The following is a 66808-nucleotide window of genomic DNA, read 5'->3' as shown; positions in this document are numbered from 1 at the left end:
TTAATCATATGTATTGTTTTACATGTGTAGCCTACTTAGCTAATCAACAAATCCATAAATTGTTGGTCATTGATTCAAACATTGCCAAATTATAATCTCTCACAGGAGCATAAAAAGAATAGTTTATGTTTAGGCCGATCTGATGTATGTACCAAAACATTAAATTGGGTCGGTCTGTGTTTCTTATAAATCATCTGCAAGATGTCTATCCCCATAATAAGAATATAGGATATTCTTATTATATAGGAACGTGTAGTCTGTTATTGTATGTCTCTCAGTAATTATAATAAGTGTTATAGGAAATAACATGCACTCTTAAAAAAATGCTGTAAAATTACAGAAAATGCATCACTGTAACTGCAACTTAAACTTGCTGATAAAACCTTAGCCTCGTCAGATATTGCTTGTGATTGCCTGGTAGCAGATTCCAATTCGGTCTAAGCTCCTTGTATTATTCTCATGTTGTGTGAGGCGAAATCTTTTAGCAAACATGTAATCTGGGAAACTGTCTAGATTTGTGTAGGGTCTGATAGAGATCAAATGGGATTCCTGTACCTACTAATGCCTTCTATGTAACTAAAGAACAGCAGATCTTCCTATTACTCCCATGTATAAGAATGAGGTTAATATCTCATTCTGTAAACACTGACTTCTCCTGGTTAATAACGCTGCAATGACAAGGTGCTAACAAGGGTTTTAAATCTTAGTGGATTGGGTGGATTATATAATGAATGCCCTAAATGACTTTACAAAGCGCTGTTAAGAAAAGGTGTTAATAGCATTAATTCAAGCCCAAAGACTGACCTTTGTGTGTTGTATCATTTGCAGAAGAAAGGTATTAACATTGATATTAAGACAGAAATGGTACTAACGCCAACAAAAACATTGTGAATCGGGCCCTTTGTTGTTTTGTTACTTTCTTTATTGTTGTCTCTTGCATTGTCAAGCTGCAAGGAACTTAACGCTGACAAAATCAAAGACAAATCTGAGTTTAGTTAACGGTGCCAACACAGTGCAAAATAAAACTTGAATCAGATTCTTACAGCAGGCAAATACCTCAATCTGTCAGATATCTTCTATTCATTTTTAGCACTGACTCGCCACTCAGAAGCCCTCTCTGCCTTTGAGCCGGGATCTTGTATCAGATCAGAAGCTCTCTGTCTGCTACCACATTGTAGGGAGATAATAAGCTGCTATTAAAAATGAATGGAGGCAGCGAAATGTTTAGTAGCTGGAGCAGTCACAGAAACACAATCCTGTAGACACAGGAAGAATAATTAGCAGCTGAGGAGTGATGATAAAATTATGATACACTGACTTGGAGCATTCCATCCTGTTGAGGCATTTTTGCTACCTGTTGCTTAATTTAGCTAACCCACTTATGTGTATTTAACCCTTGAACTAGTCATCCCTGCCGAGACTGCAGTTTTACAAAAACCTAATTAACTCAGTTTTTGTGAATTTTACAAAACTAGAACCTAGCTAACAACTGACATACCTGACTACTGACAAACCCTAACATACATTTGTGCTTTGTGATGGTGGTCCACTATGAAAGGCTCTATATGAAAAGATAAATGACTATGCTGATGTTTCCCATTGGTATATTTTTGGTATATTCTCAATGTTCAACTTTTTTCACTGTTATTATTATATATATATATATATATATATATATATATATAAAATATAATATAGATATTTTAATATATATAGATATTATAATATATATATTTATATATATTATTAAGGACCACACAGCAGTATATGTTTTTATGAATTCAGTTTCCTACTTTAAAATGTGTGAATAAATCATTGAAAAGCATTGTGAATGAATAAAGCATGCTAATGGAGGATAATTAGTGCTTCTGCACCCAACCATGATGCAAGGTTTGCATTCCCTGCTATTCTTTTGTTATTGTGTTTGTTTTAAGTTCTCCTTTATAAATGCTAATAAGGTTTGCACGAGCCAACAATTAACCTGCGTTTAAATATAAATGCCTCTATTTTATTCTTGTAGACAATTCACATATTCTTCAATTGTTTATTTGCCCAATTACTATACTTTTAATAGAGCTTGTTTGGGAAGAAATACATCTGCTGCTCTATATGGCACTAAGATTATTCTTAGATCCCCCCAAACACACTTTATTCACAGTGTAGAGATTACAAAAAAGAAGTGAAAAGGTAAACTGGAAATCACTGGAATATATATATATGACCTGACATTAACCTGACATTTGAAATGCATTTGTACAAATACAGTACAGTGCTAATAACCTTTACCATGCTAAGAATCCATTTAGAGTATGGCAGTAAGTTAATAACTAATACATTGACTGTATATATCTGACACATCAGCTACAGGACACAGATAACTTAATTATTTAAAATATTTGCTCACCCATCATGAGATCTTAGAACTGAACTAATCAACATGCAAGGGGAATCCTAAATGGAATTGAGTGATTTATTTACAAAAAAACATACAAACTTAATTTAATGATGGACATTGCTTTTTGATTCATTCTCATATTTTTCATCTCTAATGACCAAAAATAAAATCAAACTCAATTAAGTATAAATTGTGGGCCCTAGCTTGCCTTTCCTTGGTAGATTTGAAGACTAAAATGACATATATGTGTCATTTTTTTAAAATTTTATTCTGAGCTGCATTATGTTCAACTAATTCCACTTTCTGAGTGCTACTCATGAAACGTTAATGCTGCTCTCATACAGAGATGGTTTTGAAAGTCGTTTTCCTGTGAAGTGCTGTAGAATATGTTGACATGTCATGTTCACACAAGCAATGTCGTAAATGGTGTCTTCTCAGTCATGAAAACTGTTAAGGGTGTTTCTCGGCTTCCATTGCTTTTCATCAGGTCATCCCCAAGCATGCCACAGCGAATTAATGACCTTCACTCCACATTTGTGTTTCTGACTCATGTTTGAGTTCACTGTACATTCATACAGCAAATCTGGGGTTTCAAAGTGTATCCGAATTTACATCTTCTTACTCCTTGTCTTATGGACTTGTAAAGCAGCTACAGATGAAAGCATAATGGAAGCTCAAATAAATCACAGCCAAGAATCCCATAACATATTTTTCTACCTCTAATTATTAAGGTTTACTATATTTAATTACTCAAAGGATAACCAACCATTTAAAATGACCTTTATTTAAAACTGAAATGTTCAAACAGCTGAGTGTTAAATCAGTGTTTATATAGCTCTCAAAACAATAGATTATTTAGCTGTTGTTGCTTGTCTGTTACATTAAACATGAAAGTCAATTCTGCTTCCTTTAGGGTGTGATATATTGTATTTGACATCATTGTTGGCTCATAATAATGAAGCATGCCAAAAATGCTAAAAATAGAAGAACAAAAACATGCACATTTTATGTTTGTAATTAAAACAGATGACTCACAAATGAGTCAAACCTATTACAAAATGATAGAAAAATGTACACATGTATGAAGTAATTGCCATAAATATGTCTGGACAGCTAAAATATTGACAAGTGTAAGTTCTTAATTAAAATGAAACCGTTGTATCGACAGTTGCTCAATAACTCGGTTGGGTCCTCTTGTAGTTGACGGCATGGTTTTCTAATAAACTTGCATGAATCATGAAGAAGAGTTGTTTTTTTACTATTTGAAACAGTGTCACTTGGCATAGCAGTCTGGTGATGCTCCGGGGCCAATACAGAAGACCTGAGCCTGTTTTTCGCTGTCTGAGATGCTCCACAGAGCTCTCTGTTACAGAGGCTATCAGATATCAGTGCATTAATAACTGGACACTCTTCACAGTCTCTCAAGGAGGTTTTGGGTCAGTAAGAAATTACTTCCACTGACTTTTCAATTATTCAAACCTGCTTCTTCTGATCTGACATAAACTCTGTATTGCAGGTTTCTAGATTTTTCTGTATTTCTTGCCAGGCTTTACTGGTGTATTGGACTGTCCTTCTCGCAACAGGAATACCTTGAAATGGTTTGTGAGATTTGATCTGGACTACAGCTGTTTATCAGATATGAAGTCAAGCATATGTTCTGGAAATCAAAAGGTCATGCAGGCAAACATTCAGATTTAATTGGACAATACCCATAAATGAACTGACTGAGAGAACCATAAAATAAAGTTTTGGACCCAATTGGAAATCATTATCTCAAAATGTTTGGTCACTACGATCCTTCATTCATTGTCTGAATAAGTAAATACATGAGCTGCCCTCATTACCCCTCACTAGTGTTAAGGTCACTTATAAATGATATGTCTAATCTCAATGGATTTATTTCCAAAATTCATTGATATTAAATTGCTATTGAACATTGTTTTCTTATTATTTGATAATATAATTAGGATCTTACATTTTTTGTTGTTGTTGAAATTACTCTAAATGTTAAAAATGAAATTGGGTAAAAGGGTTTGTCTTTTGAATGTTCTTTTGTCTCTGCTCCCAAGTTGATTCACAAATGTTTAGTTTAGACGATGGTAGCCAGCAGTACTTCCCTGCAGAGCACATGGCTTCCTCCTGCCACCCTTTCAAAACAGTCAAACCACATTTACAAAAACCAAAAGAAAAACAAACCAAATATGAAACACACTATTTACAAGTGGAGGGCCTGAGCCCTGCCACAGTGCCAAATAAAGATTTGTACTTTGTATTTTTTAACTATTTTGTATACAGTGCCTATAGAAAGTCTACCCCCCCTTGAACTTTTTTCAAATTTTGTTGTTTCAGTGCCTCAGAGTTTCATGCATTTAAATGAGGATTTTTTAAAATGTATCTACATACCATACTCCACACTGTTAAGGGGAAACAGCTTTTATTGAGGAAAAAATGATGTATTAAAAATATAAAACTGAAAGATCATAATTGGATAAGTCTCCACCCCCCTGAGTTAATACTTGGTGGAAGCACCTTCGGCAGCAATTACAGCTGTGAGTCTGTTGGGATAGGTCTCTACCAACTTTGCACACCTACATTTGGCAACATTTGACCATTCTTTTTTTACAAAACTGTTCAAGCTCTGTCAAGTTAATTGGGGGTCATTGATGGACAGCAATCTTCAAGACATGCCACAAATTTTAGATTGGACTTAGGTTGGGCCACTGACTGGGCCATTCCTTAGCCACTCCAGTGTAGCTTTGGCTGTGTTTGCTTTGGGTCATTGTCATGGTGAAAGGTGAACTTCCATCCCAGTTTCAGCTTTCTTGCAGAGGGCAGCAGGTTTTCCTCAAGGACTTCTCTGTACTTTGCTCCATTCATTTTCCCTTCTATCGTGACAAGTGCCCCAGTCCCTGCTGAAGAGAAACATCCCCATAACATGATTCTGCCACCACCATGCTTCACAGTAGGGATGGTGTGCTTTGTGTGATGCATGGTGTTGGGTTTGCACCAAACATAACACTTTGCATTTAGGCCAAAAAGTTCAATTTTAGTTTCGTCAGATCACAAAACTTTTTGTCACATGGCTACAGAATCTCCTGAGTGTTTTTTTTGCGTACTTCAAATGGGATTCAAGGTGGGCTTTCTTGAGTAATGGCTTCCTTCTTGCCACCCTACCATACAGGCCAGATTTGTGGAGTGCTTTAGATATTGTTGTGACATGTACACTTTGACCAGTCTTGGCCATACTAGCTCTTGCATAGTAAAATATCAATTAATCCTCAGCTGAAATAGACACAAAACAATATCTACAGTTAAAAAGTTGACTTCTAAATTGAAACAGGGACCACTTATCTTATCACACATATTTAAAGATTACTGGAACTTTAAAGATTGTTTAACCCATTTCTGGGACCTTTCGGGAACGCCTACTCCCCCACATATACTATAATGCAGTATTTTTGGTGAATATTACAGTATACCAGTTCTGCAATGCATTTTTTAAATGGGTAGTGTGATGAAAAAGTTGTCTTGTTACTAGGAATCCTCTGTCTGCTCTTGGTCATTTTGAACCAATCCTGGTTTGTTGACGCTGTCTGTTGGACCTCAGGCGATGTGTGTCCTTCTAGTTCAGTGGCTTACAGTTTGATAAGAGAGCTGAAAAATCTAAATGAATCATGCACAAGTTAATAAATAAATTAACCAATCGCAGGCAGCACTTACGACGAGTGATCTTGGTGGATGTCTGGTTCAGCTGATGGCTTTTTTTTCCCTCTGACTATTACCAGGTCAGTATGCCCATGTGTTTGAACTACCTGTTATTGGGTTAGTGCGCCTTGCTGATAGGATGACTGGCTGCATGGTTGCTAAGGAGTTAACCCAGTCAGAATTATGGAATTCCCCCACAGTTTCTAGGCAGGATTCACTGAAGATGTATTAGTGGAGTCAGAATGCCTGGGTAAATGGAGCATATGATTGTGCATCCATGTGAGTGTGTGTGTGTGTGTGTTATGTTTCTTTAGAAGGGTTTCTGATGCAACAAAGTGATGGTGGCATATCACAGAGTTCTGCATCCTTCTTGTGGGCTTTCCTCCAATGAAACACTGTTACCATCCATACTGGCATCCACCATAAGCAATTTGTTTTGACCAAAAGGTGTCTTCTGGTCTGCACTTACCTTAGAAACAGCAGGCTCTAAATGTTCTATTTTAAAACCAGCACTGTTTTATATTTCTAGTTAGTGGTTTGCCCTTGTGTTGTTCTTCTAGCTTCATCCATTTACATATTAGTGATACAGTTTTGAGGAATAGTGCCAACACATCTGGTCATTTACATTATTCTATTAACTATAGTTTGGGAATTATTTTAATATAAATATGAACCATAATATATTATATATATATATATATATATATATATATATATATATATATATATATATATACATATTTTTTAATAGGCTTATTGTAAATGCTGCCTTTGAATAGCTACACTCGCTTTCATAGCCTACATTAGTATTTGTTAACTACTACAGTAATTGACTGAACTACTTGCTATCCTTGCTAAACATAATGCTTTTAGTATGGCTTTTGCAAAAAGTAAAATAGATGTCCATTTTAAACTTGGCCCTGATCAGTCCCAAAAAGAAAGCAGTGAACTAGCTTCCCTTAACAAAATATCTTCAGTGGTAGTTAAGTCGCACTATAATGGCAATGCAATGGTTCAGTACTTAGGGACAATTGTAGAATAACAGCGTATGATACATTTGTAAAAGTGTACTAGAATCCTCTTGCCAATGATATACACATGAGCTTGTAATTTCACTATCCCGGTACTAGTATCAGGACCAGTGGGCTTCCATATCAGAGAGCATTGTGCAATACTTGTGCATTGTGATGCCTTGGTTCACCACAGTGTGGTCTCTAGGATCTGCTAGATTTGAGTGATACACTGGTAATGTTATCCTAATGATATTTTTATCTTTTCTGCAAGGGTGGTGAAACACATATTAAAAAGCTCTAGCCGTAGACTGCATCCACTTTGAATGAACTTTGTTTCTAATCGAGTGAATGGCATTGCGTCAATATACCTGAAGTAACAAGCAGACCTGAGCTGTGCTCAACAATAGACTCTGCCTCAGGTCTCCAGACTGATTTATTGCCTAACAGATCCATCTTAGGGCATGCATCTTCCAGTACACAAGTGACTTTCTCTTTCTTAGAATTGTGCATCAACTTGCTATTGCATACACATTAGACTAGTGAATAGAATTGTGTGCTCAAGTTTATCAGTTTTATTAATCTTAAGATTTGCACACTTTTTGTAGTTTCCATTGAGGCGTTCGCACGGTGGATTTAAATGCTGCCGCTGGTGATTGAAGTATTTCAAATGTCAGGTTTAGTTCTGAATAGTTTGCCTCTTTTCACTGGGGTTCACAGACTAGCCTCTGTATTTGACTAGTTCTCCCTGCAATGCTTGATTACTTCATGTCTGTATTGTAAATCACTGCAGTACAAAAGCGGGATATCATAAATATGTGCTATGCAATGTAAATGCAACAAAAACTGGTTTATTGTGAACGCTTTGATGAATACCCTTCGGTATTAGGTTACGTTTTCTTCTTTCCAAATTGTAGGTTGAGAATAAAGGAAGTATGACAGCAACAAAAGAATCATAAAAACGAAACCACGTCTCTACAAGTTACAATATAACAAAACCTGTGAGATGTATTGGTGCTGTGTTGTTTCCAGTCACTTGAACAGCTTAGGGTAACTCTGATCTATTCTGAAGCTTGGTTGCTGTGTGTTACATCTTTGGCAAAGTCCTGGAATTACATCTTCATTCTTTCCATTTGAGGAGAGCAGATAAATCTTGATTCCTGCAGTCTTTAGTTTGCAGAGGCAGACTGATTCTAGGAGCTACTTTTGATAACAAATCAGCATTTTTCCAGTTGTACTTTAGCAAATGTAAAAACAAAAGAAAGTCAAAACACAGCACAGAAAATGTTTCAGGTAAGGTGCAATTGTTCAGAATTGAAAAATAATACACATACAATACTGTAAAGGTTAAACTACGATACTGGCTCTTTAAACTGAAGATAAAGAAAGTGCCATGTGTACATTGTACACTTTGTATTTTGTAATACTGTATTTTAAAATGACTACAAATACCACTTTTAGATGGCAAGTGGTGTGGTAAGTGTGTACTTTTCATTTTTGGTAGATTCAAATTGCACCAGCACCTCAAAATCAGTGAGAAAGCAACAGCCGAGGAGGCAGAATACTGTTGAAAGTTGTCATATGCCACCTGGAGGTTGGTTTGGAATTGACAGATTTTAAACTGAAGACAAACTTTTTATAGGGCTATCAGTGGAAAGTTGCTTCTGCTGCTTCCTTGTACTAATCAGTGCTATACTTCAAACTCACTCCAATACTCTAGGTGCAAGCAGAACATATGACCTACAGTCAGTGTTGGGGAGATCACATTTAAAAAGCAATTTTAGAATTACAAGTTACTTGAACAAAACTAACTAATTACAGTAGCTTATTACTTTAAAAAAAAGAAGAAAAATAAGATTATTTCTCCTGATGAACATTTCAGAGTAAATGTTGAAAACAAGTCTTCAGTTTATTCTGTTTTATTTGTGAATAAGTATATGAAAACAAAGCAGTAATATGTTAAAATAACACAGGATAGTGCAAAGGTAAAGTAATGTGTTGTAAGAATTTATCTACTTATAGGTAAGTGAGGAGATATATTCTTAGTCCTCTTTATAAAAGCTAGAGCATGTAGACCCATACTGAGATATACAGTACGGATGCCTAGCGTACATTGTGAGGGGACCATACAGTCTATCTCAGTACAACGAAACACCTAGGTGACCAGATCTTCCTGTATGTCCATATTCACCTATTTATTATACATGCCCGTGACATTTTTTATACATTTTCATATTGTCAAAAATGTGTGTATTTCTTCCCTCCTACAAAAGTAATACTATACAATATTCATTACAAAAAAAAAAAAAAAAAACTTTGTTAAAAGTGATTTATAGTGTAATCTTGAAACCACAAGTCAGAAAATTCCTTGCAAAAAAAAAGACAATTCGATTAACTTCAATGACGCAGGTTTAAGGCACAAAAGTCAGGAAATGCCATACCACCCATAATAACTCAGCTGCATCCAGGTTAGGATTTTAGCATTCATACTGAAATGTGGTGGGCAGGATAGCATTCAATGATAAGGGGTGCAGTGAAAATAGCAGAGGTTAGAAATTAGTTTTAAAACTTTAGCAACAAAACCCAATCAAATGCACGCAGGGATTTGCTCTCTATATTGTGGCTTTTTGGTAGCTTTATTAAGGGTTAAGCATATGCAAAACTTGCGTGAAGTTTCCATTGTGTAGTTAGTATTAGATAAAACCAGTAGGAACTTTAAAGCAACAAGACTAGGTTCTGCTTGGTACTGACAGCTTGAAGACATGGTGCAACTAAACAGCTTGGCACTGTTTCAAAAATGTGGTGCAACAAGAACATGCCTTACAGACGTTTATGACAACAAGCTTTCTATTGCATCTTCTTGACTGTACTGTACATATGATTCTCCTACACAAAGCAATTTCTGTCCTTTTGGTTCTGATTGGCTCTCCCATATCAGCGTTCACTTTTCCTCTGAAGTGAAGGTGTATAGTTTCTGATTAAATTACCTTGATCAAGGCAACTTTAGTCAGGAGAATAATCAGCGTGCCACTGATTTTGTTTTAGTCTAATTACTTGGATTACTTAATGTCTGTATTGCTAATGAAAGCAATCTGCCCTGCAACATGAAAATCGAAACTGTAGAAATACATGTCAACAAAATATCCTTGTCATTAAGTGATTACACAATCTTGAACTTGCCAAATACAACATATGCAATAATACTGTTTACTAAGATCGCTGTAGATGCTCTCTGTATGTTGAATATTTATGCTCTTGAGTAGCTCAGTAATCAAACACCACTAGTTTTTTTTTTGTTTTTCTTGCAATTGCCAATGACGTTTACTACTTCTGAGAAAGCCCAGCTTTGCGCTGACAGATTTCTGTTGCCTCTGGCTAGAAATTACTAATGCTCTTCAATATATGTATGTAGTGTACATTGCAAAAGACAAGTTGTGATGATTGCACCACAGTGAGAGGAATGTTTGATACAGGCTACAGATATCTTAGATACCAGACTGCTGCTCTACATGTGCAATGACGTACTCAGTAAAGCTAAGTACCTCAACACATTTGACACCTCAGTTAAACTATGTGTTGTCTATTTCAAGTGTTCTTAAACATTTTTTAAGTTAATAATACCAGTTTCTTAGGGGCTTGTTTTTCTACCGGGTGTTTCTCAAACGGCAACATCTGTAAAAAAAGAAAAAAAAACTATACCACTGGAACCACATTTCTGGAAGGATCGAGCATGCAGGTGTGTGCAGTGCATCGTGACCAGAAATATACTACAGTGGCTTAAATCAAAAAGACACCTGTTTAAACTTGAACAATTGTAGGAAGTTAATATTCTCTAATTGTTAGGCCAGACAGTGTATATGTAACGGGCAGTGTTGTGCGATGGACTTATTGTTACACATTATGTCCTTGTCAATTGAAATAATATGAGGTTAAAGGCTCTATAACCACAAAGGCAGACAAGCTTGTCTCTTTTGCATAGTGTTAAGACACTTGCATGCAGTGAGAGTGATCCTCAGTTTGCGCCCAGCCTCCACCCCTTTTACACATTTTTAAATGCGTAGAACAGTTCTGGTTGTTTTTCAGACATTTTTGTCTTATTTAAAACTCTAAACAATTTTTGGAAAGCATACCCGAACGTTCTGATTGGGAGTTTTCTGAAAACACAGCCTAGAAATAATAGATTTTCTGGAACAACTAAAAATGCAGATGCAAAAACCAGTCTATAACTTTTTAACCCTCTGTGCCCCTCTCGGTTATACAGTACATGCATTTTTAAGTTTAATACATTGGTGGGATTTAGGCAACATAGAATGTGAGCCTCCAAAAGAATGTATTCCCAGTAAAAGCAATTGGAAATGATTTCTTGAAAATCTATTTTAACCTGCATAAAGTCTCATTTCATCTAACTGTGAAATAAAAAAAGCAATTGATTTCACTTTATACACTAAATTACAGCTTACTAGCCATGGCAGGGTAAATGATTCATAAAGGGTCCATTTCCCCTTATCTTTTTGTATCAGTATCCTAATTAAAAAGCACTATTTCTTTATTGACTGCTGTACCACAACACTACTATTAAGCCCTTGTGCATACTGTGAAAATAACTGCTTAATCGATCAATCCCTAATGAAATGAAAATGAAAGTTTAGAAAAAAATATTGTGCATGAAACAGTCCACTTTATTAGGACCTGTACCTAATATCAGGTTGGACCAGAGCCTGCCCTTGCCACAACATGGCACAGACTCCTCAAGGGGCTGGAGGCTAGCTCAAGGGATGTTAATCCATTCAGTCATTAATATTTCACACAATTGGTAAAGACGGGCAGGCAGAAGATCGTTATGATGAAAGGCAACTTCATCTTAAACATCTTTGGCTTGAGATCAGGGGAATATAAAAGCCATGGAAGATTGTATTATTGTCTTGAAAGTTGCAGCCATTTTCAAGTGTAGCTTTGTTGGGTGGACTTGATCAGCAATGCTTACATAAACTAGATCATTTGTTTTGCCTTCCAGAGTAATCAGGGGATCCATGATGCCAGGAGAACATGCCCCCCACTGGAGTGACGCCAAATCCAATTGGGTAGACAAGTGCCAAGAGTGTGTATATCAAACTTTACCCCACGCAGAATAAATTATTAGGTATTCAGATCTAATTACCTTTACTAGGACAAAATAAAGGAATGTTTCGGTGAAAAAATCAATTTTGTTTTAAATTATACAGGTCTGGGGCACTTTAAAAAGTTCACATTTTAGTGATTCTCAACCTTTAAAGAAACTGGTATATGTTACACTATAAAATGTCTTTCCATTACGATTTGTGGAAATGCTGCCGGAAGATTAAGTGAAACTTAATGTGGATGACAGAAGGACTGCTGTGCATATAAAAGGACTGTCAGCTGGCATGTCATTGATGAATGGGGATTAACTGAATTATTCAAAGGAAGCTGTTGCAATTTCATGTTTGTAAGAAGTCTTGTTGGATCTTAGATTTGTGTGATGCAGAATAGCTTGAAACAGAAAGAAAGGATTATAATCACAGCAGAGTCTCGCTTCACTTTTCATTGAAGGGAAAAGTAGGTATAAACTCAGTACTAATATTACAGGTGTTGTTTGTCAACCTACAATCTGCAATCACCTGTTATTTCAAAGAGCCACTTTTTGTAACAACATATGTTACAAAAGTACAGGTGGATGAAAGTCACATGTAATTATGTATCACACCTTACAGAGCTTGTGAGCTTGTTTTCTTTTCTTAGCTTTCCCTTTTTTTTAAATGAAGAGATTTTCTGGTAATGTGTGGTTACAAAGCAGCTAATTGGTCCATTTTGTAGGTGTATATGGTAGTAATCTCTCCATTTGCACTGTGTTTGTTTGTACCAGACATTAAAGGAAAAGTTCAAAGTATTTGGAAAGGAAGTAAGCCTTTTCATGTTTCCCTCCTACTTTTGCTACCTGGTATCGTGCATTTCTGTTGTGGTCTAGCATGCATTTGATCTGGTTGTTAATGTTTCAGTATGAGCCTAGCATACTGACAATAATAACATCTCTCAATGTATACCAGTGGAATCATGTTCTGTGTACTCTTGTAACAGGCAGAGTTTATGTGTGAACAAGAAACTATCAAAGCAAGAGCACTGTGCAAAAGAGAATGGAATGATTGCACATGCTGTTGAAGAGCTTGTAAGCTTTTCTCACCTGCAGGGGTCTGCATGTGTAAAAGCAGAGCGGCACACACAACACAGTCTTGCATTCTAGCACATTGTGTTTACAATGCACCCTCACGGTCTTGTATTCTTTTTTGGTTAATACTTTTTTTTTTAATACATTTAATACTTCTTGCTATGCAGCTCAAAAAAAGATGGAAACCAAAAGGATATATAGTGCCTATAGAAAGTCTACACCCCCTTTCAAAATGTTCACTTTTTGTTGCCTTATAGCCTGGAATTAAAATGCATTAAAGTAGTTTTTTTTCATTTATCTACACATTCTACCCCACAACTTCCAAGTGAAAAAATTATTCTAGACATTTGTAGAAAATTAATTAAAAATAAAAACTGAAATAGCTTGGTTGGATAAGTGTCCACCCCCCCTTGTAATAGCAATCCTAAATTACCTCAGGTGTAACCAATCGTCTTCAAAATCACACATCAAGTTAAGTGGCCTCCACCAGTGTTAAATTGTAGTGAGTCACGTTATTTCAGGATAAATTCAGCAGTTCCTGTAGGTTCCCTCTGCTGGGTAGTGCATTTCAAAGCAAAGACTCAACCATGAGCACCAAGGCACTTTCTAAAGAGCTCCAGGACAAAGTTGTTGAAAGGCACAGATCAGGGGATGGGTTTAAAAAAATATCAAAGGCCTTGAATATCCCTTGGAGCATGTTCAAGACAAATATTAAGAAGTGGAAAGTGTATGGCGCCACCAACATCCTGCCTAGATCAGGCCGTCCCTCCTAACTGGATGACCGAGCAAGAAGGAGACTGATCAAAGAGGCTATCAAGAGGCCAATGGCAACTTTGCAAGAGCTACAGACTTGTATGGCCAAGACTGGTCAAAGTGTGCATGTCACAACAATTTCCCAAGCACTGATCTGGCCTGTATTTTACTCTAGAGAGCTCACCCTGAATCCTGTTTGAAGTATGCAAAACAAAACTCTCAAGTAATTATGTAGCCATGTGGCAAAAAGTTTTGTGGTCTGACAAACTAAAATGGAACTTTTTAGGCCTAAATGCAAAGCGTTATGTTTGGCACAAACCCAACACAGCGCATCATCCAAGGAACACCATCCCTACTGTGAAGCATGGTGGTGGCAGCATCATGTTATGGGGATGTTTCTCATTGGCAGGGACTGGGGCACTTGTCAGGACAGAAGTGAAAATGAATGGAGCAAAGTACAGAAAAGTGCTTGAGGAAAACCTGCTGTCCTCTACAAGAAAGCTGAAACTGGGAAAGAAGTTCACCTTTCTGCATGACAACGACCTAAAGCACACAGCCAAAGCTACAATGGAGTGGCTAAGGAAAAAAAAAGGTAAATGTCCTTGAGTGGCCCAGTCAGAGAACTGACCTAAATCCAATCAAAAAATTGTGGCATTACTTGAATATTGCTGTCCATCAATGCTCCCCAAGGAACATGACAGAGCTTGAACTGTTTTGTAAAGAAGAATGGCCAAATATTGTCAAATCTAGGTGTGCAAATTTGATAGAGACCTACCCCAACAAACTCACAGCTGGAATTGCTGCCAAACATGCTTCTACCACTTAATAACTCAGAGGGGTGGAGACTTATCCAATTATGATCTTTCAGTTTTGTATTTTTAATATATAACTTTTGTCTCAATAAAAACTTTTTTTCCCTTAACAGTGTGGAGTATGGTGTGTAGATAAGTGGAAAAAAAATCCTGATTTAAATGCATGAAACTCTGAGGCACTGACACAACAAAATGTGAAAAAAGTTCAAGGGGGCGTAGACTTTCTATAGGCACTATATATATATATATATATATATATATATATATATATAATTCCCAGCCAATCAAAGTGTCTTTTAGCGAAAGGTGTTTTATAAAGAGTTTTGTATGGACAGCTGTCTCTTACAGTATAGGAATTGCATTCTTGTGCACACTTCTTGGTTCTATTTCCCAGCAAAAATGTGCAGGAGCCAGGTTATTAAAGGCTAACCAGTTGCAATAAAGTGCCAGATATTTTCTATCATTTTGTGCAATTATGTATTTCTTTATGTTAGGCTATTTGGATCATAAATTGTTTGACAGACATTCCAGTTTCTGTCTTCCACTTCAGCTGGGTCAAAATTGCAGCAGCGGAAGGGCCTTTATACCAAAAGCGAAAGTCAGCTGTACAAAGTCGCTTGAACCTTAAAGACTTAGAAACTGTGAGCCCAGTTTACTTAAACTTATAATTATATTATGGTTATTTAAATAGTATGCTATTCATGAAACTAATTTAGGCTATTGTTGGCTTCTTTACCAGTTTATATAATTTAATTAATATAAAACTTAATTTAAATAATCAACACAAACTTGAAATACTCTTTAAATAGCCCCTCCAAAACTATGTGGCTAATTTTAGTGCAGTTCGTGGTATAGTTCCCTATTTTTTTGGGAACTAGTTTTCAGCTGTTCACCGAGCTATATCTTGTTCGGCTGGGGATGTTTGTTGGATTGCAATCAGAAAGGGCCCTTGCTAAATGAACTCCTGGCGGTTGCTTTCTTTTACTGGGTTGCTTTGGTTGACACTCTTGGATTACCCTGATTGAGCCTGTTAGACCTGTGACGTCAGTCAAGGAGAAAGAGCTTTGCTAGGATTTAAAATGGAACATTACAGTTCACCCCTTGTTTGTGTGTTCATCCTTCTCTATTGAAAGACAAGGGAGTTGATATAGGCCTTCTTGGGTAACATTCTAAGATATATTTTGATGAATCAGAACCAACAGATTGCATGTTTGCTTCAGGAGTGAGGTTTTAATTCATTAGTATCACTGTCTCTCATAAAACACAGGTTTAGTCTATATTAAATCAGTTGTGATGCAATTCTCCCTGCTATGATTGAGAAGCATAGGAAATGCTCCGAGAATATTTCAAAATATTCAAAATATTTTCTAAATATCAGTCTTTGATTTAATTTAATTTAATTTGAGCTGTTTACTGTCTGCTTATTTTCAAAATGGTGGGCCTTATATATTAGGACAGGGTGATAAGAATTCCCTGAAAAGATTAAATAAAATGCTACATATTTGCCTAATTTTTATTTTATTCTTTTTTTTACCAAGTGAGGCAGCAACCTTTTTTTTTCTCAACTGTACAAGATAACCTCCTATTGCCCAAGTATTTATCACCTAGGATGCATAGCCTCCCAAAAACTAAGACTTGAACCAGTTTGATTACTATGTCTGGGGAGTTATTCTATGATAGATGCCCTCTAAAAGTGAACAGGATTTAAGAATCTTGAAATGTGAGTAAGAGACTGAGTGAGTAAGATGTAAGTGAAGACTTGCACGCAATGATGGTAAACTGTTTTTGTTAAAGCAAGATTGTCTGAATGTGAGGCCTGCAAACAGAGTTTAACGTAGAGTAGCACTAGATAGCATGTTATAAAATGAAAATGCATGTTTATTATGTAAAGTTGTGTCTGTGTAGCTGGTTGGTGTAGGTATTTGTCTTTGTGTATAAACTAAAGGTTATCCCTTTGAACTGTTGTTGATTTAAATGCATTTATGTAGAACCAGCTAACAAAATAATATGTTTTTCATGTTCCTTATATTTGTGTTGCACTCCCTGAGGCGTGTAATGAGCCAACTTTCCCTGGTTCTTAATGTGGTCTGTGTTGTGAATGACACATAAATAGGGTTTTATGTAATATTTCTCTGGCCCTCAGCTGGTCTTTGAATGACAACTCATTAGATGTTTCAAAAGGGTATTGGAAACAAAACCTCAAAGATGAGGGTGATTAGCCAACTTGTTTATAATTAATTTTACTGTAAGAGACAAGGAGACAAGCTGCTTTGTATAAAACAAGGTTTAATTGGTCATCACTTTCTAGAAGCTCCTTGTGTAATTCAGAAGTGATAAAGTACTACTACTAGAATGAGTAAAGGCACACACAAAGAAATAATTGATTTTGCTATCAAAAGATCAAAGATGACTGTTTTCATTTTACAGTTTGTGGATGTATTTGTCTCTTGATTTATATTTGAATAAGATATTCCTGTCAGGGATAATTGCTCTGTAAAACTGTTAGCATAGGATAGATCTATAATAGCTACAGTATTTGTGCGCAGTGGAGTGTCAAGATTAAAGGTGCTGGAGCTAACCAATTCATTTCATAAAGCTTACCTGGTACCGCTCTATATTTCCTGATAAACACATGTATGTAATTAAAATATTTAACAAGGAAGTCTGCCTATTTGATGGCATTTGGTACTGTTGCTTATCAGTCTTTTAGGGTAATATACCTCATGTACAGTGCTGAATTGTGGTATGGTACAGAACAAACCATGGGGCACACAATGACACAATACAAAAACCTGCTGGTGTTTTTACTGACTACCTTATTAAAATCCCATATTTACAGTGGATTAGCACTACAGCAGGTTTACAAATTCAAGGATGGTATTATTAAGAATATATGTTGCACATTCTGAAAACATCCAAGTATTTTACATAGCACTTGACATTTAAATGCCTTTTTTTCCCTCCATCCTTTTTTCTATTCAAAGGCTAATGAATGCTAGCGACAGGGTGCGACTAGTTGTGGCCTAGTGTCTCTATATGCAATTGTTTGTATTGCAATTTGCATGTTTACCTAATCTCCAAAAGATTACGCATTAAGCAAATTTTCACAGCATGACATTGGTGCATTAAACTGTAAACGATGTCTGGCTAGTTGTTTACGGGTAAGGACACTGCTTTTCAGTTTAACAGTTTATAAATAAAAACCCAAGTATGAAGATACACGATTCGATTTTAAAGATTAAGAACCTTATAAATTTGAGAGAGAGAGAGAGAGAGAGAGAGAGAGAGAGAGAGAGAGAGAGAGAAATAATATGTGGGTCAGTAAATGACAGCATAATGTCTCGAGTTGGTTTTGAGTCGTAATTCGCCAACACAAAACTAACGGTTTTTATGTAGTAATATATTCTTACGCATATTATTATTATTATTTTATATAGTCAATGTTTCATACATTCTTTCTTAAACTGTTTTTCTTTGGCTGAGATATTTTGTTTGTGTAAATTGCGTAGCATTCGTTGTTATGTCTGCAGGTTACGCTGCTCTGCTTCAGAGAGAAAATGGTTCAATGTCGTCCCCGTTTATTAATTTATTTTTATTTTTTTACTGACAAGATGAAATTCTAAAGGTGAATATCTAGGTATTTTTCAGATAGCTGGTGAAATTATTTCACTTTCACACTGAACACAAAATACGACATTGTGGGGTTTGTGTCAGTAAGTGTTTTTCTTCTATTTTAATTTCCTTGCTCTTTTAAAAACGTTTATTTAAATTCTTCTATCACTGGTGTGAAGGTAATTTTTTTTAAAACTGTCCATATCTTTGTTTTGAATGTAGCCTCTTGTCCGCTTTACAGTGCTTGTTTTTAGAATATGGCGGCTGTTGTGCGCAGGCATAAGGTGATGTAGGTAGGAGTCTGATTTAAAAAAAAGTATTAGCCAGATTGTTGCTGAATGTAGTGTATGCCACTGAATGGAGTGTAAGGGTGATGTACAATACATGCCTATTTGAACCAAACAAGGTCACTGATCGTGAGTGGGGTGGAAAGCCTCTAAAAAATAAAAACGAATGCATAGGTGATACTACATTATAAATATACATAATCAATAAAACAGTAACCTAACAGTCTGCCCTAAACAACCCCACTCCTTATAAATTTATATGCAAAAAATGTACCTCTATACAAATAATACTGAAAACACTATGTAACACAATTTTTGTTCCTGGGTAGTAAGTGTTATTTCCTAATTGCTTATGCCTCAAAAGTATAGAAAATGGCTATTATTCCCCTCAAACTTTGCTTTTGTGACCAGGACAGTGATATTTTGAAATTTACCTATTTCCAATGAGAAAATGGGAAAATTTGTGTCTTTTCGTTCACATAAAGTCACTAAAAAACAACATATGAATCCAAATTAACATGTATTTATACTAAAGTAATACAAAAATGACTACAAAAGATTTAGAAGTGAGTAGTTTTTCGAGATTTACGATTATACTGTAAATCACTTTCACGAATCAGCCCCCAAATGTAGTCTCCCATCATGTTCTCGTTATACTGTCCTTGGTAGCAGCGTTCAAAGTCCAGTATATCCTGGTGGAAGCACTCGCCTTGCCCCTCCGAGTATGCTCCCATGTTCTCCTTGAATTTATCAAGATGAGCATCAAGGATATGGACTTTGAGGGACATCCTACAGCCCATTGTGCCGTAGTTCTTCACCAGAGTCTCAACCAGCTCCACATAGTTTTCGGCCTTGTGATTGTGATCTAGAAAGTTCTAGAAGTTACTCCAAGTTTACTCAGCACTGAATCTATCTGGAATGTTCTGGAAAATAGGTAAATTTCAAAATATCACTGTCCTGGTCACAAAAGCAAAGTTTGTGGGGAATAATATCCATTTTTTCTGTACTTTTGAGGCATAAGCAATTAGGAACTAACACTTACTACCCAGGAACCAAAAACAAGAAAAATTGTTACACGGTGAAATCAGTCTCTCTTTTTTTTTATGTTAACCCATTTCTGTATCACATATGATATAATACTTTGCCATTGTCTGTATTAAATTTGTTTACAATCCTGTCTCAAAAGCCCACATTTTCATATCCAACAGGGCAAGATTCTCAAAGCTATGGAAACATTAGCAGCAAACATGCTAAGATATACAAATATGTAACATCTTTATAACGTTTACTTAATAATTATTAAGTGCTCAAGTCACTACAAATTGCTGTGATTTTAAATGCTGAATCCCTTCAAGTTAATGATGGAAATTCACCAATTATTTTGGGTATTGTATCAATACTGTACTTAGGCTATGAGTTTAAGAGTGTTTAAAATGAGAACACTTGATGCTACAACGGAATTAGACATGTGAGCAGCTGCCTCTTTATCTGAAGAGTAAAAGCGAATCTAGTTTACATAAAGTTCTATTACAGTATACACGTTCTCCACTTGTGGGCTATCCTTAATCATCAGCTCCACCATTAAAACCTTTCACTGTTAATGGAGTGATTAGAACCAGTGGACAATCTACTGGCAACAGTCTTTTTGAGGTTTCCTATGACCAGTATAAATTCTATTTTCAGTAAGAAGCCCCCAGAACATTTGTCTGTAGTTTAACATCAGGCCTGAAGAGAAATGGGTGGTTATATTAAGACTGTGTTTTGTGTAGCTACTGGCAGCAGCGGAATCAGCTGCTTTAGTGCCAATAAAATACTACTGGTAGTAAAGTCTGCCAACTATTATGACTAGACAAGGTATGTAACTATATATGACTCTTCAAACAATCAAGTGTGGTGTACCGCGAGGTCAGGTGTGATTCCGATAGAAGTCATTCACTACCAGCATCAAATTGTTTTATGGATTACACGCAAATTAGAACAAAGGACTGCGATCAAGATGCTCAAAATAAAATGTTAGTAAACCCACCTAATGAAAAACAAAACAAACAAAAAAAAAAACGTTACAGCAATCCCTGCCACTTGCCACTTCATGCAAAAAACAGCACTTTACTTTGTTTGCATGATATTCCAGAATATATATATATATATTAGATATATATAATATATATATATATATAATATATATATATAAAATATAAACTGTATTTTTACTTTTGTCCGCAGATTACTTTTGTCAGAGAGAGCGAGAGAGAGAGAGAGAGAGAGAGAGAGAGAGAGAGAGAGAGAGAGAGAGCAGTAAAATTAACCGCTTGTACAGTTCAGTTTTGATAGGAAATCAGCTTCTGTGGGGAATTTCCTATCCACGTGTCAGAATATGCGCTGGAGAGGCGGGATCAAAACAAACCCCCTGATTGGTTTAAACTGACCCAGGACCCTGCACGCGCGAAAATGAACATTCTCTTAAAGATACAGATAACACACGAGGGAATCGGCTGCAAAACCGTTGCCTTTTCTTTAAAATCTTGAATTTTGATCGACTTTTATTAATGCAGACACTCGATATAAATATACAGAAAAAGAATGCAATGTGGTTTCTGTAGTAGTGATGTTATTGTAAGTTGCCCTACTTGTAAATAAATAACAATACAGCATATTCAGACACACTTTCAAACACACCAAGACACTCCGGAAAATCAAGACAAGCCGGTTTTAAATGACAAAAATTATATTTGTAAGTATATGCAAAAACCGCATAATTTAAAACTACTCCCATTTTGTATTTAACCGGGTAATAATAACTGAGGATATAATCCTATTTACAATATGTAACCCATATAGTTCGGGGAATGGTTTGTTTGTCAGAACAAGCCAGGACAGGTGGATTTAGGTAAGCCGGAACGTGACTAGAATTCCTTCATAACGCTTCTCAATGAGGTCTGTAATGTTCATGGAGTAAAATGGGACATCTTCTTAATGTCCAATTCTAAAAAAAGATACACTGTTTAAAGCACTTCCATTTATTACATACTGTAATTAACAATTATCAAATTGACGTCACTGTTAATGCATCTTTATATTTATAAATCGGATGTTTTGTATAGTGTAAAGGTACTTAAAAAAAAAAAAAAAAAAAAACAACCTAAAATAGAAGTTTCAAAGGACGTAACGTAAATGCAACCTAGGATACAAATGCTGAAGTGTACCTTTAAGAATACTGCTTATCTTCCGAGAGTGACGTTTCGGGGCGGAGTATGTGCCGATGACGTCGTAGAAAATGAAAACAGCTTGTTGCTGAATGCAATGCCTGCCAGTATGAAAGTTGTCTAGGAAGGATAAAGAGCAAGGTTTTGTTTTCGGCTGACAGAAACTCTTTCAGGGCAGAGAGACACAACTGCTTGCACACACATTAATCAGCTGGCGGTGAGTAACTTTTGTGCATTGATTTATAGAGTGTGTTAGCATTGCGGGTTTTTTTTTTTATTGTATTATTCAGGTAAGATCTTATGGAACTCCGGGTTTTGAAAGGTAGGCTTTGTACTAAAGGGGTAACTTAAAACACCGGCAAGATGACGTAGAGAGTTTGTTCTGTAAGTACTAGCTGAATCAGATATGGGTTAACAACGACTGAAGCATGCACATTGCATGTCTCAGTTCACTTGGTAAAACATGTTGTGTTGGCTGGAGAACATTCATCACAATAAACCTAATCTTAATAAATAGATTTGCTCTAAAGAAAAAAAAAATACAGCTATTGTATTGACATTTCTGACAAATGATTGAAACAAACTCAATAATAACCCTAATTTGTTGAATTGTTTACTGTAATTCACAGACACGCATTTGCCGGTGATCTGGGTTCAATCAAACCACGTAACTGTCTCCGTTATCCGTGTCTTGTAAATGCACAGCTAGTGTGTCGATGTGATGCGTGTTTTCTGTTTGTTTTGGTTAGCAGTTTCCGGGACATGTCACTACAAGCACTTGCATGCAAGCGGTGGTACAGACTGGGTGAACCATTTTAAATTCAGTTCCCTTGCCGGTTTTTGTGTTATACTGGGAACAAACGAGTTGACAAAGGCAGTGATTTTGCATATATTGTTGATAATCCATACCGCTGTGTCTTACTCTGCACCCTACAGTGTTCATACCGCAATCGTAGAATGACAATCAGCACGAAGAAAAACTGATTTCTTATTTTTTCCTTGAGTTGGTAACAGCAAATGCAGTAAATTACAAATATGGTAATTTGGGATTGTCAATTCCGATTGGTGATCTACGTATTTTTGACTATATTACGCATCACGTTATTAGACTGAACTGATGTGAGGCCGTGCAATCTTGATTCTAAAAATATTTTATGCAAGCGGAATCGGGTAACTAGCTGGGAAGTTTATGGAAATACGGGCTCCTTAAATCAAATCATGCGATTTTCCGTCTAGCGTAACCAGATTTATTAATACGTTTCCTTTTAACTTATCCATAACATGTCTAGTTTCAGCAGCTTGGTTATATGTGTGAAGGCGTGTAACATACCTGAATTATATATACAAAAGCACAAAACGATCGCAAATGTGATTTATATGTAAGGTGTGTAGCAGTACTTTCCCGAAGCGCTAGTTTTCTGTATACAGCAGCTTCTCGCACAGATTGATGAAAATAGAAAAAACATTTCCAAAAACCACGTATGATACAACTGAGCTTTGACAATCAGTTTTTCGTCGTTTGTAAGCAAGGGCGCTGGAACTAGGGGTACTGGGGGTACGGCAGCACCCCTGGCTTTGCATTGCATCCATTATATACAGGGGTTACAGTTTTGTTCAATGGCTTTCAGCACCCCCACTATAAAAATGGTTCCAGTGCCACTATTTGTAAGTATTATTTTATATACAATGCCACAATACCTGTACAAAAATATATCAATAAAATAAAATATAATTAGGCTAAAACTGTTTGGTTCATTAAGTAACACGCTGTATGCGTTGTCAGCTTCCCAGCAAAAATCTCCAAAGCAATGCATCCAGTTCGTGCATTTTTTGTTTGTTTTATTAACCTAACCACAATACCCCTGAGATATTTACTGAACACTGCGAGGTTGCAGATTGCAGGAAACAGTCGCTTGTCTCGCGCGTTTTATTTTGTTAGATTGTGTAACCGAGTGCTGCAATTTGCCAGACATGAAACAGAAGAACTATCGCCCTCTGTTGGCAAGTAACTTAGTGTTATTCGGTGTTTAGTGTGAAACAATGTCTGCGTTTCAACACAGTCGCCTAAACTATAACAATTATTGAGATCGTCCGATCTTGTTTAAGAAATCATATTCCCTTATTAAAAACCTCCAGTTTGAGAATATTAGTCATGTTGGATGTTAATTTTTTAGAAAAAGTTTCAGAAACACCGTACATAAAGCTATATTATTACATAAAATACAAACTCCAAATGTCTTTGTCACATGCCTAGAGAAAAGGCTGTTTAACACAAACTGTAATTCATATGTTAAATGTTTAGTACAGTATACCAATAGGCCTGTACATTTGCTGTCACTTCTGTTCAGTTTTGGAAAAACGATAAACGTGCACAGTTCTTAATAGCCAAACGCTAGCCAGTGGATATCCACAGCGAACAAGCTAAGTGAGAAAACTTAAGTCATAAGGTTTTTAAAAAAGTTGCTTTTGGGCGGCCCCGTTAGAGTTGATGTTTACAGAATGATGCAATATCTCCTCAGCGTTGAGTGATTTAAATACAGAGCACGGTCCAGTAGACGCTCCCCTGGGTCCTAGAGCTATATTTTGTTCTCAACAATTATACAACCTCGAGCTGCACATCGTCGTTTCCTCGTATTTTTAATACAATGAAGACAGCCGATCAATTTTTAGCAAATAGACACACCCAACGTTGGAAAGCAGAGCACACTATTATTTACCAATTGTCAACTCAGCAAAGCAGAACACTCTAGTATTTACTAATTTTCAACTCATCCAATGCACGTCGTTAAAATTTGGTTGCATATTGCTGTTTATATAATTACTATATTAAGTCACTGGTATGTTTGTTGCAGTGTAGCTTTGTTATAAATGTAATGCAAGTGCAGAAAACCAGACACATTTTTCTATTGGCTGATGTTCTGCTATTAAAAAAAAAAAAACATCCTTAGCCAATCACAGTTTGGAATTTTTTTTTTCTCCTGCTCAGTGCAGTTCACTGCTCACTTATCTATGCGTTTATTCTGTTGTGTCTTTTATTATGATGACAACAAGAAAGAGGGGAGGGGACTTTTCTGTGGAGCAGTTATGTCATTGCTTTGAGGCAGATGTGGAAACTAAACACAGTATCTGTCAGTTGCGCTGCAACTTGGTGTAGTTATTTATTTACCCAATGTCACATTTTATCACAAAAAGGTCATATACTGATGAAAATATGCATTATTTGCACTTACAAAGCCTATTAAGTTAGTCCATTGAGAAGAGGGCAGCCTTATGACCAAGGAATACTGACTACACTAATATAGCCGGAGTTTGATATTTAGGATAATAGGCCCATTCTAATTATATTACCATTGCACTGGTCTGTGTAATTCAATGCATTTGTGCTGTGTGGGTTTATTACCAAAACTGTGAGGTTAAAAAAAAAAACAGCATGTGATCTGGTCTGGTCTCAGTCTGTGCTAAGAAGACAGTGGCATTATGAGTGCCTGTTCCAGAACCAGATACTTTGCTTAAGGGGTAGCCTACATTGTGGGTTCATGCAAACACAGACTTGAAGATACAGACCTCTTTTATGAGTGGTGGGCTCAAGCTATAATTATTGTGGTACAGCTGTGCTCTGGTAATTGAAAAGACTCTCAGAAAGGAAAGGAAAGGCTTCTGTGTAGGTGGTGTGATACAGGAGTAGACTTAAAACAGGGTGAAAGTTAGTAAATCTTAGAGTAAACAATTTCTGCTTGATTCCTTTCTTCATCACTTCTTGGACTGGTAAAAGTACTGTTAGTGTTTGGCAGGATTTTTCTGTTTTTTATGTATCTTCTTTGTAAACACACATCGACAACTCACTATGCACACAAGTAGGCTACTTGAACCAAATATAACTTATTGTAAGAGCATGGAATGTGAAGCCATACCACAGGGATTTTCTTCTACTGAAATTACTTGGTTAGATACATAGATGCTTTGGCCCTGTAAGGCCCAGGGCCCACTTAAGGCAACCAAGTGCTTCGGTCTGTTTTATTGGGCAGGGGCGGGGGCGTCATTTAAATTATTGACCAATGAGGATTTCTGTTGGCTGATGCACTGTTGTATCCTTGTAAACCTAAGAACTGGTACATAAACCGTTGAGCACTATAAGGGGTTAATTTGCTTTCCACTGATCTGTTGTCAAATTTCTGTTGCCCTCACTAAAGCCACATTTACTCTGGCAGACTTTCTGTAACAGAACCCTATTGCAAGTCAGTTTCAGTCATAAAGGGCAGGACTGCAGACTTTGGTATTTGGATGATAGTCGGTGCTCAGTTGGCAGGTGCTTCCATACATAAGACTGCACTTTTCAAATGTTTCAAAAGGAACCATTTTTAAAAGCATAACTCTGCTTACCACTATGGAGAACAGACTTTGCTGGTTTCCTTCCAAAACATTTTGGTCTAGCGTGCAAGTGTAAACCAGATGTGACAGTATGAACCCACAAGGTATTATTTTTTGGAAGTATCTGCTTAGAACAGTGCATAACCTTTACATTTGGCAGGTGCCCAGCTGATATGTGGTTTTGCCTTGTAGAAATTGAACAGAGATAACTGCAGTTTGCATACATGCTAATAACGGGATATTTAGACGTCATTATTTGTTTTCAGTGTGCTGGAAACGGTTGAAAAACTGCCATGAGAACTTTTTTTTTTTATGAGATACACAGGATGCTTGTTCATTGTGTTGGTCAGTCACACGGTGTAGCGACCTCCTAATATTCAGATTTGGTTTTATGTTTCTTCACTCCTGATTTGCATGTCTTCTTGTGGAAATGACCTACTGAGGTGTGTTGTTTTTTTTGTTTGCATTTTCTGTTAATGAAACTGAGGGGAGGATATGCTGTTTTAAACAACCAGGACATTTGTAAGTGAGTAAGTTATTTGCAATGTAGACCAGGCTTGCACAGTACTTTAAAATCAAGCAAATACAACTGCTTTTATCTCATAAACCAGTGCAACTAGCAACTTTTCATTTTCATATTATGGGTTACTAACCTAGGGCAAAATCTAACATAATCTATTCCTTTGACCTTTGACCTAAGGTGACCTTTCCGGGTTTTACAAGACCTTTACAAAACTTAATGCATTGAGATATTTGCTTCATACTCAGTACACAGCTGTATTCTATGATTCTCTTGGTCAAGTTGAACGTGGGTACCGTAAGGAAAATGACAGTTTGTGACAGTTGTCCTATAAAGCTGCCGCAGCCACAATGTCAAACCTCATATCTTACAATCTATATATGATAGTGACTTCATATTTTCATGGCTATATAAACCCTGCATGCTAAATGTGTTCCTGTGGGGGAAAGTTAAAATAAGGTTTAGGACAAGGAGCAGGGGAAGGGGAAGATTAACCAAACATCTTAACCGTATATTACACATGAAGAGAAATATGTCATATACTGTCAAACAAATTAATGGAAGAATACCTTCAGTGCATGTTAAAGGAGTTGCATTGTAAGTACAATCCCCAGGAAATTCACAAAATATATTTGTCATTTAGCAGACGTTTTTATCCAAAATGACTTACACAGACTAGGGGGGGAACTATGCATCATCAACAACTTTCAATAGGACCTCGGTTTTACGTCTCATCCGAAGGATGGAGCACAAGGAGGTTAAGTGACCTGCTCAGGGTCTCGCAGAGCGTGTCAGCGGCTGAATTGGGATTTGAACCGGGAACCTCCTGGTATCAAGCCCTTTTCTTGAACAACTGGACCACCAAGCTTATAGTATAGGATTACAACTAATTTAAACATGTTTCTGTTTCCAGGGAGATTATCATTAACATAACCCATGGATTCTGATCTGGATGAAGTTGATGACGACGTCTTTCATCCAGACGATGCCGAGGCTGGAGGTCCAGAGAAGACCATAGTTTCAGACCACAGTTTCAGTGCGCTGTCACTCAAAGTGCCACTCCATTTCTCATACTGCAGGGGCACCAGGTTCAGCGGGATCAGGTACGAGGACAAGGAGACCCAGACGACAAGCCCTGTCATGACAAACAGAGACATTATGCTACCCTGCAGTGTTCGAGAAGAGCCTCTGCGACTTTTCTATGGTAAGGATAAGCTTAGCACATTTACAGGTTGGTAATTCTACATGGACTTTTAATATCACTGTGCAATGATTTATTTAATTTGCAACTACAAATGTAGAAGAAAACCCATTATTTCAATCTCTGATATTCAGATCACCAAAATGAATGAACAAAAGCTTTCAATCACCTGCCCGTCAGTATCACCCTGGGAAGGAAAGTATGCAAATAGTCAGATTGTCATAAGATGAATATCAACATGAGTTTTATTAACTGTATGTTATGGTTATAGATCCATCAGATTCATGCATATATTAAAAGGATAGCATTTTTGTTCCACGCTAGTTTGCCAAGATATCAAGGCCTTTCCACAAAGCAAGAGACACTGGAACAGGAACCAGTGATTTAGGACCAGGTTGGATATAGACTGAGAGAGATTATGAAACAACTTTTTTTCCTAGGGTTACCACTTGTTTGGACTGTCTACCACACACAGAAAATCAGGGTGGCTGTGCAATTCTCTGGTTAACTGGTAGTTTCTCAACAAGATGCGTAGAGATCAACCCAAAGTGTCAGGTGTTTTTATGCTAGTTACCAGTTTCTTAGATGTTGATGTGTTTTTTTTTTTTTTTTTTTTTTTATATGTATATAACTACGTGGCCCTTGACAAACTTTCTTTTACAATAGCCGTATCGACGGTTCATCTCAAGCCTGCAGGCTTCAGTCTTTGTGTCTGCTGATCTATATCGCTATTGTCTGCTCTAGTAGACGGTCTGCTTGTAGTCTGTTCAAAATTTTCTATTGCACTCAATATCCTCTGCTAAATGTCCATTCACGTACTTCCACACTGCTTAACCATTGTTCATAAAGCAAGCCAAAAATATAATGCCAAAGAGTGTAGGATGGCGGAGGAAGTTCAGCTACGCTTGCTTCAGTACCACTCTTTGCTTTACAGTGCTTTCCAAATTACACTTTGCTATGCTTTTACTATGATAAACTTTAAAAAGGCAAGTTCTGTGTCCAGCATTTTTTAAGTCTATTACTTATACCTTAAACTGCTAAGAAAATAGATCAGTGGGTTCTGACTCTGTCTGCTGTCTACTATTTGAAACAAGAGGTGACAGATCCTGCTCTTTTCCCATTTAAAGGTATGCTAACCGGGCTTCAAATCCTTTAACATCCACAATACATAACAAAATATATCTATTGTGTCAATGTGTTGTAGTTCTTTGTTTGCTTTGTGTTAAGATTTTGTATATTTAAATACAGTTGGTACTAATTCCACCATTTCATGGTGTGATTACAGCTGGACCATTGGAGTGAAACTGACATACCAGTAAAACATGTGAAGTGATTAGGTACCAGGAAGCAGCAGGAAGTCTATGGAATTGTGTTTAAAATATCTGCATAACCTGAGCAGAGAACCTGCAAACCCACGGTCTGCACTAATATTGGTTCCTTTTTGGTTTTATGATGACGCAACACCATAAGAACTGCTTGACCTTCTTGATGTGCTGTTTTGCAGGTAACGCAGGCTACCGATTGCACTTCCCAATGGATTTTGAGCAGAATCGGGATGCCGTAGAGGACGAGCTTGCGCAGGAGCAGAACCAGGGAGGTGAGCAGCAAGTGCTAAGTGCCGAGGCTCGGATTGGGCAGAAACTCCAGCAGATAGGAGACCAGTTCCAAAGGGATTACACTCTTATGGTATGCTCTTATTACTGTAACACTCGTACTTCTCAGGGCAAATCAGAGACTGTTGAAATTGCATACACAAAAGGAAGCCGACACAGTAGCAGACTTCCCATTATGCTAGCCGGGGGGCGGGGGGGCATCCTAGAACCACCATTGTCCACATGGGACCAACAGTAGCCATTAGCACTAGTTGGCTAAGAACTAATTTTAGTTTGACATTAGAATTGTATTTACAAACTCGTATTTCAGTTTTCGCATAAGACATGTGATGACCTTTCTTTATATTTCAAAGTAATTAAAGCACTTATTTCTGTCTAAAGCACATTTTACTAAATCTCTGTGCCTGATGCTGTCCAGACCTGAGTGATATAAATGAGAGTGCCAGTGTTTGGACATTATCATCAATAAGACGTTTGTTTGAGTCCCAGTAACACAAGCCAAACAGAAGAATTAACTTATAATATGGAGTTCAGAGGTTTTGATATACCAGTATTTTCTTTGTTAACCCTGTGCAGTCCATTTATTCAGCGTATGTAGGCACATCGGATCCAGTTTATTTTCACACTCGCTGTTTATTTTTCACGCACGGTTTAATTTTTTTTTTTCAGAGTTAAACAGATTTAAAAGGCATTGCATGGAAAACGACATCAGTATTGCATCTCCAGCCAAGCCCCACCTCTTGTTTGCTGTATTTTTCACATACCTCTTTATAGACATGCATACTGATAAATCCTCTCCTGATCACTCGTTTTATCACCAAACTCCTCAATAATGCGATCCAAGTCATTATTTTATTACTATAACATCTCAAAAAGTTCTGCAAATGTCTGTGATATTTTTTGAACGCTGGATGCAGAAGCAGCTATCTCCTTTGTTTATGTTCAAAGGCATCTGGTCCTGAGACTGTTCTGCCAAAATGTAAATGTTTGTAGCACTTTACAATGGTATTGCAGTGTGGCTAGTTGTGTGTTGATTGTAATATAATGCCCTGTCCATTAGGAGCTGCTGTTTCCAGTACAGCACCCATCAACAGTGTTCATGTCCTGTTTTTCCATTATCCCATGTGGGATTGAATGCCTTTAAGCTTGTTGTTTTACCAGATTGTGTGTTGAACCCAAAGTGATGCACCTGAACATTAGTGGTTTGGTGAAGATTACCAGTAAATCTGTTTTGTCATTTCATATGCCTTAATTAAGGAATTAGCCAAATTTAAAGTCGGTTTTGATTGTAAAGTAATGTGGTCAACATTGAGATGACATCATCCAGCAGGTCTCAAATACTGGTAATAAAGATTCATGTTGGACTAGACCTAGGGACTAAAACCCATGTTGGAAATTACTTATTAACAGTGAGACGTTGTTATCTGACCGCCATAAAACACAGACTAGACGAGTGTAGGGATAAACAGTAATTCAGTTTATATGGAAATCAAACGCCAATCCACACATCTCTCTCTCTCTCTCTCTCTCTCTCTCTCTCTCTCTCTCTCTCTCTCTCTCTCTATATATATATATATATATATATATATATATATATATATATATATATATATATATATATATATATATATATATTTTTTTTTTTAAAGCTGTTCAATCAAGCAAAGGTTTGTGCAACATAGATGTGGCCAGTCAACTACACGCATGTGTCTATATGTTCTAGACAGATGTGTTAACCATCACTTATACCCACGACAGCCAGTCATATTAGTGTTACTACGTCACAAGATATTGCAAAACCCCAAAACGTGTAGAAGTGGTGAAGTCACAAAGCTCCTGTCCATTTTTAGTCTGTTCAGTCTCATTGTATAAACCATGAAATAAGACCCTCCCTACTGACATTTTTACATATTTATATAGATAGTAATGCACTGTTTGATAACTTGCATGTTATTTTCATATTCTTGATACACAAATGTTAATGATCTTAGGGGCATTATTTCTGTCTGCCACTGATCAGTCAATTGAACAGAGTCAGTGTGTTAGCAGTATGTGACCCTGCATTAGTAGGGGAGAGCATCTTGCCCCTTGGTTGTATTTGAACCTTCGTGCCATCAAAGTAAAAGTTGCTTTTTCCAACACCCTGAAACCAGCATGTCTTGGGGAAACTTAAACTCCTTTTTTTTTTTTTTTAATCCCAAGTGAACCTGCATTGGAGAAATGTTATATGAAACCACATGCAACACAATGGTTATCAGAACATAAATCTCATTAATTGCAACACATCAGGGGGAAAAAATAAAATGAAGAAGTAGCTGGACTAGATGAACATGTCGTAATCCGATACCTTGTGCGTGAGTGCAGCTGTGGCTTTGGAGTCTGCAGCAAGTCCCGCCAGCAATATTAAGAACAACAAAAACAAAAAGAGCCACAGAGATGACACATTTTCCTGAAAACCCCTAGAGCTGATTGTAAGCCTGGTGTGTGAAGCAAGGCGCCTTGCAATGTGTTTGGCAGGCGAGGACAGGGTGGCGTGAGAGTGGCGTCGGATCAGCCCAGTAACAGTAAACAAAGAGGCAGTGAGGGCACACTCAGGCCTATTTCTTATTATTCTGTAGTATCCTGTTCATATTAATCATTACCCTCCCAACCAGACAACGATCTTGTGGTTTGTGAAAACATCCTAGATCTTTCCCTTTTTTTTTTTTTTTACTCTTCTGTAATAGCCTTTTAATTAAGTGAGTCATAAAAAAAAGACTGCCTGCTCAAGCTATTCATAACATATAATAATATTGGCAGACACATTGAAAATTATGTTGTCCAGTAATATATTTTTCTTACAAACCCCTTTTCATTGGATCTAAAATTGGGTTTTGGCTGTAATATAGATAAGCATTTCTGTGATAATACTAATTAAATAAAAATGTATCCGCAAGCTGTTGAAATCTCTTGTCCGCCCATTTAATCCAAGCAATAATCAAATTAACTTTTTAACCAGTAAACGTGAAAGGAAAGTGATTGCTTTTAATATTAAGCAACCAAAATATTATGGTGTCAGGAACTCGTAAACATTTATGTTGCTCAAACTCAAGAAGAGGATGTACTTATGTTAGCCTGACAGCCCTATATATCTGAGGAAGATAAGCCTGCTTTGTACTGCTGACATAGAAAAACACATCTCTGACAAGTCCTCTCTACCCCATTACTAGGGTTAAAAGGAGCGCATTGTCATACACCAACATACCTGTGTTCATTTATCCTCTTGTATCTTTAGTTTAACCATAGGAGTCAGTTATTTGTATGGGTAGCACCGGATAGCCGACCAAAAAAAGTGACCTCAGAAGCTGACAGTTCACTAACCACATGATTCAGCAGCAGAAGCAACAAAGTAATGTTATGGTGTTTAAAAGTGTGTGCTAGATTTCAGTATTGTAATTGTAATCCGCTGTTTACATTGAAATAGAAAGTAACTGTGAAGTAACTGTTTCAGATGGATAGAAGTGCATTTGCGGTTGCAATCCATTAACATGGAAATGTCCTTTTAGAACATCAATAAACAGTTTTAAAATATATAAATGTACAAATGGAGAGCCAGGTGTTATCAATGGCATGGTTATAACTTGGGTACTGATTTTACAGTCATCTGTTCAGTGCATTTCAAGACGTGTGTGTGTGTGTCTGTTGGTGTCATTGTAATGTACTGTAGGTCTAACGCAATATTGGTAGTTTTGATATCTGGTCAAAGATAAGTTGTGATTACCAGACTAACAAATGAACTGTCATTACGTGATAAGGCAGCACTACCATTAGCATTGTTGAGTAACAGCTATACATGGATATGGTGCTCGATAAGATGTGTGGTTGTGCAGTGAGAAGGCTTGCAGACTGTGTCTGGGTAAACTCTCCCTGTGTTTATATCTAGGGCTAAATTTAACTTCTGAGTCATCCTGAGATTACCCAGAATGCCCTGCCATCTAGCTGACTCACAGCCAACAGTGACTGAATCTGATCTAAAGGTCAACGCCAGGGACTTTCTGGCAGGCAGCTTACTATTTAAAAAAAAAAAAAAAAAAAAATAGAGATCCAATTTTAAAGACACAACCGAATCAGTGTTTTAGTGCAATATGTCACTGGTTTTATGTTATTTGTAAAAACAGTAAGAAATAACACATTTAAACTACTATCTGCATGAAGTTGTTTCCTGTTAACATTTACAATGATTAAGTGTGTGAATTGTATACACATTGCCTCAGATTTACCTCAAAGAAAGTACCCAGTTTATTTTAAGTTTAATTATTGGAGGATATATCATAGACTTTCCTCAAATGAATCACCCATAATTCTGCAGCTAGTTTCCTCACCCCTTCCAGTAAATGTTGACGTTTCCCCTATGGGTGTCCATAGGTTTCAAGATTAGGATCTTCCCCCTGGTTGTTGTTCGAGTAAAGAGCAGTACACCTAGTTACCGTTCCTTGTTTTGAATTGTTGACGTGTTCCCCTCACTCCTTGTGGTTCCTTACAGTCGATTTACATGTTATTAGTGCAGACTCTTTTCATCTGTTACTCCTATGCTTTTAAACAATGTGAATCTGCCGTTTAAATCTTTAGTGAATACTAACTTGTTCAATGTTATCTTTCAGCAGTAAATGCTGGCTGTGTTGTTTGTAAAGTGCTTTAAGAGTCATAGTGTAATGATCACTCTGCACAACTGAGAACCATATGTGCTTTTGTATTGTATTGTACAACAGGGTGTGACATGTTACAGGAGAGTTTGTTTTAGGTAACAAGGTTGGATTATCATTTGGCATTGTATCACATAATTATCTTTGTAGTATACAAGCAATTAGTTAGCTCTAACTATACCTGTATTCAGAATAAAAAGGGTTAAATATGCTTGTTTTAACATGCAATACTTGGCCAATGTGTGCTTTGTGTTGTGATACTAGAAATGGATCTTTAACAAGAAGCGTCAGTGGTGGTAATGGTAAATATAGAATTCAGGAAATCACACAAAAAAAGTCACGCCACTGTTTTCAACCATTCGAGTACTTTATATTTCCTAACAGTATAGTCTTACACAATCCTGTTCTAGTCTGGTTAGCTACATTTTCACATAGTTTGACCTTTTGTGTACTCTATAGTATCCGAAAGCAGCATTGCACAATGATCTGTTATGGAACAATCTATGGAAAAAGTATGAAGCCCTTCACTTTAAAGAATTATGTAAAATTGTATAAGCATTTTATTTCCATCCGAAGTTTAAGGATAAGGATCCTAATACGTTTATTTTTATCCACTTGAGAAAAAAAAAAGGCTTACAAGAAAGCCATTACTCAAACTTTTTGAAATGCGAAATTAGTTTGACTGTACTTGTTTTGTTTTCTAAAGAACCCGTTTGATTTCCCATGCCAGATTTAATTGAAGCAAAGGCAGTGGTAGCAAATTCAATTATTTGTATAATCAGAGCCGACTGACCACTACTATTCACAATTCCTCTTCATGCTGTATATCTAAGGAAGGCCTAGTGGCAGAGGTTGTAGTACAAAGTCATAATCTGGCTTGACAACACTTACTGCAAATTAAACCTTTTCTTGATTGCAACTGATTTTTTTTTTTCTGATTTACATTCAGAAAACGCAATTTTTTCTTTTAAATTTCTCTCTTTTCTTTGATAGATTGATAGTTGTTTTGGGAATACAGATTTATGGAAAAGTATTTCTTTGAGCTACCGGGGCAGATCTAAAGACTCTCCCTTGTGTTTTACATATAATTTTACAGAAGATATGCTCAATAATTGTTTTTTTTGTTTTTTTTTGTTTTGATTTTCATAACCTTGGCACAGAAAAAGGAATGATTGATTTGATTTGCAATATTTAAATCCCCCACTTTCCTAGTCTAACGTCACCCACCAGCCATGCTGTCACAACACCCCACACACTGTAGTGTTGTTTTTTTTTACTGTATGTCACTGATGGTTAGGACCGGCATTGTTTAACTATACAGATTTATAAAGAGGGAATAATACTCTGCTTCCTGGTATTAATGGGATGCTTTGAAAGTTCTCAGATGCCATCACTTGCAGACTATGGATAAGCAGCCATTGACCTAAGTGTAACATGTAGCTGCTATAGCTTTGTGATGGTAATGCAAGGCTGTTTATCTTAAAGAGCTTTTAAAATGAAAATGAATTTAGAAAACCTAAAAAACAAAGTATACACAGGAGAACTTTGTATTTATAAAGACGCAGAAAGTAAATGCAACCTCTTTTTTCTGTTTGTTCTTTTGTTTATTCACAAAAGAATTGCAAAAACAATTTCCATTGTTTGTTGCTGGTGGTGTTGAGTTTATTTGCATGTAGATAAGAGTTTTTATTTTCCTTAGAAACAGGTACTGCTTATTTTCAAGTGGCTGGAGCCACTGCGTTTCTGATTCTTGTCAAAGCGTATAATTCCATGTGTGATGCCACAGCACAGCATGAGTAATGATGTGCATGATAAAACACACCATTACTGCAGATCTGTTAGATAAATACTATTGAATGTTGCATATCAACATGAACGCAGTGTTACAAACAAACAGTTCTTTCATGGTTAAGTAAGCATTTAAAGACCAGTGCTTTCCGATGTTGAAAGGCTTTTAGTTTCCAATAAACATCAATGCAACGCTTTCTAAGGTTACACAAGACATGCTCAAGTTACATTTTGTGACAGGATAAATCTTCAGTATCATAATAGCTAACAAATTCGGAACTACTAGATGATGGTGAATTTTTTAATTTTTTTTTTGAAAGATGCGAGGAGATAAAAAGCCATTTCCACCCACTAATATCTCACCAACCCTCAAAGTTTGCTATGGTAAATTTGCATGGTGATACTATTCATTCACTATAGTTTCCATGATTTGCCAGTTTTTTTATTTGCTTTACCATAGCTCTTTGTGCTTTACCACGCTTTCACACTTTGTTGTGCTTTTACTATGGTCAACCTTTATAAGGAAACACCTAAACACATTCAAAATGTCTCTGCTCTTGTGTTGCATTTCCATAACTATAGTATTCAGGCAGTTCTAATGGATCTTTCCAGTGACTCCCATCTCCAGTGTCCTGAATTATGAGTAGGTTATCATTTTTACTAAAAACTGGAACAAAATCTATTTTGTCTTCAGTGCTGTTGTGATGCATATATGTTGACCAGTAGAAGTTCATAGTAGTCTTGAACCAGTTGATCTGAGACTCCTCATGATAACCATGCTTCTTTAAACCTAACCTTGAATTTGACAAAATACAAGTGTAGATATTGAAATAAACCGTCCTGATTTGTCTAAACACACCTGACCCTGTCAAACATCTTACATTCTGGATTGGTGACCACTTATCCAAGAAAGTGTGTCATGTCGTTGTCCCCTCCCCAAACTGGTAAGACAGTGATTTTTTCTGTGACCTGAGAAGCTTGCTGTAACCTTATCTAAAGAGGCCACAGCACACTGTCAGGCCTAACATATGCAAAGATAACTGAAGTTTGATGTAGTGCCTGGTTTAGGTGTGAGCAGTGCAACGTCTAGGCAGATTAAAAAAACTATCTGGCCTGAACATGTGACTTGGTTTTCTGAAACCCTCAATTTGTTTTTTCTTTCAGCACCACATAAACCAAAGGAACCAGCAGCCGGTGTGGTGGAGACTGGCAGTTACTTTGTTCAATCTGCCCTTTGAAAGAGAAGGGAACAGATTGATGCAAGATCAGAGGTGAGGTGGACACTGCACGCGCACAGAGGGACTTGGCTGCTTATGGCACTGTAAGATTGAACACGGGTTTAGACCATAAACCACACACCGCGGGCCGGTGGCTGATTTTATATACTCTCAAATTTCCCAAGAGGAAGCCATGTTGTTCTTCAGTTTCTTTCACAAGAACACGTTCATATTGTTTGTGAAGAACTATTTTGTACAGTATGTCAGTTTTTTGCACTTCTGTAAATGTACATCTTGAACAACATGCCGCCATATTGGGAATGCCTTATTTTCCATTATTGTGTGGAATCTTCTCATGACTGTTAAAAAAATATATAGCAGGTAGAAATTCGATTTAACTGTGATACCCTGGGACCATTTCTCAAGTAACATATGAACTTAAACAGGTGATTTTTCCAAATAGTTTCTGGTACCATTTTTCTCCTGTCCCAGTCATTGAAAACTGAAAGGTGTTTAATTTTGTAAAACTATTGTCAGCAGGTCACTTCCCACTTTTTCTGTGTGCATCTGTAAGTCTGGGAGCGAACTGGCTACCTCACGGCCCCCTGCAAGCACCTTAACCTCTGTACAAAAAGGGTCAGACCTGTTTGCATGGTTAGATCATAGCGCCTCTGTTGCATTACCTCATCTCACCCACAGGGGTCAGCATTATCTGTAGAAGTGCATTGTTAACACAGAACTACACATTAAACTTCCAATGTGTTAGCTTAACAGCCTCAATCTTCTCAATGCTGGCGATGCAGGGCGTTTATATTGCCTAATGGACTCCCTGAACCTCACCAGAAATATGTGTCTGTGTCCTAAATCGATTGAACTAAATTACCACTACACAATGATTTGGACAGGAGTCAAGCAGGTATTGACGCTAATAATGAATGAAGGGTATCCAATTCTGTATGTAAAGGGCAAGCCTGTGCTTCTCCTGGTTCTCACATATGGTGCAAACATGGTACCTTTAGCACTGACTGAATTAAGCTGAATCCTTTACTAAAGAAAACCTGTATTCGTGCAAATGACTTCCCTTGCACATATCCTTTCTCCAGAGAAATTCAATTTTATTTTGCCAGAAACTGATAAAGTGTATCACATCTTTCCTCATTAAACTATTAAATATTGTTTTGGACCAGTTGTTCTAAAAGAGGGAACAAAATCATATGAGGTATAAAAACCTGTGATTTATATCAGACATTTTCTCAGGATGTGGTTTAACAGTGGAGCTAATTTCAGGTTACTTGGATGTGATAATTCAATGGATTCAGTACGGTGCTATTGTTACAAATAACCACTAGTTTGTCACTAAGAAGTAGATTTTGTACAGGAAAACAAACCATGTTAAGGAAGACTGTAATAATTGTGAAAATGACTGCATTTGTAGACCACTGATGCGGTTTCTTTTTTTTTTTTTCCCTCTTTGATGGAAGCTGGCCTTGCCACTCATTCAAATACTCTAGACAGAAATCTGTTTTTCAATCTTGAATCCCACTTTATGAAATTTTTATATAAAATTGGGCATTAAACAAATGCACAATCCACAATTTCACTGAACCTCATAAATTACTAGTTTCTTTGTTTGTCTTGCGGCTCATTACTTGAACATAAACTGATTTTAATTACTTTAATTTAATTCCAATAGATGATGTCCGACATTTTGAACAATTTTTAAAAGCCACAGATGACAGCATCTTCGATAAGATTTCCATTACATGAGAGTAATCTTCCTGCTGATTTGAACTCTGAATGCCGTATTTCATTCAGTTGTCAAGGTTGTTTACCTTCAGCAGTAGTATCCATTATAATTTGACTATTCTTCATTATATCTGTGTACCTAGATGATGAAAAATCCAGGGAAACCCTTGGGGAAAAAAAATATTAACAGTTTACCTTAATATAAACTAATGTAACACTAGTGGCTGTAAGTTTTGTAATAAGAGCTGTTGTAATTTGATAACGCCTAAAGACTATCAAGAGCCATCTTTCTATCCTCTAATAACCACCATTATAAGTCAGGAACGGTAGGTTCTATTATTTGCAACTCCTTAAAAGCTGTCAAATGGTAAGTGGCCTCTGTAATGGTTGTTTCCTGTAAACCTTGAAAGCTGAGCAGCTACAGTAGCCTCGTGCCTTCCTTAGAATCAACTAGAGAATTTTCTTTTTTTTTCATATTCCCCACCTAATTTGAGTGGGTCAGCTCCCAGCATCAAAAAGGGGCTTCTTTTCCTTGTAAGTTATTCTTCATAATTTATTTTGTGTATATTTGTTTATTTCTACTGTATAGATTTCCTTGTGTGCAATTTTTTGTAACTGTGTCCTATTTTGTCAGTACCAAGATTGTGCCAGGATATGTGACTAATTCTTACAGCCCTACAGATACAGACAGCTGTTCTTTAGAAGCATTTGCGTGAATTCTATAAGGTTAGGTCGGCCCTTTTATTTTTGTTAGCAAGATGGGCTGCCATTCGACATACACATCTTTCTTTTCAAAAAAGAAAATGTAGACTCACAGTATTAAGTAGGTTACTAATATAATAGAACAGTTTCATATTGATATCATATGTCGGCTAGTTTACTCTATTTGAAGTACAATATTTGAAGCAAATGTAATACATATTCCCGCTATCCCCTGTGAAGGCACAACTCTGGTTCTTGCACAATATTCTGTGTTTGGCATGTTTAGTAAAACTAATTGGGCTATAGAGGTTGAAAAAACAGGCTGCTGCATCGGACACAATCAAATGTCATATTTAAAATACAAGGATGGAAATAATGCTCTCATTGCATAGCCATTGAATACATTCCTGTTTTAATAAGACACACCTGAGCTTGTTACCTATATACTATGGGTAACCAAGCATCAAGTAAAACCTGGAATGGGTGTAACTGCTATGCAATAGGAGTCTTAGTTCCATCCCTGATTTAAATATTAAATCAAAAAGCCAAGATGGAGGAACAATGAATGCAAAAATGTCTCTAAGATCGCAGCACTAAGAACATGCTCTCTAGCATTGCCTTAATTTCCATTACTTTTGCATGTTTATGGCAGTGATGTCAAAGGCCTTATGTTTTTGACCAAATATAACAGACCATATGTGAGCTCAATGCACTGGAAAGTAATCAAGCCACAAAAAAACACAAAACTGTATTTCTGTGATTAATAATTGGCTTCAGGAATTCGATTTTAATTAATTTGAAGAAACCCTTAGTGGTTTCATTTTGTGTGTTGTCTGAGGGAATTTCGGGTCTGTGCTAGAACTCAACCTATATTTTTCAAAAACACACTTAATAATGCCTGTTTTTACTGTGAAATGTTCCTGCTTCCTGTTTTCATTGTTGAGGAACTGATTCCTACAAAGGTTTAAAAAGTATTCACATCCTGGGTGGAATTTTTGAAAAGCTATTTGTTTCTTTTTAAAAGGGCTTTTTAAATGATTAAAAATGTAAGTAAAACATTCCTGTGGTGACAATATACTTTTTTTGTAATATTCTAGAAGAAATATCAACACAAACACAAAGGCCAGTCACCAGAAATTTCAGCCTAGAACTTGTGTGTTTGCTTTAGGGCTCTGGATTATCCTTGCATTACTCGTTTGGTTTTGAAGACGTCTTGGGGACCACACATTCTCTGTATCCAGTAAACTGAGACCCAGTGAAAATGTAGCATTTTTTAAAAAACATTGACTGTGTGTCTTCGAGACTGTACTGTACACTCCTTAACCATATAAATACAATTTGAAAGTGGGGAGTTTTGTATTCGTGCAATACCGCTGTAAATTAGAGCTTGGCTCTTTGAATTGATATCTTTTCTCAGATTTTGTTTTTCAAATTGGTACAATTTTTTTTTTAAATAAAAATTCAGAAAGTGAAAAAAAAAAGATGTGTCTTTTTCATTTGAGTATATTTCAGAATAGAAATAGGATAGTCAACTGATAAGCATCTTATCCTCCCCATTGGAGTTATACTTCAAAGTTTTGTTGATTTTCAGGTACAGTATCGCAGTGTTGGGGAGTAGATGAGCTGCAACACTTTGCACACACTTTATTCCCTGGGTCCAAGCCATGAGCCATGAACCATGAACTATGAACTTGGGGACGGGAGACAGGGGACTGTTCTTGACAACCGCCGGGGTGACCTCATCCAACGGGCTGCGCAGATACCTGTGCCAACAGAGCAGCTTCAAAAAGCTTCTGCCACGTAGTGGAGTGGAGGACTGAAATGATGTTAAGTTTTCTTTGCAGAACATACAATAGCAGTCGTGTTTTCTAACCTGATGTCTGTCTTACCGTTCAGCTGGAATGCTACAGAATACAATCCTTGACATTCATTGTTACATTCACTGACAAACATTAGATTCATCTTTCTGTTCTCAAAAAATGGCAATTTATACAGGAAAGATAATTGCTCTCTCTTTAATTAAATTCATAGGTATGTTTTGTGGTAAGTGGTATTGGGGAAATAATAAAAATAAATAAAAAACACAAACATTGTAAAGACATTTCTGTTTAAGGATCTGTTATTTGAGCATAACATACAAACATCACAACTGTAAAAAGTGCATTATGAGAGGAATATGTGAAAAACTGAAATAAAGGTGGGAGTGATATAAATGAGTGTATGTTAGCCATGTTTAAATAACCAGCTAGAGAATGGAGAACCTGAAAAGCATGTGAGATGCTGCTGCAAGTCAGGTCACAGAAGATATATACAGGCAGAGCATCAACAAAAAACAATTAGAAGTGGGTCTGACGTTTTCTGAGGCTTTTCAGCCAACAGCACACATCCCACTTGTTCACATTTCAATAACCTGCAAGAAACTTGTTCATTTTTAAAATGTAGCATGCAGAAGTTCACTGGTAGCTGTACAGTGCATGACCAGTAAATATGCAGAAAGACTAAATGCATGGAATTAGCTTTCATGCTCATAACTGTAAATCTGCAACAAGGCTTTATGAATTCATCCCTTGGAAACGTTTTGATTTGAAGTTAGCCAGCCGTTTAGCAGCAGTGGTGCCTACTTGCTCCTCTCCCGTGGGGAGGTTGTCAACTCACTAAGAGTAATTGTCTGCAGCCTGAACTAATAACCGCATGTCTGTCTGCACAGCTTAAACTGGCAAGGAAATTTAACAACTCTAAATGACCTGTGTATGGGGCTTGCTATTAGTTATCTCAAGCAGAGTGTTATTAAAGTTTGGCATGTCCTCCATTTAAGCTAAACAAGTCATTTTTAAACACATAAATGTCATGTTTATTAAAAATGAGAATATTAGCAATTGCAAATGTACTAAATGTTTTCAAAATAATGTGCACACAAAACCTTAAAATAATGAAGCGGAGTTTCTTTGGAACAACAGAGATCCCTTTAAGTGTAACTAGGTTATATATTCTTCAGTCAGCCAGACCTTAAATCTTCCATGTTGTGATTTTTGGCAGGCCTTTTACCGAGGCCAGTGGCTTTATACAGCCATTCCTAGAAGTAATTGTCTACGAATAGAATCAAAAAGGGGGATTATGCAGTCTTAATTGTAGCCCATGCTCAACACTGTTAAGCCCTGAATTGTGCAAAACGTAGGATCAGCAAATAGAATCTGAATGCTGTGGCCAACATTAACGTAATGCATTGCGTTCACACCCATTAGATATCCATTTTGCTTTGTCTGACTATAGATTCTGGGCATTTTCCAAGTCTTGTCTATTGTGTGTTATACTGTGTGTTCGCTGTACTTGTAAATTGTAAGAATTTTAAAGTCAAAATTCTGTGATATCATTTATACCGGAAAATTTTCACTCAAAAACATTTACTCCCCCCTTCTGTTATTTATCTGCCACTTTTCTGATGCCTGACAAATCTTTTTGGATTTCCTGGTTGGTTGTAAGTCTGTCGGCCACTCCCCCAAATTTGTGTCCCTTGCAAATTTCATAAGTTTGCTAATTATCCTCCAATCAAAGTCATTGATTTAGATAACAGTCCAAGAACACAGCCTCCATGGATTTCACTGAAACTGCTCAGAGACAAGAACACAACAGGAGAACTTCTTCAACAGGTTACCATCAGCAGGACAGGCTTCAGAAAGTTCACCAATACTCCATATCCCATTGTAAAGCTTCATATTGAAAGCTGTTGAATTGACCAGTTTAACCAATCGGTACTCTACTGCATTTAAAAGTGCTCTAAAAAAAGATATACATCTTTTTTCTTCTTCTCCAGCTGAGTTTGATAGCAGTGAAGCTGCGGTTTCTTTAAAGCTGCATCAGCAGTTTTGTGGGCACAGCCTATGAAGACTCAAACAGATAATGGTTTATCTGTTTCTTGATCATTTGTTAAAAGAGACGCCCATTAACTGGGCTGTCTATCTCTGAGGTCAGGACGAGGGTTACTGATGAGTGCAGTTCTTGTTTACATCTGAGAAGCACAGCACTGCCAATGGTCAACCTTTGCTGTTCTGAAACTAGGCAGCCCCTTATAAAAGGTTACCATAGTAAAAGCATAACAAAGTGTAAAAAAGGTCTGATAGAACATATTAAAAACATGGCACACAGTAAATGATAAACTGTATTACATTTTTTTAAATAAATAAATTACAAAATTACATTTGTTGGTTTGCTCCTATACAGTTAATTTGTTTCTCAAATCAGCTCATGCAAATCATTCTTCTGTACTTTTTGTCTGTATCATACAAGGTACAGTTTGATCATGTTTTTTGTAATTGGTCCTGTCTGGCTGAACAAAGTGTAAATTGAGTGTTTAAGTAAGCACAGACGTTTTGAAAAAAAAAATATAAAAATGAGGATTTTTAGTGGATGCTTAAAATACTATTGGATCAGCACCAGTGCATACTTTTAGATTATTTGTGGATATCTACATGACTTATGAGAACTTTGCAAAAGTGTTTTTCCAACGATTCTGTCCAATTCCCTCTATGTCACTCTTTTCTTGAGAACCCCTTTTTCTTTGCCATGTAACTCACTGATAGCTCTAATTTTGTATTTACAGCCGTGGCAGGATATGTGTGTCACTGACATTGGAACTGGAATTGTGTTTGAAGGTTTCTTTATTAGGGATATTGTATTAACAGTTTTACAGTCATATTTTGGACAGCCAAACAGGTCAGGTAACATTGGTTTACATTTTTTGTAAAACAACAATATTATATATCCAGACACTATGAGCACAATTGTACCATGTTGTCAAGTTTCCTATCTATGTATGTATTGTATAAAGCATATGTGTTTTATTTTTTTCAAAGTTATGGCAGGGCAACTTTCTCGCACTCCACAGAATTCACACAAACCATTTTAAAATTTGTAGAAATTAAATAAAACATGTGTGACTAATGTGGATATACAAATAACACAGCAATAACATCTTAAAGGTGAGGTCAAGAACTGTTGAGAATGACTGCTGTTTAGTAGAATAAACCCCTTGGTGAATTATGTTTTCAATCTACTAAACTCATTGCATGAAAAGCTGTTTGTAACATGAACCTGGAAACAGATACCTTTAAATGAATAAAACGCTTAGCTAAGACAAAGGAATGAGAAAGAAAAAACATTCAAACGGGCAATAAGTTACTGTGGAAGTAACTCTGGCAGTGTCACACTTCACTTTTACCCTGTGAAAGTTTTTGTTCAGTTAATTTGCTAATTGACACCTAATAACTATTTCCCATATACTTTCAAGCCAGAGGCCGAACAAGAGTATTAACAATTGATTTCTATTGCATAAACATCCCATGGCTGTAACAGTTCTGTTTCAAGACATACAGTAAATGTTCAGTACATACATCTATGAAAAATAGAAAAGTGGTCTCAGTTATCTTGGTTACTAAACCAGCATATAGTGGAACACGTGGAATGAGGAATCCTGACAAGTTGTCAGCCTGAAAAAGACAGAGAATGCTCCCTCACCTAGAAATGAGACTCACTTCTGTGGCATGTGGTATCCTTTCTCTGTGGAGAAATAGAGAACTCCAATCTTCAGTGTTGACAAGCCTGCTCCAAACGCATTAAAATAATGATAACAAAGATATTATTCAGTATTCTGAATATACAAGGTGAATGCACACTTTATTAGGAATTATCTGTAAATCATAAGTCAGGGTTATGTGAAAGGGCTAAACCATTTCAGAGGATATGATTGTGGATACCCTATAGCATCTGTATCTGAGTGGATCAAGCAGGAAGTGAAGGAAAGCTTTGCCACGTGTATTTACAATGTAGAAAAGAAATGACAAAATATATATATATAAATAAGCCTAAACAAGGCTTAGTAACCCATTCCATACCTTCAGCCATCTCTGTGTAAAATGTCTCCTATACCCTCTGTTCTACTGTAAGTCTGTCGCTACTTAATTTCCAGCCATGTCCTCTGGTCCTGGTTTCTGTGCTGTGTTTAAAGCTTTTTACAGTCATAGTGCTCCCAGTAGGCAGTAACAAACATATGCAACCATGTCCATAAAATGGATGTGACAATCTCTCCAATACTGTATTAGTTTCTGCCCCACATGGCACACTTCTCTAATAAGAATGTGTGCATGTGTTGTGACTCACCAACACCAAATTGTATTTAAACTGCAATTCACAGGCAAAGAGAATGGGGTATCTCCTTTCCTGTGAATTGCAGTTTAAATCCAAATGAGGGTGAAGTGCGTTGCAATATAAATACAACCCAAATGATGACAAAAGATGAAATTCAGAAAAGCAGTGGTTCAGGCAGGGAACACACTTTTAATCTAGATAAATCATAAACATCAAGCACATGAGGCACCTCCATTACCAGAACATTCGTCAGTCAGATAACTAGTATCTCATTCGTCAGTCATATAAATGGTATCTCATTCGTAATTCAATAAACAACACGTCCAATGACCAGCTGGGAAGGGATATCAATCCATTCGTCCCTGCTGTGCATCAAAGATCGCTTCCTCTTCTCTAGCCTCCACCTATTTTTTTTATTACTTTGCCTAAGGGGGGGGGGGGGGGGGGGGCAGCTGTCCTGCCCCCCTGCGGATGGCATCCCTGCACTCAGCCTCTCCACTTATCAGCAAGCTAAATTATGGGCAGGGGTACCTTGACGTTGAGGCCAAAGGCCAAAGAATGTAATGAAAATATAGATAATGTAATGTTGTCTTGTCTAAGCTTAATACATTTTGTTCTTTCTATTGCATGCGTTTCCTGACTGAAGCATATGAAATGATGATGGTGGTTTGGTAGGAGCTCATTCCTCACTTTGGGCTATAACTAATGCCTCTGCATTTCACTAAGGGATTTTTTGCTGCTGGATGCACCACCTCTTTCAATGAGATGTTTAACAGATGTCCTGAGTTACATTTTGTAATGGCATGATTGTGCTGTGACAGATATGCTATCTGCCGCAGGGTTCTGGGAGACACATGTCTCTATTATGGAGCTAAGCACTAGGCTGTACCGCAGCTCTAGCGCAGTAAAACTAGTATATCAGTGACATACATTACTGCCACAGCTGCAAATAACAAATTAGAGCTATTAATATGACAAAAAATATGACCATTTCCTCATTACCATGCAACAGAGATCAATTTCCTCTTTATTTACACAGCTTAAAATTTATTTTTCTATTAAAAAATACAGATTATAAACAATTGTAAATGATTATATACTTGTGGCATTCATGTATTGTGACCTACCTTTAGCTTTATAAACTTTATAAACACCAAAGGTTGCTTATGTGAACCTGTGTCTGTTGAGTGTGATATTTTATCAGATATTTTGTCTCCTGTACCCTTGTAAACACTATATGAAATCTTAGTGGGATTTTAGCATGTATAACTAAAGATAAACTTTTGAAATACAATCTCTGACACTAGTTTTTCTATACCACAGGCTGGATCATTTCCCATCAGTTTAACCTTGTCTCATCTCTTGTCTCGTGTCTCATATCTTGTTATGTATAGGTTTGGTTATGGGAACCCAGCAATGTCTACAGTAGTTCTTCCTGTCACACTAAACCCTTACCACAGGGCTGCCTCTGAGATCATAGTACAAACAATTGCAGTGATATTTCTCATGACTCATTTACATAGACAATATGTATTACAGCAAGGGCTACATTCACAAGCGTTTATGCTACGTTGAAAACAGTTTATTTTTAATAAGAAAACAAAATTATATATCCACTTTGTGAATATCTCTCTTTACTTGAAATATGTCTCTTTACTTGAAATGTGCAATGGCTAGAACAAAACCCCTAGAGGCTCATGGTCCAGGGGAGTCATTAAATAATAATACAGTCAGCCTTTTAAATGACTTGTAAACATGACAAAACCCTTATAAACCAAACAGCTGGGCACAAAAGAGTACAAAGTAAAACTAGCATTTCGTTACAATGTGCTAACTGCTACAGTTTGATACAGCATCAGGCAGTGGTGTAGTGGTAAATAAAAAGTGTGTAAATGCCCCGGTTTGATGGAGTTGAACAGATAGATTGAACAGATAAACATGAGCAGATACATTGTTATTGACCCTCAACCAACACACTCCTTGCTTGCACCACAGAGCTCTTAGTTGTCAGTCTCGCAACACAGATGCTCACTGTCAAAATATCTTGTCTTTAACTAAGGATTTGGATATCACAGGAGAGTAGAAGTAAGTAAACTCTATTCCTGTGACACAAACCGAATGAATTCTAATCAACAATCTCCCTCTCGACCTGTGAGGGCGCTGTATAACAGGAACAGTGTTTTCCTGGACTGGATGGTTTGGCAGTTCATTCCAGGGTGAGTCGGAAGTTGGTCATCCAGAAAGGGGCGGAGTCATAATACCAGAAGTCATCGCCTTAATGCGGTAGGCAATGTGTCAGTCATGGATTGCAGGATACGTGATTGCACTCGCTACCGAAGGGGGCGTGACTGAAGGTACATCAGGGGATGTGGCCAAGCAATCTGTTTCTCTGTTATGGTTACAAAATGACTGGGAGGAATAAAAAGAAACCGTGAGTGTTTAGTGTTGTCTTTTCTGTCTATTTAATTGTTGTTATTTGTCATTGTAGATGGCTTAATATCCAGGAGCTATCAGCATCAAACACAGACTGCACTGCACCACTGTTATCACTGCTTCGTGTATTCACAACACCACTTGCACACAAAGCACTCACTGTTGGCCTGGTGATCATGTAGGTGTTTTAAAGTGTGTGTTATTATTATTATTATGATTATTATTTCAGGACTGAACCCTGTGGGTTTTGACTGGCTTTTCACATCGCTGTGTATAGCCATTATTATTATTAGCAAATAATAAAGCTTCATTTTTCACCATTGAACTTTTGTTGGATTGTTATTACTGAGCACTGCATCACCTCTACACCTGTGCACTGTAAACCACTTTGCCACAATTCGCTATATTGCTAAAATTTAAAGCGGGTAAGCGCCGTTCACCTGCATATACCCTCACCTACATCACTGGCATCAGGCTTATTAGGTCTTGCATGTAGTGCACAAAATGTATATCAAGAGAAGTGCATATCCTGTCATATGTACAGAAAGCAGGCTTGCACAAAACGAATGGAGATAGCACTGCACTTTGGCACTGTGGTGTATGGTGGTTTTCCTGTTAGCCAATCAGATGTAAAGCAATGTGACTAACAGGGTCATATGGTAGTCAGAAATTATCAGACATTACCTTGGTAAATTACCTTGTTTGTATGTTAGGACCCTTGTCTTTGGCTTGGACTCTTACCTTCCTGGGTACGTCAACTGCCAGACGGTAATCCCCTCTAGACAGAGTTCTATAGTTTTACTGTGCCTGGTATTCTAACAGTGTAATGGCTAGTTCCAAGAAAAGGCTTACTTTTGTAATGAATATTAAACTGTTTTCTACTAATTAGACATTTCATCTACAGCAAAAAGGTTCTGTTCATCTTATGAGAACAAGAGTCGACTCAACAACATGTATCAATCACATGTCTGGCTCTAACATAAACATGTCTTTGTCATATTGAGAACTGCAGCTGCTGAAACACAGTCCTCAAAACAGGTCAATAGGATATTGAGCCAGCCACTGTGTGCAGAGTTGTGATATTGTTATTTTTTGGATAAAATAGCATCTGGTGAGTGAGCTCTTCCTATTGCCCTCTATCAAAGTCTGAAATGTCTTATGTCAATAAAATTGATTTGCAACAAATAGTGCTGTGTGAATTAAAGCATGTTAGTTACTCTATACTGTCATGCCACTGCGTGTGGATGGGGTACTTGCTGTTACTTTAGGGGAAGTCGGACCTGTGTTTGACATGAGTACTGCTGAAATGCCAATTTAAGTACAACGGTATGAATAAGCTTGATTTCCATGTTTTACCTTCTGAAAGGTAAGCTTGTTGTTGGTGTGAATTGTACGGTCTATTCTGTCATGGGAAATATGGTATCAAATTATCAGGGGCCTTTCCACTAATTCGATTGAGTCTAGTTAGGGTTCCCTACATGTACTACTGTACCTGCCCTACATGTACTACTCAATGTGTGATACTGGAATCCATTTCCCTTTTCCTTTCTCTAAACCTATGGTAAATTAAATAGAAACAAGAAAGTAAAAAGCCCCTTTCAACACATCCAATATACAATTTAGGAATAGTGGTTTGCCATGTTTTTTTGTTTTTTTTTAAATATTCTATACCAGCCCTTTCTGTGCTTTACAATGCTTACCTTTGCTTTATGCTTTAACAGTATCCATTCATCAGGTAGGAGCAATGTCTGCACAGATTAAACCAACTGTAACTTGTTTTTGCCTTAGGGTCCTCTTTGTCTAAGTCAGAAGCTGCCCTTGACAGCTGCAGACCTTCCAAGGCAAGTGATGAGTGAGCCAAGGCCTCCAGAGGGGAAGACATCAGTGCAGAGGTGGCAGAGTGCAGGTTCTGTAGAAGAGCAACACAATGCAAACAAAGGTAAGGCACACTCTGAGTGTTTCAGAATGGAAGCTAATTGAGGAGCCATTGCTCTGCCTTCTGAATAGCACCATAGTCCTGAAACAATGCAGTATTCAACAGTTCAGCCAAAAACCCTGAAAGGAAAACACTAGCATATAAAAAGCATTTTAGAAGCTAGAGGATTTAGGAAAATGTAAGCAATCCATGTAATACAATCATGTACTGTTTTCGACAGCTTAGTAAAGTAGGCCTCAGAATTTTTTATTTATAGTTTATACTATATACTAATTTTATTTGAGTTGTGAGTTTACACCCAGTTAGACTAGTGAATCTGATTGGCTTGGGAAATGATACAAATATTGCCAGTATTTATTATGGCGTTTCAGTGACAGTCTATCTTAATCAATTTTACCCTCAACTGGGGAGAAGTAGGAGAGTTTTTAGGAGAGACATTTTAGTATTACTTACATGTGGTCTACTGAGCTAGCTTAATTTGAAATGTTTTTTTTTTTTTTTTTTTTAATGATTAGACAGTGTTTTTGGCAGAGCAGATCCCCTGAGACACTAAATGTATTTTACAGGGTTGTCCTGACCCCATGTGGAGATGTAGCCAGGGGGCACAGTAATTTAACCAGGCCAGAAAGCTGCCAACAGGATGATTAATGTGCACAGAGTAGACAGGACACTTTACTGCTGTAACTGTACCGGTAAAAAAAAAAAGGAGGACAATGCTGTGGAGATTGCGCTGGACAGAAAACAGAGTAATATCTGCATATGTTGCTGAATGTTTTTGTATTTTACAGTGTTTAAAGTGAACAAACTGGCTGTAAAACTTCCCCCTGGTGCAGACGTCCATTGTTGAAAGAGTTAAAGACCAACCTAAGCAAGTTTTATCCAATTTGAATTATAACTTTTTATTCCGGTGATCCTGCACCGTTATCAAGACAGTGGCAGTCAAAACATTGGGTTTAAATGAAAAAATAGAAAATAAATCATATTGGATTTACTGATGTTTTAACTGCTGTATTTAAAGTATGAATGCTTTAACACTCATGCATTGTATTTCATAAATCTAGTTACATAATGTAACATCATATTACTTATTTTGTTAGAAACACATAAACCAGCACTTGTAACATTACTATGGCAAGGAGATCCTAGAGGGGGGCAGTATTGGGGCCCCTTTGGGGAAGCTCACGTCTGCCTGTGCCGAGGAAAACTCAGAAACTAACATAAGCAGACATGGTTAATGTCTGTAGTGTCACTGGCAGGCCAGCACTAATAACTACAAATATAAATATATATTAAAACCTGGTTGTAAGCACATGGATCAAATAACCTGCTTCATAACCATTTTCAGTTTTGTTTACTGGTAACATGCCCTTTTCATTTAAACTCCAAAAATACTGAAAAGTTATACACAACTATTCTGTGCCATGACAATATGTTTTAGTTTTTTTTTTTATTTGGGATGTGAGGATTTGGGGGGAAAAAAGCTAGAAACTCTTTATTTTACTTTCTGTTTTTCTTTGAGGAGAAAAAAAATTAGTTAAGTCAATGAAATGTGAGTTAATATTAGCTGAGAGCTCTCAGTATTGGCAATTATGAATTCGAAGGAATTGTATAAGGGTTATGTTCAGCAACATCAGGGATATTTTAGAAGTTGGATTTCACAACAGAAACTTGGTCTCCTTCTGGCTGCATGGCACTGCTGCTGTTGACTGACAGCGCTGATTTATTTCAGCCTTGGCCGCTGGCCAGTTCATCACAAACAATGGCACGAGCTGCCTGCCTACAAGAGCCAAGTTTCGATGGCTATAAACAAAGTAGTAAAGCTCTAAATTTTAACCATTCTTATACCAGGCACACACACAGCTTTTACTTTACAGCAACATGAGATGGTAAACTGATTTCATAATCTTTTGTTTAGTTTGGGCCAGGTCTTATTAACACCAAGAAAACCAAGGTAACAAAAGCTAAATGTATATCCTTGATTTATGTTGGAACAGTGCCTGTATGTAAAACAATGCCATTGTATATACTGTAAAACACTCATGAAGTGCTGCTATCAGTCACTTAAAACATGAGTAGGCAACCTTAGTTCTTTTCGAGCCACTTCCTTGACCCTGCTAAAGATCAATTACTGTAAATCAGGGGTTAATTTGTGCCGGACTGCACTGGAACACAGATCCGGTATCTTTTTGTCTGACAAACGAGAACTATTCATGAGGTAGGAGGCAGGCCTGTGTAAGGGACCTCTAGAATAAAGACAAAGTGATTGTGACTTAGTAACAGAATAGGGGTTTCCCCTTGACTACTCGCCCTCGCTGAGGTGAGGCTGAACTAATCGACCTCCAAGGCTAGGAAAAAAGGAAGGAGAGGAGGACGAACCAAGGTCTCCCTGGCTTACGGAGTCATCTAGTCGAGAGAGGTCAGACTCAAATGATGCTCTAAGGCCAGAGAGCCTCGCGATCTATGCAGGAAGAACAAAAGCACTGGAAAAGAGAATAAGAAATAAACACATAAAGAGGGCCAAGGTTCTCCCCTACCCCCCCTTCATAATTTCATAATTGACAATGTTTTACTTTGTCTACGTTTCTGTAAATACTTGAACATGAAAATACATGTTACAATATACAAAACAAAACATAAGGAGTATTAAAGCTATGTTCAAGAAAATCTTGGATTCCTCAAAATAGCCACCCTTTGCCTTCAGCCTCACAAACACGAGGCATTCGGTTAACAAGTTTCAGCAGGAAATCACTTGACATGACTTCCCAACTCTACTGCAGCAATTCCCAGAGATGTAGGGCACTTGTGTGTAGCTTTGCTTTGACTCTTCTGTGCAGTTCGTCCCATACAAGTTCTATGGGATTGAGGTCTGGAGACTGGGCAGGCCAGGTCATTAGATTGAGTTGTCCTTCACTTTCCTTCTTCGCCAGATTGTTCTTGCACAACTTTGAGGTGTGTTTTGGGTCATTATCTTGCTGAAGAATGAAGGACTGCCCAACTAGTTGTAATCCTGATGGAATGGCATGCCTCTGAAGTATGGTCTGATTGCCATGCTGGTTGAGCTCGCCATGAATTTGGTAAAGATCACCAACTCTGTCACCAGCAAAGCAACCCCAGACTATTACACTGCCTCCTCCATGCTTGACAGTGGGAACCACACATGCAGAACTCATGCACTCACCCTCTCTGCGTCTTACAAGTACTCGGTGGTTGGATCCAAATATTTCAAATTTGGACTCATCGGTCCATAAGAAAGACTTCCACTCCTCAAACGTCCAGTTTCTGTGTTTTTTGGCCCAGGCAAGTCTCTCCCTCTTATAATGCACTCTAACAATGGGTTCTTTGCAGCAATTCTTCCAATTAAGCCAGTTTCACGCAATCTCCTCTGAACAGTTGATGTTGAAACATCTGTACTTCTAGTAGCTTTTAGCTGAGCTTGTGTTACAGACACTTGCAAAGTTCTTGTGATTTGTCTTAAAGATTGACCTTCATTTCTTAAAGTAATTTCTTTGCTTAACTGAGCATATTTTGCCATTTTCTGCTCACTTACACTCAGGAATGACAAACTTGTGCCTATGCTACCTATATTTATAGTAATCATGGACCCTGTTAATTGGTGACAAAAGGTTAATTAGGTAACATGGTAATTAACTCAGAGAACATCTAACAAAGACAGTTTTATATTTAGGCCAGTGTTCTAACATCGTGTTATACACATTTTAGACTTTTAACTGACTTGGGCTTCAGACTGAAATCCCCTTTCTTTGGGTGACCATTTCATTGAAAATGACCAGATTTACATTTTCATTAAAAAATTTAATTTTTGAATGCAATTCACTTATGATTATCAGCTTATATAAGTATACGTATCATATAATGAAATATTAAGTATTTATAGATAATCATAAAAGCATAGATAATCATGAAAAACCTGGTTTCAAGCAGGTGTACTCAAACTTATGACTGGTACTGTGTGTGTGTGTGTGTGTGTGTGTGTGTGTGTGTGTGTGTATATATATATATATATATATATATATATATATATATGATAGTATATATGAATATAATATATATATATATATATAGAGGAGGAAACCTCTGGTGGTCCTGGCAGAGATATGGCCTTCACTCTGATCATTCTAGTAACTTGTTTAATGGAAATACTATCAAGAAGAGAAGCACAAATGTAAGAATCCACTGCTGAGGTAGGACTGGTTGATTTTAACTTTTGGCTGCTGATGTTGCTGTACTTATAACAATGAATGGCAGAATGGCAGGACGTCTGAATTGCATGATCTGTAAACGAGAAAGAGCATCAGCCAGCAATGTTATTAACGATACCTGGAAGATGTTGGGCTTCAAAATAAAATTATTAATAACTAAAATCCAGACTAGCCAGTGAAGAAGTTGCATAATTATAGGGGAAGAGGAATGGCCTTTATTAATAATATGAACAGCAGATTGATTATCACAAAAGATCAAGATAGATTATTCTGCCAAAATGAGCCCCAAAGATAAGCTCCAATGACTATAGGGAATGCTTCAAGTAAGGCTATGGATTTAAGCTCAGGAAGAAGATTTTATTTGTATTTTTATTTGTATTTTTTTTATTTCTGTGGCCAGACATTTGAAAACCATTGATTAAGAGAATACCACAAACTGATACAAGAAGCATTCATATGGAGTGAACGGTCATGGGGGGCATCATTGAAGTTAATGTAAAACAGAGAAATGTTGTTCCAGTGCTGTAGAGAAAGATCTGAAAGGACTGAATGAGAGAGGAAATGTGTTCCAATTTATTGGGAGGCAGTCGGGCTTCAAATCGAATAGCATTTAAGTTATTCATAGGAACTCAAGAGTGTGAACTGGGCCAATGGTTTTCCTCTGTGATACAGGGACATGGACTGCTGAGAAGAGAGACATGAGTTCTAAGAGTGCTTCAGCTGGAGAGGCTGATGGAGGAGATATAAAGAGAAAGTCAAAGTCATTTAAATGAGAGGGTAATGTTTTGAAATGTCTCTAAAAATGCAAAAGAAAATGTATGACATTTGACCCATCTAAGCTTGTCTGGTTTCTAGTTGCTGATTGATCTTAGAATTTAGAGTCAAGTTGGGTCTTAAAAGATCCAAGTGATTCTACCTGGTGAGGGTCCGGAATGGGTAGATATATATCTTCAAAGTATGCAAGTATATATCTTCAAAGTATACAGTCCTATATGATTACCACTTCTAGTTCCTTCAGCGAAGTTTTGGTTGAAAATCTGCTTTGTGTTTGAGTCTTGGGTATAGATGTCTTTTAATGTGTATTCTTCAGAATGAATGTCGGGGGTGCAATTTACATAACAAAAAGGGTTTCAGCTCTTAAATGGTATGTGTAAATGGGCACTTTCATTTACGAAGAGCCATGGAAAGCTAGTCACCACCTGACTGTGTGCTTAAATCAGGAGCACACATTATTCACAACTAGAAGTTAAATGTATGTTTTTATGTTCGTAAAATAAATTGTGCCCTCATTTGATTTGGAAATCTTTCAAAACCCATGAGACTGAAGGAGGATCTGAGCCAGTGTGAATTTTAGTTAAGCAGGGTCTTTCACTTCTTTTGTAAAACACAATAGTTTTTTTGTTTGTTTGTTTGTTTTTATTGTGCAGTGCTTAAAGGTCCTCCATTTCATGCAAACTATTTAATATACTTGCTGCTCTCAGCATTTCCCCTAAACTAACTCCCTAACAAAGAGATCTTGCTCCTCTTTTATAACATGTGGCTGGGGCTTGATTGACCATCAAATAATCACTCAGGACCCAGCCACGTTGCGCACATGGATTTGGTAGGAATGGAATCAACCCCACCCCTGCCAAATCTAAATTCAACTTTATGTGAACAGCAAACAAACAATACATTATTCACATGTACAGGGCCTCAGCCCTGGCATCATGTGTTACCATCATCAGGGCACTCTAGCCTATGTTACATAGCATGACTGGCAACTAGAACTGAAAAGTTCTGAACTAAGGACAATAAAAAAATAAAATAAAATAAAAAAACAGTATTTTAGCAACTGCAAACCAGGTCGACAATTACATCTTTGAATATGTATTTTATTTTTTTGCTATGTAATGTTCAAGTAACACTTAGCTTTAAGTTAATCAAAAAATTCTACATGTAATGTTATTATTATAGATGATAATGTCTGTGCTTGCTTAGGCAGCAAATATTCAAGTTTCAAAACATTCAAAAAGCTTTAATTGATTTAAAGCTTCTTTTAAATTCCAGTAAGACTAAAGCTATGGTGTTCTCTGCTGCAAGAGTTAGACTTTAGTTACTTTAGATCACAAGAACATTGAGTTTGTTGACAAATACAAGTATTTGGGTACCTGGTTGGATAGGAATCTGGATTTTAAGGCTCATGTTGAACATCTTGCAAAAAAACTGAAATTTATGTTGTTTTTTTTGTGCAGACAGAAAAGTAGTTGACTACTGTTGTGTATGTTGATTATTGTTTTATATGTGATTTGCTTGTGTCCTAATAGTATTTTATTGTGTATTGTTCTTGTTGTCCGATTGATTTGCTGCTACCTGCTTGGCTAGATCTCAAAAAAAAAAAAAAAAGTTGATATAGCTACACTAATGCTGCCCAGAATTTTGAATTTAATTCTGTGGCCTAACATCTGCAAGATCATATCACTGGCAAGCCACCTGCTCAAAGCTAAATGATCACAACGGGAAGTAACAGTTTAAAAACAGAAACAAAATCCAACAACAACAACTTTACTTTTAAGGTCAATTAATATAAGATACCATCTTGGGACTGGTGGATATATATATTTTAGATATATGCATTTCCCTTGAAGATCCATTATATAAAAAGTTTTTGGCACACATTTGTGCACTAGTTAATAATAAAGTCACTATATTGGAAGACCATTAATTTAAAAGAAACTGCAGTCAACTACAGAAATGTTGTAAGAAGAAGGCCTGTCCCTTGCTAGTACTCCTATTTCCAAAGGGCAGAATTTAAAACTTGAATTCAGGGTCATATAACCAAAAACAGTTAATAAAAAAACTACAGGTATATATATATATATATATATATATATATATATATATATATATATATATATATATATATATATATATATATAGCAAGGCAAGGAGGAGGTTAAATTCCTCCCTGCCAAACATAGATGCAAATGAGTGTGTTCATTGTTTAATTTTATTGTTAATTGTTAAATTATCACTTGCACCTGCCAGTTATTGTAAATTAATGCCAGGTGCAGAGTTTAAAAGAGAGACAGCCAATCTGTTCTGCACTGCTGAGTAAAAGAAAGCAGGAAGGTGTACCCTGCAGCTGAGCAGTCAAACCAAAGGTACTGTGTGTAAAACAGTGTGTTTGTTTGTTAACGGGTAACAGCTTAGCTGTATATATAGTCAAGCAGTCAATAGTGCTCTTTGACACCAACTCATAATACACACAATGGCAGACAGGCCGCAGCATCCAGATTTAATCTTTTAATATTTATAGTTAAACAAGAACACAAACAATGACGATCGGTGCAAAGACGCGAGCACAGCTTGCTGCTCTCAGTTCTCCCTACGACTAACCACAGAGCTGTCTCCCAGCTTCTGCTATATTTGTTAGCCAGATTGACAAGCCAGATTGAATAATTAACGCCAAACTCATGTGACCACATTCTGCACATCTTTTTTCCTTCCCTTCCAGTTAGGTAGACCTTCCATTTAAACACACACATTTGCACATGTTTTGTTGGCCTGGCCAATTTGAGGGGGAAGTAGAAAGTATTTAGTTTGCAGAAATAGGTTTCCAACACCATCCCTGCCAAAACCACACACAATATTTACAATCCTAATTAATGAACAAATATATACACAACCGTACATGCAAATAATCATTTTCACATGTGCAGGGTCTCAGCCCCGCCACACTCCCCTTACAGCCAGCACGGCCCTGCTCTAAACAATGTTATTAGTAGTAGTATTAGTGTTAGTATTGAGCAATTCTATATAACAAGAGCATACAAGATGTATAGTGGTGTCAGACAAACATACCCCTCCACCCAACACCCATAGGATAAGTTAGTAAAGCATAACTTAAACCTAGAAAAGATAGAATTACATAATACAATTTAATGCAATTTAATTTCAATGTAAGACAGCACATTATATCTGTGTGCTTTCATAGTTGTTCAAGGTCCTATTCTAGTTCTCAAGATATTGTGACAATCACTTCTCTGTGGTGCTTTGACACTTGTTTACTGGTAAGAGCACTGAGGTGAGATAGGGACGCAATATGTACTAGTTTATAAATAGTTTTGTCAGTATTTGGAAGACTTCCAGTTTTCCACTTTAACAATATCACTTTTACAAATAAGGTAGTAGATTAAAATAAAACCTTTTTATAGCATTCTTAACATAAATAGCTCAGCAAATTCCCAGCACAACAGACTTCAATTAAATTGGTAGCCGTTAAAAGTTTGAAATCGTGTGCCTAGAAATGTTTAACCCGAGAACAGGACCAGAATGAGTGGTATAAAGAATCTGCAGTGTTTTTGCCTGAAAAATCCTGGTTTAAATATAGCAATTTTATAAAACCCACATTATTTCCAGTTTGTCAACTTGTGGGGAGCCTCATTTCCAGTCATTATTCGTATACTATTTCACCTGGAAAGCAAGTTATTCTGGCCAGGGGGATATAATGGAGACTGTCTTAAGAATTTCACAGTGCAGAGTTTTAAATATCAGTCAGTTTTATCTGTGCAGGCTGTAGATGCAGGTCATGGTGATTCACTGCTATGTTTGAAGTATTTGAGCTTTTTTATATAAGCTAAACCCCCCTTAGTCATTTTTAAAGGCTAGGAAAGCTAATTATTGCTCCTGTCCAGTGATTAGCGTGGTTCCCCTCTCTGTGCACAAAAGCCTTTAACCAGTTTCTTATCTAATTGCAGGTTTTGTAACATCTGCTGAATTTAACTGCAGTGTATCTACTTTGTCTTGACATTGTAACTGGAATCCAGGACAACTTTATTTATTGACATTGTAACTGCAGTAACACTAATTCACTTGGACTGCAGTTTATGTGCTGTAAGGTGCAATTATAAACTGGTATTTTTGTGCATTGTCAAAATGTGTGAGAGTGAAGAGGTCTGAAGCAAATGCAACTAACAAACCACCACTGTCAGATTTAACTCAGCCAACAACTTTAGCTAAGCATCTAGTTTAAAGTGGTACTCAACACCCTGCAAAAATTACAAGAAACTAATTTCATTACCTTTGCCGACTCTTTTTACTTTTAAATCACACATCATAAATCAACTAGGCAATACATTTCTCACCATTTACTTGTGATTGTTTGCCACAAGAAAAACAAATGTCTTCTTAGGACTGTAGTGTATACAGATCACGTTCCCTTCTGCAACAGTACTGGTTTTCTGTTCCCATAATATGCCACTCATTTCAACCAGAGCAGTATTATTGTTGCAGGAGGGAGCATGATCTGGATACACTGCGATGTTTAGAAGAAAAAATCTCTCTCTCCTGGTGATCGTTTCGGAATAAAAGGTTTTTTTTTTTTACAACCAGTGTTACCTCTTTGGCACAAAGCTGCTGAAGCAAAATATGTCACACAAGTTAATCATTTTAAATGAAATCAATGGCCAGTGCCCCAAGAGCAGTACTCTCTTACCTTATTTCCACTGCTGGCACTAGAAAAATGAGTTTCCATTGCTGGCCACATTGCCGTGGCCAGCCACAGCCACTTTTTCTGGCCTGGTTTGCTATATCGTAGGCGATGTGGCCAGGCTTGACCAAGAAGGAACTATGTTATCACGTAGTAGGGAGGGATGTGCTGGATAAGTAGCCAACGGGAACAGAGCTGCACATGTCATGCTTTTTTTTACTACATAATGGCTGTCAAGAAGAGTTTGGCCAAAAAAGATAATTGTGGCGGCATGTTGGAGAATGAAGAAACGAAAATTCCTTTAGCAATCTGGGCTGACAGTGAAATCCAGAAACAGCTAATGGGTGCTTTGCGTGTTGAGAAGGCTGTCTAAAATCATATGTAGAGTGAAAAAAAAAATTGCAGCATCCATTGCTCAGGCATTTTTTTTTTTTTCTGAACATAGTACTGCTACAGGTTTCTTTAAAACCCAGCACAATACTATCCCATAATCCCCCAGTGACCTTTTGACACAGGACACGAACTTACAAGGTTGGCAAAGTTTCGAAAAAACACTGAAACGTATTTTTCTTGGCCCGGGCCGGCCAAAGTCCACAGGGGAAATTAGGCATATGTATACCAGCAAGTCTTATATTTATATTATCACACATATTGTCATCAATGACACATTAGTAGAGTTAAATGTGAATGCGTCTGCATCCAATCTTGAAGTCATTATTGTGCTGAGATACTTCTGTTGCCAAGTTCAGGCTACATGCTAATTATATGGACATGCAACAGTATTTTTTATCATAATATTAAAAAGTAGTTTGGCAAAGACTCTCAAACAGGCACACTAAATCAGGAAACAACAGAGAAAAAATGATGTTGTTATTATGGCTTACTGGTTAAGTAAGTATGGTTTTAACTAAGTTATGCTGTATAACTGGGATGTACTTGATATGTATTAATGTTAAATTAAATTTGCCATGTTTTAGCAAAACTTTAAGACATGTAGGGGGGGACATGTATCAAGATCAACTGACGCAGCTCTAAATTTTCGGAGTATAAAGTAGCGTTCTGCTACGGCACAAATTTTATCCCATCCCGAATGTATTAACTGGCACAAAATTAATGAGGCACTGCATAAGCTGCCACATTTAAATGCTTAAATGCGCTGTGCCGATGCTCAAAATAGGCTACCGGTAGCACAGATTACCAGACTAATGTGAAAAATAGTGCCTCCCCTTCAAATGGGCTACCTCAATTGAACAATAGGTAGGTCATTTGGAGAGGCAGAAATGACAGTTAAAAATGGGCTGACCTGTGTTTTAAATAAAATGTACAGTTTGTAACCCACTAAAGCCCGGGTAGCTCATCTGGAGAGACAGAAATGACCTGTGGTGCCTACGTATCTTGACTTTATATTATATTATTATTATACAACGGATTAAAACCAAATATGCATAATGAAAAGGATAACTTACTGAACGTAATAGTGCACGGTGTATCGTGTGGTATTGACAGTGTCGACCCAAGGGACTTTTTTCAGCCTGAAAAAAGAAACAAGGACCAGGGGTCACAAATGGAGTTTAGAAAAAGGGGCATTCAGAACAGAAAATAGGAGGCACTTTTTTACACAGAGAATTGTGAGGGTCTGGAATCAACTCCCCAGTAATGTTGTTGAAGCTGACACCCTGGGATCCTTCAAGAAGCTGCTTGATGAGATTTTGGGATCAATAAGCTACTAACAACCAAACGAGCAAGATGGGCCGAATGGCCTCCTCTCGTTTGTAAACTTTCTTATCTTATGTTCTTATGTTCTTATATGAAGCTTCACCACTCGCTTCATCCTCAGGGAGATCAAAAAGGGTAATGCAGACTCTAAATACTCTCCCTTCTTCTCAGTACTCCCCCTCTGTTCCTGGGTTGTTCAGGAAGATTTTGTTACATGACCACCACAAAAGTGAGATTTAAAATACTAGACAAGTCAAACAAAACTTGCCACAAGATTTTTTTTTTTTTTTTGCAGTAGAAGTCATAGAGTAGAAGTCAAAGGAGTTATTCGTGAGGTTGTGTCATGCGCTTGTAAGGCTGCATTTAAAATTCTGCATTACATTCAGATCCTTCACTACAAAAAGAACATTGGGGCTTTGATAAAAATCCTTCAAAAGAGCAGCCAGGCTTATCTCAGTGCTGCTGAGAAGAGTCCACAGTGCATGGAACACTTCAATTTGCTTCAGACAACATGGGTCTGAAATCCACAGCTGCTTTTCAAGGTTTATACTTTTACTGCACTTTAATGATGTGTCACAAAGATACCGCCTTTGCTGGGCAAGTCTGGACAAGGTCATGACTCGTGAGCGCCAACACAATGAACAATCCACTGTTAGAGCACCAAACTAAAGCATTTTAAACAGTTTTTTTTTTTTTACAGTGAACATTAGGATTAATTTATCAAAGTATACTTTTGGTGTAAGAGGATCATGAAAGTTCATGAGCAGGGGCTGCATTTTATTCTATAAATAACTTCATAACGTGTATCAGGTAAGCAATGATAATTGCAGAGCTCCTTCATTTTAGCCCTTTATATCCAAGCATCAGCTTTATATCCAAGCATAAACTACTCCAATTTCTCCATCTTACCATTCCATTAGCACTCACATTCTTGTTAGGAGGTGGAATACAAATAGCACAGTCTCTTAGTTATGACTTCTGACTATGTGTTATATAGAAGAAGCACCGATCCAGGCAATTCCCAATAAGGAGTGCTTGGGAATCTGGCCCCCCCTTAAATGTTTGCCTTAAATACCCCTTCCAAGAGGAATAGCCCAGTTTAAGAGACATGCAATATGCAAATGTAATACAAGCATAAAAGGAATATGAAGTAGGATATTGGAAATGTGATTACAGTGTTATACAGAAAGACAAACAAGGAGCTCCCATGTACCCACTGATTCTGATGCACTCAATAATCTGAGGAAAAGAAAGTCCTTAGCATTGATGGCATAGTGGAGATTTAATGGAAATGCAGAGTCTTAATGCTTACCGAGAGGTCTACACCAAATAAAACTCCCTAAAACTAAAAAAAAAATCCTGCTTTTAAATACAAATATTTAGAACAATTATGCAACCAATTTCACGCACACAATATATAAAAATGTAGATGTGCAGGGACTGAAAAGTAAGTGAAATTGGAAATAGAAATGCATATTAGATTACAGTACAATGCAGTGCATGGTCATGTTTGAGATTATTATTTAAAGACATGCTGATTGCAAAAGGAAGAACTACATCTGAAGTAACACCTGACACCTGTTCTGAGGTTGTGGTAACTTGAACTTTGTCACCTCACATTTCTCACTTTGGTTGTTCTCTTACTTTATCTTTTATCTTTTTTGCATGGATGAGTTTGTCATTTTGGACTTATGTAATTTAACAGGTATTGACTTTAGCTAGAGCACAATATACAACACAAAAACACTGACAAGTTGTGCATTATCACATCAGAAAACCACAAAAAAAAAGAAACTAAAACTAGAGCAATTCCAATTTAAATGCAGCTTGTCAGAAGCATCAAGCATAAATCCTTAAAGTAACTTTCAAATTATTATTATTTTTTTGGATTTGTAACACTAACATTGTGATTAAATCTCCAAATCTAGGCAGTCTGTTCTTAATCATCAGAAACAAAAATGTGTTTCTTGTAAAGCACTGTCTTATATGCAGTCTTGACCAAAAGAGACTTACAAACGGGAGCATCTTACAAAAAATTACACAAATCAGGGATTTATTTTCAGATTGATAATTCACAACAGCATGCTCTAAGTGGTTTTGCAAATTTGTCCAACTACTGTGTTCTTACCCTTTTAAAAGTTTACCACTGGAAATATGTACAATAATTTAGCTTTTTTCCCCGATGCTTTATTATGGCTTGCCACATTTTCTCCTATTTTTCTTATACAATATTTACCTATGCTTTCACTCTGCTTTACCACACTATGCTATGTGTAACATAGCCTGACAGCTAAGACTTGTTTGCACCCTTTAAAATAGTAGACCCAGACACAGAAAGGTACATTTTTCAGCACTTTCATTATCTACAGAAATGAAAGCAAACAAAACAAAACACCTAACTCCCACAGGAGTTCTAAACTATACTTTTCTTCAAGTTCTAACTATGTCAGATGGCTAACTTTTACCGATTGCAAAAACATATGTTTCACACACAGTTTACAAGTTTAACCAAAACACTGAGGTTCACACAATAACTTTTCTTAGCCTGCACAGGACTTTGGCCTTCACACAGGTAACCTTGACTAGAGGGTTTCCCCCTGCTCCTATCCAGAGCTTATTCAACCTCAGGTGCTTCACATGAAATTAGAGCAGGTAAAACTCATCCTGGCTCATTCCCGTAGCATTATGGGGGTTGTAGTCTTATATTCAGCCCCAAGACTACATTTTTTTTCTCTCCTCCCCCTACTCTGCCACATATGCTTTTACTCAAAACCATTTTATCAAGAGCAAAGAAGTTCTTTCTCTTCTTCCACACCATACTTCTCCATCAGAGCTATATAAATACTAAACATCACATGTCTCAGTGACCTCTCACCGAAGATCATAGTCATATTGAGGTCATGTAACTTTTTAGGTATCTGCGTGATGGAGACTGCAATATGAATACGCTTTAAACTTGTAAACCTTTCTGTTTAGTTTTTACTAATAATCATTTAGAAAAAATACATGAACTGTAAACAAACATGCAGACTTCAAGTCAATATTATTTATCTCTGTTTGTTTATTGTAAGTTAGTGTCAACGTTAGGATTTACTGGGCCCTGGTGCAAGAAGTGTTAAAGGGACTAGGAGCTCTTAATAAACAAATTCCCTGGTCCTGATGAGATCCTCCTAATAGTACTCAAAAAAATGAAAGAAGTTATTTACAAACCGCTAACCAAGATCATGCAACAATCTCTTAACATAGGGGTTGTACCGACAGACTGGAAAATTACAAATGTAATATCGATCCACAAAAAGGGACACAAAACTGAACCTGGTAACTACAGACCAATAAGCCTGACTTCTTAAACTTATGGAAACTATAATAAGATAAAAAATGGAAAATTACCTATATGGTAACAGTATCCTAGGTGACAGTCAGCGTGGTTTTAGGAAAGGGAGATAGTGTCTAACTAACCTGCTTGATTTGTTTGAGGATGCAACATCGATAACGGATAATTACAAAGCATATGACATGGTTTATTTAGATTTCCAGAAAGCTTTTGACAAAGTCCCGCATAAAAGATTAATTCTCAAATTGAACGCAGTAGGGATTCAAGGAAACACATGTACATGGATTAGGGAGTGGTTAACATGTAGAAAACAAAGTACTGATTAGAGGAGAAACCTCAGAATGGAGTGTGGTAACCAGTGGAGTACAACAGGGATCAGTATTAGGTCCTCTGCTATTCCTAATCTACATTAATGATTTAGATTCTGGTATAGTAAGCAAACTTGTTAAATTCTCAGATGACATAAAAAGGTCACTCAAAATGATCTGGACAAGATTCAAAACTAGCAGACACATGACAAATGACATTTAATAGAGAAAAGTGTAAGGTACTGCACACAGGAAATAAAAATGTGCATTATAAATATCATACGGGAGATACTGAAATTAAAGAAGGAATCTATGAAAAAGACCTAGGAGTTTTTGTTGACTCAGAAATGTCTTCATCTAGACAATGTGGAGAAGCTATAAAAAAGGCCAACAAGATGCTTGGATACATTGTGAAAAGTGTTGAATTTAAATCAAGGGAAGTAATGTTAAAACTGTACAATGCATTTGTAAGACCTCATCTTGAATATTGTGTTCAGTTCTGGTCACCTAGCTACAAAAAGGATAATGCTGCTCTAGAAAGACTGCAAAGAAGAGCGACCAGAATTATTCCGGGTTTAAAAGGCATGTCATTTGCAGACTGAATCTATTCAGTCTTGAACAAGGAAGACTACGCGGCAACCTAATTCAAACATTCAAAATTCTAAATGGTATTGACAATGTCGACCCAAGGGACTTTAGCGTAATCCACACTGCTGCTGCAGCACATCCTAAAGAAAACCTTTTGAAAATAAATACATCAGTAGAAAAATCTGAATTGGTCAAAAACATCCATCTTTTTTATTTTTCAACAAAACGTATTCCAACATTGTTTTAAGATGACCGTGAACAAGACAGTAATCAATCAAGTAACAGTATAACCAAGCATTTTAATAAATCAGTTATATAACAAGATTAATCAATTTAATTAATAGCTCGATTTTGTTAATATTGAAACATTACTAGCTTAAGATTAGTCACAAAACGTATTATACAACTCATAAGTGAAAACATAATTTTATGAACACACTAACATCCCAAAAGCATGTCTTTTTTTTTTTTTAAATACTGAAATTTGACCATCCGTTAGTTAAGGTGAAATTTCGTGAGACAGGAATGTGTTTTAGCCTTTTTCGTGAAATCATTTACTTCCATTTTTGTTCTAGCATCATGGCGGATGATGTATTTGTATTTTGTATTATTGTATTTTGCCAATATTGTGTGTCCAGTAAGTAATTTATGTATTAGAATAAAGTGAATTAGCAGTACAGCTATGGCCAAAAGTTTTGCTTTTGCTTCATTTTGCTTCACTTAATGAAGCCTGTCGAATAATGCTACGTTAACATATTGAATTTCATACCATTTTGTAGTTTTTCCATACTAAAGAAAAAATTGCAACATTTAAAAAATGTGACATTTTGAAATCCAACATGAAATACTGCTGTACAACTATTATGG

General features: G+C 36.9%; 1 protein-coding gene across 2 annotated transcripts; it reads left to right on the top strand.

Moving 5' to 3' along the window:
- Positions 1-22058: 22058 nt before the first annotated feature.
- On the top strand, positions 22059-39862 carry LOC121330073 (bcl-2-modifying factor-like). 2 transcript variants are annotated; one of them, XM_041276343.1, is made up of 4 exons: positions 22059-22175; positions 27760-28050; positions 29552-29644; positions 37295-39862. In XM_041276343.1, exons 2-4 carry the CDS (start codon positions 27783-27785, stop codon positions 37366-37368), a joined length of 435 nt encoding a protein of 144 aa, XP_041132277.1. In that variant the 5' UTR covers positions 22059-22175; positions 27760-27782; the 3' UTR covers positions 37369-39862. The 2 variants fall into 2 exon arrangements, with proteins under 2 accessions (XP_041132277.1, XP_041132276.1); XM_041276342.1 differs by having other exon boundaries at positions 22060-22175; positions 29552-29733.
- The last annotated feature ends 26946 nt before the right edge of the window (positions 39863-66808 follow it).

This window comes from Polyodon spathula, chromosome 17, assembly GCF_017654505.1.
Source record: "Polyodon spathula isolate WHYD16114869_AA chromosome 17, ASM1765450v1, whole genome shotgun sequence".
In the NCBI taxonomy this organism is placed as follows: Eukaryota; Metazoa; Chordata; class Actinopteri; order Acipenseriformes; family Polyodontidae; genus Polyodon; species Polyodon spathula.
Note: the sequence above shows the minus strand (reverse complement) of the source record. Positions and strands in the feature narration are given on the sequence as shown.

Coding starts and splice junctions, on each gene's coding strand:
- LOC121330073 (XM_041276342.1), top strand. CDS start 27,783: ATGGATTCTGATCTGGATGAAGTTGATGACGACGTCTTTCATCCAGAC. Junction 28,051..29,551: donor GCCTCTGCGACTTTTCTATG/GTAAGGATAAGC, acceptor GCTGTTTTGCAG/GTAACGCAGGCTACCGATTG. Junction 29,734..37,294: donor AAAGGGATTACACTCTTATG/GTATGCTCTTAT, acceptor TTTTTCTTTCAG/CACCACATAAACCAAAGGAA.